This window comes from Telmatherina bonti (assembly GCF_933228915.1).
Source record: "Telmatherina bonti genome assembly, chromosome: 8".
In the NCBI taxonomy this organism is placed as follows: domain Eukaryota; kingdom Metazoa; phylum Chordata; class Actinopteri; order Atheriniformes; family Telmatherinidae; genus Telmatherina; species Telmatherina bonti.
The window spans coordinates 33,672,033-33,743,888 of record NC_136626.1 but is presented as its reverse complement, the minus strand read 5'-3'; the positions used below and the strand labels follow the sequence as shown (position 1 = coordinate 33,743,888).

Genomic DNA, 71,856 nt, shown 5'->3' with positions numbered 1-71,856 from the left:
ATGAATGATGTCGTCTTAACATCAAAAGACAGAAATGGGACAGGTTTAGTGTTGGATTAGCCGTGATTGATGGTTTGTGGTTCACTGGTTGATCTGCTTCTAAGATCTGGAACCAGTTGGAGGGAAAAGCTTTGATTGTGTTTACCGAAAGCGCCCACCTCCAGTCGGTGAAGGGATTCCGTCCCCTGGGAACAAAAACAAAACAATCCAGTGGTGCTCCTCTGAGCTAAAGCAGGTTTTTTTTCATGTTTTTCTTCAGTCTCCAGTCCGCTGCTACCTTGTGTATGATGAATCATATTTATATTTTCTTTCTAAAAGTCTCATAGGATAAAAACAAATCCATTGTGTTATCTAGTAACATTTTTTATCTAACAGGATGTTATTCATGTTTATATTCATATGACAAAATATCCCAGAAAACATGTTTAAATCGTTTTTTTGTGGGTTGATTTTATATATGAAATTTTATAATAAATATTTCTAACTAGTAAAGTACTTAAAAAAAAATTATTTATAAAATAACTTTAAAAAAAAAAGAAATACATAGATAAATAATATTTTTGCAGCCCTTCAACAAGATCCAATCACCTTCAGAAGTCGCCTTAACCCCTTTTTACCTTTGTTTATTTATCATTTTGGTTTTAGTCAAACAGATTTTTAATCTATTTGCTTTTACTTACACTAATTTGTGTAATTATTTTAATATTTTAATTATTTATTTATTCATTCATATAGTTAGTTAGTTAGTTATTCACTACTTTATTTTCCTTTCTTCCATTTTTTTCCTGCATTTACTTTGTTTTTGTATGATTATTCAATTCAATTCAGCTTTATTTGTACAGCACCCCTTCACAACCATGTCATCTCAGGATGCTTTACAGACACATCAGTGTGAGCCAGTTCATATTAAATAGCGTAGTAAGGAAAAATAACAGATTGCATTGAATCTTGACTTTGATCCAATCCCTCATCCTGAGCTCTACGAGACGACTTCATAGTTAAAATTAAAGTAAAAATTAAAACAAGTAAGAACATTCAGAAGATTCAGATTATAATCGTGTTATGTGGTTTATCCATGTAATCACACAATAACACTTAAAGGATTTCCTGAAATAAGAAAAGATATCTTGACTTTTAGACAAATGCAATGTGAAGCATTTTATATTTAAGTCACTTATTAAGTGTAAAAACTCTCCAAACCAGCAAGTCAGTGATTCATTTTAGTTCTGTTTCTTTATCATTTTGGCATTTTGAGTATTTTAGCATTTTTTTAAAAAGAAAGCACTGCTGTGTTTTGACACAAAAATCTACACATTTTTCCTTACTTCAGGAAATTTCTGTGAGTTGGTGTTGGGTTTTACAGTAAAAATCTGTTGTGAGGGATGTAACCCTAATTTCAATGAAGTTGGGAAGTTGTGTAAAATGTAAATAAAATTAGATTCCAATGATTTGCTGTGTCATAGTGCTGTGAAAAAGTATTGGCTCCCTTCCTGATTTATTTCTGTTTTGCTAATTCATCATCCTTAAATGTTGAGATCATCACACAAATTCTAATATTGACATAACCAGAGTAAATACAAAACACAGTTTTTAAACGTTATTTTATTTAATAAGGGAAACAAAAGTTGCCCAATGCCCACATCAGATGTGAAACAGTATTCACCCCCTGAATCTGATGACTGGTTGTTCCACCTGCACCAACTGCAACCAAGCATTTGCAATGCAGGCAATGATCTTTCTCATGGCTGTGGAGGAATCTTGACCCACCAGAATTGTTTTAACTCGGTCTCGTTGGAGGGTTTTCCCAGCATGAACTGGCTGCTTAAGGTCACCACAGCATTTCAGTTGGATTCAAGTCTTTACTTTGACTCGGCCTCCAAAACCTTCATTGTGTTTTTGTGAAGGTGTTCAGAGGTGGACTTCCTGGTGTGTTTTGGTTGGTTGTCTTGTTGCAGAACCCAAATGTGCTCGAGCTTGAGGTACCAAACTGATGGTCCAACATTGTCCTTCAAGACTTTCTGGTAGCCCTGTGATGGACTGGCGAGCCATCCAGGGTGTACCCTGCCTTTCACCCAATCACTGCTGGGATAGGCTCCAGCTTCCCGCGACCCTTCATTGGACTAAGCGGTTAGGATAATGAATGGATTGATGGACTTTCTGGTAGAAAGTGGAGTTCATGGCTCCATCAATCACAGTAAGTCACCCAGGTCCTGAACCAGCAAAGCAGTCCCAGACCATCACACTACCACCACCATGTTTGACTGCCTGTATGATGTTTTTATCAAATGCCGTTTTATTTTTTTTGCTAGATGTTACAGGACACACACCTTCCAAAAAGTTTAACTTTTGTTGATGATGGACTAAAATGTAAAGAAAAAAAATGAGTTTGAACATTAAGGTCTGGATCTACTAAAGGTTTGTGTGTACTAAAACCTGTGAAAAATCACCGCACATGTAAGAAAGAGTACAAAGTGATTTACTAAAAGCACACACTGAGGGTTGCATCTTTTAAAGGGGCAAAATAGCGTGTTTCCATCCATACTGCACAATGAGTATTTAATACGGGACATTTACAAACTGTTCTGCATGTGTTGTGAGGAGAAAATGTAAATATATTCATTTGGCACCCAAAACGTGATCTATCAAACCTGAGATCAATGTTGCTGATAGAAACTGCGTCTATAGTTAACACGTTTCAAAAGGACATGCAGACAGTGTGCGTTACTGTGCACATGGCTGAAGTTATTGTGACAAGAAGGAGATGTTGAAACAAAGCAAGGAAACGCAGAGAACGCGTTTTTCACCCTTGTGTGAATATTTTTGTAATGAACAAGAGAAAATTATCAAAACAAAAGGTTTATCCAGCATGTTGGAGCTGATGGAGGAATTCAGGATGGATTTGGAGAGGAGTCACGCATACCTGCAAATGACATATATGTGTCATTGGATCCCCCAGATGTGCTGTCCATGTCCAAAACGCCGTGTGTCGCCAGGTCAGTATTTAGGTTTCCACTCACTCTGCCGTCACTCACTGAGACCAAACCAGTTGGGTTTTTTCAGTGGCTGCATTTCTTACAGTAACAGGAACAAATGATTGCACTCGTGCAGAATAAATCTCGAGTCACTGCATGATTCATTTATTTTCTAAAGTCTTCTGTTCTTGAAGCTGGCAGGTTTTTAGACAGCTGGTTTGCAGGTGGGTGAGTTTATGAAATCCTTAATAGAATATATGATGAACAAGAGACTGTGTCACATTCATTCATGTTTTTTTTTTAAGGTGACATTACATAACCCCCCCCCATACCTGTTTTATTTGCAGACATTTTATGTAGATTTTTCATTTGTTCACCTTCTAATATCTTCAAATCGTCTTTTTACTTCATCTCCTGTTTGTATAGTTTTACCAACATTATTAACTTTTTCATGAATTTGCTCCCATACAGTGTTTATTTGAGTGTCAGTCAGATTTCTTTGCTGCAGGTCATGTTTTCTCTCCAAACTCGCTGTGCTGCAATCCACATCAAGTGCAAAAAGTATACATGTGACAAATATCAAACTCATGACTCACTTTTATCAAGAGCATCTCAGTAGAATCACCAACGTTACTTTATAAAGACCTTCAGTTTAGTAAAAATATACATGGGTGTTGTACAAGGCATTCTGTGGGAAATTATTTTATATTACCTAAAGCTAAGACTAATGCAATCAGAAAGACAGGTTTTTAGAGAGGAATGTATTAACAGGAATCATTTACCGAATCACATATAAACAGCTATTGGAATTATTAAATTTATAAAAAAAATTAATAATAATATTTAATAATGAGATGTAATTGCTGAATTTATATAGGGGTATATATTTGGATACATGTATGTACAGTCGTCCTCAAATGTATTCATTCCCTCCCATTAAAGAAGGGGAAAAAAAACTAAAACAGCTGCATGTGAAATAAGCTGAAATTGACCAGAGTCATAAATTCTAGTTCAATAGAGATTAAAAAAAAAAAAAAAAGCAGATAAATAAAATAATATATGTTACATCAGTCATTAACAATATTTTGTTAAAAAATCCCCTTATGCTCCCCCTCCAGTCAGGTGTTTTCTGTTCCTCTCAGTCAGACTTCTGCAGCTGTTGACAGGTATTTTGTCCCACTGTTCAACAGAAAAGTCTCTAATTTGTCCAGGACCAATTTGTTTCTTTGTTTTATTTAACACAATTAAATAACAAAACAGTGTTGTATATCACTAAAAATATAATTTAGCAAATTTTTTAGTTATTGTTCCTTTTTTTAGTCTCCAGTTACTTGAGTGTTTTTCAGCCTTTTTTTTTTTTTAATGAAAGGGGAGGAATACATTTGAGGACGACTGTATATGTGTGTACATGTATGTGTGTGTAAATGTGTGTATATGTGTATGTGTGTATTTGTGTACATGTATATTTGTATGTATGGATACACATCTGTATTTATACTGAATATGTATGTGTATATTTGTATGCAAATGTTTATATGTTTGTGAATATGGACATGAATACTTGTAAATCTTAATTGTATTAAAGAAAAAAAATCCTGGGAAGAGGAGCTGCAGCTAGCTGCTACAAGCTAATGGGATTTTTTTGCACCTGCTGCTGATTTACATGATCACGCTTCGTAAATCACACACTCACTTTGGTTCAGTTCCTACACACAAAATTCTAGATTGCACACAAACATTACAACTTGTTAATTGGGATCTGAAACTAAATATTATGTCTTTGTAGCGTATTTAATTGAATACAAGTTAAAAAGGATTTACGAATATTCATGTTTGTTTTTTATTTACATTTTATATCCCAACTTTACTGGAACTGGAGTTGTACACTGATGTCAAACAGTGTCTCAGTGAGACAACTGAACTTAATATGGACGCAAAATAAGTAATTCTGTGTTTCAGTTATTACAAAAGAAGTAAAAGACATACAGTGGGGCTCCAAAGTTTGGGCACCCCTGGTAAAAATTTATTTTAATGTGCCAAAAAGAAGCTATCAAAAGATGAAACTTCTCCAAAAGGCATCAAATTACAGATTAGACATTCTCACAACATGTCAAAAGAAGTTCGATCTTATTTACATCATTTTGACTTTTAAAATAACAGAAAACAAAATATGGCCTCTGCAAAAGTTTGGGCACCCTGCATAGTTAGTACCTTCTATTCCCCCATTTGGCAAGTATGACAGCTTGTAAACACTTTTTATAGCCAGCCAAAAGTCTTTTGAATCTTGTTTGAGGTATCTTCACCCATTCTTCCTTGCAAATGTCTTCCAGATCTTTGAGATTTTGGGCCATCTGTGACGCACTGCTCTTTTAAGGTCTATCCATAGACTTTCAATTATGTTGAGGTCAGGAGATTGTGAAGGCCATGGCAAAACCTTCAGTTCATGCCTCTTGATGTAATCCACCCTGGATTTTGAGGTGTTTTTAGGATCATTATCCATTTGTAGATGCCATCCTCTCTTTAACTGCAGCTTTTTCACAGATGGCATTAGGTTAGCATCCAAAATTTGCTCAAATCCCATTGAATCTATTTTTCCTTCTACTTGTGACATGTTCCCTGTGCCACTGGCTGCAGTACAACCCCAAAGCATGATTGATCCACCCCCATGCTTAACAGTTGGATAGAGGTTCTTTTCATTAAATTTTGTGCCCTTTCTTCTCCAAACGTACCTGTGCTCATTCTGGCCAAAAAGTTCAATTTTAACCTCATCAATCCACAGAACTTGTTTCCAAAAAGCATCAGGCTTGTCTATATGTTCCTTTGCAAACTTCAAATGCAGATTTTTGTGGTAAGGACATAAAAAAGGGTTTCCTTCTGATGACTCTTCCATGAAGGCCATATTTGTACAAGTACCTCTTTATAGTGGAATGGTGCACCATAACTCCAGTATCAGCCAGATCTTCCTGGAGGGATTGTGCAGTCACTCGTGGGTTTTGACTTGCTTTTCTTACAATCTTGCGAGCTGTTCTGTCTGATATTTTTCTTGGTCTTCCAGATTTTGCTTTAACTTCAACTGTTCCCAATGACCGCCATTTCTTGATTACATTCCGAACAGAGGATATTAGCATCTGAAAACACTTTGCTATTGTCTTACACCCTTCTCCTGCTTTGTGAGCATCAACTGTTTTCAGTTTCAGTGTTCTTGACAGCTGCTTAGAGGAACCCATGGTGCCGATTGTTGAGGCAAGGTCAGATGAGTCTGGGCATTTAAAACCTTTGAGATTGACATCACCTGGTCTTTCCAGACACTATCTGTAAACAATCCAGGACACTGTCAGGTCTCTGTTGTCAAATTGGGGACGTACAAGGAACTAACTCTGCAGGGTGCCCAAACTTTTACAGACGCCATATTTTGTTTTCTGTTATTTTGAAGGTTAAAATGATGGGAATAGGATGTAACTTTTTTTGACATGTTATAAGAATGTCTAAACTGTACTCGGATGCCTTTTTGAGATTTTCCATCTTTTTAAAGCTCCTTATTTGCACATTAAAATAAATTTTTACCAGGGGTGCCCAAACTTTGGAGCCCCACTGTAAATTATACCATCAAAACAAGATCCTGAAGACTTTTTAGGTGGATATAAGAACGTAAAACTTGGCAAGACAGTAAAACTGCAATATTTTCCATTCTCTGCTTCTGTTTCTGTTTGTAAAACTGAGGTAAAAGCTGCCTAACAGCTGCTATTCCAGTCAAAGCCGTGTAACATGTTATATTTATGTCCCAGTGTTTGGATGTAAATATTGTAGTCACAGTGACTGATGCAGCAGTGATGTGTTTGACATGAACACATCCGCTGTCTGGATCCTGCTGCTCCTCTCTACAACGCTCACTGTGAAGGTTTCATGGAAGGAAAACAATGCTGACGCTGTATTATCCCCCAAAAAAAAACATGTTTTTAACAAGTTAAATTAACACTGAGCAGCAACAGAAGTAAAACATCACATTTTATTCTCTTCAACGCATGATTTTGATTAATGTTAGCTTTTTTTTTTTAAACACTCCTGAATTTTTTAAGTACTAAAAAGGATTTCAGCATTGTCATAAAAATTTTACCTCCCTAGCCAAGATGACAGCTTGGATGAGAGCGACTGCTATTTTATTAAAACGACCACAATAACACAGACACAAAGGGAAGTTTTCTCAGGTTTGTTGGATGTCTCAACCAAAACATGCAAAACGTGTTGGTGTGGCGCTTCCAGATGAAAAATGGCCTTTTTTTAGTAATAAACAGTGCAATCCTGTAACACAGCCCTACAGTCAAGTCGGATTTACTTCTGTAGCACATTTCACTGTTATGGATGCACAAGTCATCACAGAAACACAAAGTATTACAATCACATCAGAAATGCGTCTTTATCACTGCAAAGAAAATGGATTTAAAGCTGGGGTTGGGAATCTTGCTCATTGCTTGCTTATCTTTTTTACTCTGGGTGAAGTGGTTCCTCGTCCTGATAGTAGTCTTTTCATTCTGTAATCATGAACAATAAAAAATATAGTTAGACCCCTCAGTTTACTGTAAATCTGTAAAAACTCTGAACAATCCAAACGTTCGGACCAAAATGAAGTTGTTTATTTCTTATATATTCGTAGTTTCTTCTCCCGGCTTCTTCTCCCGGCTCTATATATATATATATATATATATATATATATATATATATATATATATATATATATATATATATATATATATATATATATATATATATATATATATATACACCAGGCTGAAATGTAAAGCAGTTTGATTTGTCTTGTACACAAAATGTGCTGTACAACTGAACCTGCCTCGCCTTGCCTGTTGTCACTGCATGCTTAGTTTGGGGCCCTTACGATGTGTTCAGACCAAACGCGTTTTGACCGTCAAGAGCGGCAGGTTTCCATATAAAGTCTATGAGGAGGCGTGGCAAGGGGGCGTTGAGCTTTCTCGCGTCGCGTTTTGAGCGTAGGCGGAACGCGCATCAAAAGCCAGAGATGGGCAAAGCAAAACTTTGGCCGCTTGACGCGGGGCGTCAACCAATCAGAGCGATCAGCTCGCAGCTCCTGGAGGATTCCTGTGGTAAATCCAGACACGGGGCTGAGACGCCGTTACTCTGTGCAATATTTAGGATAACTGTTCCTTGCTAAAAAGCTGAATGTTCCTGATGTGGCAACGTAGCAGGATACGTTGCCTAGCAACGCTTTGTTTCAGGGGGGGCGGCGGCTCTCTGCTGAGTGCGGCTCTTGTTGCATTAACAGTGACTATCACTGCCCTACGACAACGTTCTCTAGCTTTATTTATTAAATAAAACCATGCCATCGCTCTACTGAATCCGCCATTATTCAGACTGACCGGAAGAAAAGCTCCGCCTCCCTCCTCTCTTTTCCGCCGCGTTTGCCGCTCGCTCCAGACAAGCAGCAGGGGCTTTGAGAGCGTTTTGGGCGTCGGACACAAAAGTGGCAGTTTAGAGACCAGCGTCGAGCGTTCAGCTTTTTGAGCGTTTTTGACGCCCAAAACACGCTTGGTCTGAACACACCGTTACTCTTACGTTCCTTCTTTGATGTTTTAATCTCAACATGAACCAGATGCTAACTTATTGGTAGCTCTATTATGTTTGTCACAAAGGAAGGATATTCTTTGACTAAGGCATTTATTTGGTCATTTTTACACTGAAGAGTTTGTAAACTCAGTATGATTGGGACCTTGGATCATTTCGGGTGGAACATTCAGATGCTAAAAGTCTTTTTACATCACATTTAGTTAAAGGGTTTAGTGTCTGACTAACGGATCCCCCTCCTCACTGCATCAATAATCACTGAAGACGAAGGCAAGAAAAACTACAAATACAAAGATTCGCTCATCTATGGGTAATTCAGGCCAACATCCGGTCAGTTGGTTCTGCGTCCATCCAACAGACCAGACTTTCTGAGCAAACAGACTCAGATTCATTGGGGACTGATGCACCTTCAGAGAAACCTGCAGGAACTCTTCAGGCAGTAAAATCCAGTCAAGTAGCTGTTGAAATTTATTTCAGAGGCTAAAATAACACCACGATTTCTGGTTTATTCTGTTGATTGTAACTCTGCTGATTGACGCCGAGCTTCTTCTCACATCGCCGGATTATTGTCTCCAGTCATGCATTTAATCAACAACAGAAGGAGACTGTTTTCAGCGGCTTCTGTTACTCATCAGATTCTTGATCCTAAATCATTATTAGCAAACATCTTACAAAGATAAGGCTCTTTCTGAATAAGTAGCTAAACTGGATTTAACTCTGGCTTATTGTCATTTTGTTGCCGCTGGTAAGATTCCTTTTCCCAGCACAACAACAAGACCTGAGATGTTACAGTCGCTGTGACAAAAGCAGCATGAAAACAAATCTGACCATATCGTGGGAAAGCCATCAATAATTGTCTGGGAGTTTGAATCTTACTTCATAATATGGAACTGAAATGCAGGTTTTACTGGTTGCACGGTGAAGCTTGAGGCGGTTTCTAACTGTTCGTCCTGCTGTGGACGTGCAGGACTGGTTGAGAAATATTTCTCGCTCAAGGAAGTGACTTTGTATTGAAGTTTGAACACTTGTTTTTACCCAGCTCTTGTTTATGTTTGTGAGACAAGGATCAGCGCTCTGCATTCCTCACCTTAACGTTCCCTTCAGCTTCCCCCTAAAACACTGCAGCAGTTAAAAAAAAAAAAAAGAGTTTTTGCTTATGAACAATAAGTTGCCAGGCAGTTTAGTGCGGAGGCTGTAAAATATGGCCCCTCAGACACTTCACCGGACACTGGTAGTTTTGACTCATCTGGATTTCCCCTGCATTAGTCACCAACTGGAATACACACACAAGTATGCCCACATATCCCCCGTTGCAGTGCGAGAGTGATTGGCCACAGTGCGGTGTGTGTGACTGACACTCATAATACGGCTCTTCACAGCGCAGGCGGCCACTTCCTCAGCTGCTCCACCAACTGCTCACTGGCATCCTGCATGAAAAGTCCGCGCATTAATGAGCCGGTGTGAACTGGGCTGCATGATGCTTTGGGGACAATGAACACGGAGCTCCGTGGCGGGCTGGCTGCCATCTATGGTTTTGACTGCAGATGCGATTGCAGATTAAAGCGGACTTAACGCTCTCTAACCAGAGCCTTGTGAGAATAATAACCACATTAGACATATGCGCGCTCCTACTGATGACAGCACCAGAGATGTCGCTGACGTAGCCGCCAACTCATAAACACACACATACATCTCAGATGAAGTAATACGGGTACGGTGACCGCTTCCCAACTCCTGAGCCTGAGAGTAATTAATGATGTAAGGCTCTCAGATGTCATTGTGAATATCAGATTTAATGACATCTTGAGGGTCAGCTTGTCCTTGTTATGTTGAGAGGTGGTCGCTGTTGAAGTGTCAGGTTGTTGGAGGGAATCTGCTGTAAAGATAAGATGAAAATCACTGGGAAATGTTACAAGTAGGTTTAAACGGTGGCCTGTTTGTGTCAGTTGTGATTGATCTTTGTTTTTTAGCGGGAAAACTCAACAAGCTGACAACAATAACTGGTATTTCCAGCTGTGACAATGCAGCTTACTGTAACCTCCAGGAAGTTGTTGTTGTGCTTCAGTGTCATAACAAACAAGAAAATAACGTTCCTGCAACACGGAGAAGAGAAAACACAAACTGCTGTGATCTTCTTTTCTTTCGGTATCACTTTCTTCTTTGTTTTACTTCAAGGAAAACGTTGCACTGCTACGACATCGCGCCGGTATGCGGCTTACACACACACCTGCCAGGTAAAGCTGTGGAGATGTAACAGCGATCGGTACATTGTGAGATGGGTTAAATACAGAGCTGGATTTCCATATCGGTATTAAAAATGTAAAATCTGTTAATAAGTTTGCACTTGTAGGTTCACTGTCCAAAAACATGCATGTTGGATAGATAGCGGTTGGAGTGGTTGTCCCTGGATTGTCCCTGTGACCTGTCCACGGTGTTTCCTACCTCCTGCCTCAAGCAACTGGTTTCCACTTAGACGCTGTCAGAACCAGCAGATTGATGATAATGCTTACATAGAAGTGAACTTTTAATGAGACTTCCCAGACTGAAGCATTGAAGAAGCCTTTATGCAACACACAATATTAGAGACAAGTAGTCCATAATATACACAGACTCAGGTATCTTAAAGTGGTGCTATTCTGGTATTTGGAGTTTTCTGAGCTTTCTACAGTGTTACAGTGTTGAATCCTCATCAGACATGTGAACGGCACCGTTTTTTATCACCTAAACACATGTTTGAGTTTGCGTTGAGTTCCAGCACTCTCTCCGTTCAGTTTCCATGGCGACGAAAAATGTGTCATTTTAGAGAGTTTTTTTCTACTTGGAAATCCTTGTGACGTCCCGGGGGATAAGGTTCGGTGATTGGTTACCTTATACTGGTTAACAAGGGCATGTACAAATACATCAGGCGGGTGGAAAACGTGGGATAAAGTTATTTCCAACGATGGCTGGTGAGTTTACCAAAGAGAGACATCCTGCTGCATTCGTTGCTGTGGGTTGCTGTTTTCCACTTCGTTTTCAGGGTCTGATTCAGGTTCAAACATGTAGGGCTGTATGCTATGTGTTGACATTGTATTTTGTTTTTTTTATTGAGTTCATATGAGCCTAATCCTTCTGTTTATGAGATGTTACAATGACGGTGAAAGCAGGTGCGGTGCGCGCTCCCGATGTAGTGCAGTGGCGGGAGGCGGGGCTTAATGCGGAAGAGTCTCAATCCACCCGTTTTGCCTGCAGGCTGATCTGACAGCCTACGGAGAGGGTCGGTCTGAAGTAAATAAAGCCATTTATGACAATAACTCGATCAATCCCAGCACTTCTGGTCTCAGAAATAAAAATAAATTAGCCTGAAATGCACAGAATATTTCCACTTTAACCGAAAATGACTGAATGAGACTCTTTTCTGCTGGAAAATAATATTTAAGACGGACTTGGTGAAAACCACAAGCAAAAGTTTTTGTTTAAAGGGTCAAACTGTGGAGTGTCCACATGTTTAAATCAACAAGTAAGGAAATGGTTCTGAGAAGGTACAGAAACAACACAAGCTGAAGGATGGCATCTCTAACTGCTGTGGTTTGCAGAGATGTCGACCCAAACGCCGAGAATCATCCTTAATAAACCAGGGAACAACTGGGAAGAACTACAAACAACGAACCAGTAAAAAACCGAAACCAACTAATATAAATACACAGAAAACAACAAGTCACATGATAAGCTAAAAGAACCCAGGTGAACTAACTAACAGGGAAAAAGGCAAACAGGAAAAGCAAAGAAAACTACAAAATAAAACAGGAAACCAGAACAAGGACTGCACAAAAAACACCAAACCGTAACGCTAACAGTAGCAGGTTATTATTACATTTATTTCACATCTATTTTACATCTATTTCCTCACTGCTTAGTCTGATTAAAGCTGGAGTGTATCAGTAATCCGTTTATTACATATATTATGGTTATAATGGAGGGAGGCTCGAACAGTGGCCTTTCTGTGTGGAGACGGCATGTTCTCCCCGTGTATGTGTGGGTTCTGTCCGGGTTCTCCGGCTTCCTCCAACGGTCCAAAGACATGCAACTGGTTACTCTAAATCAGTGTTTCTCAGTTCCGGTCCTCAGGCCCCCCCACTCTGCATGTGTTACAGGCAACCCTACCTTAACACACCAGAATGAAATAAAGGTTCGTCAACAGGCTGCAAAGAACTTGATGAGGAAGTTCAATAATCTGACTCAGGTGCTTTGGAGGACGATCATGTCTAAAACATGCAGGGCGGGGGGGCCAGAGGACCGGAACGGAGAAACACTGATCTAAACTGACCCGAGGAGTGAGTGTGTCTGTGTGTGAGTAGTTGTTTGTCCCTCTATGTTGGTACTTCTTCTTTTTTTCTTCTTCTTCTTCTACTTATTATTAAATATTTTATGGTACAACATGGTATTTATATGACTATAATAATGATATTTGTCATAATTTATGAGGATGGAGAAAGGCAGGAATAAGTTTCTTCCCAAGGTTTATTTATATTAGGTTTATTTTCTCTTTGTTCTCCTTAATGCTAAAATAAACTGTCAAATCATCCATCAGTTGTTCAGTGTCACTGAAACAGCGGGGGCTTACGCAGGTGTAAGGGTTAACCTGATGATGAAATCCACTTGATTTATTGTCTTGATGCTGGTACGAAACGTCGAACATTCATTTAAAACATACATTTGGAGTCTTTCAGCCTCAGTAAGTCGCCGCCAGGTTAACATGAACGTCTGCTGTGTCTGTATGTCTGTCTCAGCTGCACTGCAGCCAGTCAGCAGGGAGAATGAGACTGTACATCTTTATTAAAAGTACAAGAGAGCAGCTTAGAGGTTTGTGTTCCCTGGATACACCACATCTATTTATTATCATTCCCCCAGCATGACCCCAACTTTTTATTTTAGCATGCTGATTCATCTGCTGCTCATCCCTGAAAACCACACAAGACCTCTAGGTTTACATTGCCATACTGCTCGGATGGGAAGGAGCTTCAGCGTGCACGGTCCCTGTGCATGCCAAGATAAGAGTTTATGTCGGCGACTTGTAAAAGAAAAGTATTCCGCTTGTCTGTTTGCGTCTGCTCAGTCTCAACGGGGATTCTCTGGCTGATTTATTTCCTCCATGTCAACCTGCATCTCTACAGATGTCTGAGGTCTGAGCCGAAGAGGAGGTTTCACTTCCTTAAAGCCAAACCTTTAGGTGTTTTCTGATGTCTCTCCCACTCAAATCTTTTAGCTTGATTAGCTCAGAGTTAACAGTTGTGGCTTTGAGGGGGGGGGTTCATGAGAATATTTAGAAAGTTTGAATCCTCATGGGCCTCGCTGAGAAGTGTGACGCAACTGAAGGGTGAAAAAACCGCTCAGGAAAATGGGTGGAAATGTCAGAGCAGGCATGGAGGGCAGGGAAGAAGAAGAGCTCCTCAGGACGGGGGGGGTAGTTTGGCTCTGGGTTGGAGGGGGTGCAGGGGTCAAATGTAGTTGCTCGATATCTATATCCTAGCAACAGAGAGTGAGTGATATCTTACACAACGGGAGCAGGGGATTGGTCAGAGAGCTGAGCCAAGCTCCTCCTATTTGTAGGGCAGCCGAAGAAAAAATACCTAAATTCAAAACATCTCTGAAAGTTTCTCCACTCTGCACTGTACCCTCCAGCACTTTAATCCAGGCTGGTTGATTATTTATTTGAATGTATGTACAGATATTTAGCTTCTTTCCGTTTGTTTTTGTTGTTTTGATGAGTTGCGTTTAGTCTTGTGTAGCTCAGGCAGGTTACTCATACACGCACCTCGGTGACATGCTGGTCAGTCTGAAGTGAAGTTTTGGCATGACAACATGAATTCACCTTACACAGCTGTGCAGTATTACCCAGAGTTTCCCTTTTATCGGTAAGTACTCGCAAACTGTTGGAACTGATGACTTACAGACAAGCATACTGATACTGTGTGGTCAGGAGGATTTCCCACCTGCTTGTTGAAGATGAGTTTGCTAAACAACATGTGCTGCAGGGAGAACTTTATTACCTTTTAGCCTTGTAAATAATATTACAGTTAGAAGCTGAGACTCTTCCTGCTCTGCTAATCCTGCTGGTCTGAAAGGTCCAAAAAGACCCGAGAACAGTTGCATCTGCCTGGATCCTCAGCTGCTGCGCCGTCCGGATATATTTATATGTGGCATACTTACGGCAAGTATGACTGGAGGGTAGTCAGGGCTACTAACAGATTGATTATACAACAACCCAAGTATTGGATTTTATTTGGAATATATGGCCTGATTTCATGCAGAATGTGCTGGATGACTGAATTTAATCTGGTGCATTTCAGTCGGTCACTGCACAGGACAGTAATTTTAGTGTCTGGACTTCAAAGTTCCTTTTATATATCTAGTAAGGCTGTGATGATAATAATTATTATCTTGTAGCTTCTATTTAAAACTGTGAAAACACAAAAATGGAATATAAAACAAAAGAATAAATATTAAAGAAAAATAAATAATAATTAAACTAAATAATAAAATCACACATCTCTCTTTCTATCTATCTATCTATCTATCTATCTATCTATCTATCTATCTATCTATCTATCTATCTATCTATCTATCTATCTATCTATCTATCTATCTATCTATCTATCTATCTATCTATCTTTCTATCTATCTATCAGGGGTGGGAAAATCGAATGTAAAAATTGAAAATCAAGATTTTTTTGCTTCACAATTTCAAAATTGATTTTTTTTTTCAAACAAATAAAAATAATCCATTATAAAATTTTTGTAGTTTTTATTGTTTTTATTGATCTTTTTACTTGTCTTCTGGGGCGTTAAAGCAGCAGAATGATGATCTGGCTACTGGGTTGTTTTTTCCTGTTTTAAATCAAGAAAATTAAGAGCAAAAAAATATTTTATACATTTATTTTGTTTTTAATCTACAAAAATCAGCAATATCAAAGAATTGTGAGAATCCCAATTTAAATCGAAACGGCACCCAAAGAAATCGTAATCGAATCGGGACAACAGCATATCGTCACAGCCCTACTATCTATCTATCTATCTATCTATCTATCTATCTATCTATCTATCTATCTATCTATCTATCTATCTATCTATCTATCTATCTATCTATCTATCTGTCTATCGATCTATCTGTCTATCGATCTATCTATCTATCTATCTATCTATCTATCTATCTATCTATCTATCTATCTATCTATCTATCTGTCTATCGATCTATCTGTCTATCGATCTATCTATCTATCTATCTGTCTATCTATCTATCTATCTATTTATCGATCTATCTATCTATCTGTCTATCTATCTATCTATTTATCGATCTATCTATCTATCTATCTATCTGTCTATCTGTCTATCTATCTGTCTATCTGTCTATCTATCTGTCTATCTATCTGTCTATCTATCTATCTATCTATCTATCTATCTATCTGTCTATCTGTCTATCTATCTGTCTATCTATCTATCTATCTACCTATCTATCTATCTACCTATCTATCTATCTATCTATCTATCTATCTATTTATCGATCTATCTATCTATCTATCTATCTATCTATCTATCTATCTGTCTATCTATCTATCTATCTATCTATTTATCGATCTGTCTATCTATCTATCTATCTGTCTATCTATCTATCTATCTGTCTATCTATCTATCTATCTATCTATCTATCTATCTGTCTATCTGTCTATCTATCTATCTATCTATCTATCTATCTATCTATCTGTCTGTCTGTCTATCTGTCTATCTATCTATCTATCTGTCTGTCTATCTGTCTATCTATCTATCTATTTATCGATCTGTCTATCTATCTATCTATCTGTCTATCTATCTATCTATCTGTCTATCTATCTATCTATCTATCTATCTATCTGTCTGTCTATCTGTCTATCTATCTATCTATCTATCTATCTGTCTATCTGTCTATCTGTCTATCTATCTATCTATTTATCTATCTGTCTATCTGTCTATCTGTCTATCTATCTATCTATTTATCGATCGATCTATCTATCTATCTATTTATCGATCTATCTATCTATCTATCTATCTATCTATCTATCTATCTATCTATCTGTCTATCTGTCTATCTATCTATCTTTGTTATATTTGCTTATTTTTTGAAGAAACAAAAGTTTTATATCACTTATGTGCTTTGACACTCTTCTGACCCACAGATTCTTCGCTCTCATCCTGTTTTTCTTTTTTTTTTTTTTTACAACTGTTGCATTTCTACGAAACTTAAGGGGACAGGAGGAGGAGGAGGAGAAACTTTGGGGCTTTCTGTTGTTTAGCAGTCATGTCCCTCTTCCAGCCGTGGTTGACAGATGAGGGGGAGAGGGTCTTAGGACTTTGAAAAGTGATTAATAATGACACCGGAGAAGGGCCCCGATCGACTGGGCTGTTTGTTTTGATTGCATTTTCATCGGTTGGTGTGCCCAACCTGCCAAGAGACAATGGCCGTCCCTGTTTAGTGCTGACCTCTGTCCCTGTCTCGTCTGCAGGCGCTGCTCTGTGTTTAAGTGGAGGCTGAACAGCCTTTGCCTTGGGCTATCTGAAAAACACTCTGAGTAACCAGACACTGAAAAGCAGACAAATAGCAGCCAGCAAAAGAACAAAATCACCCAGCCAAGTGATGCTGCAGTTAAACCAAACAGTTATGTTAAACAAGCAAGAACTGACTTTTATTTTTTGTAGAATTAGTTTCTAAGTTCGGGTTTAAATGACATAATGCATGTGTGCTGGAGTTAAGTCATGCAGAATCGATCTGTTGCTTCATGTTCGTCATCACCTCCATTAGAATCTCAATCATTTAAACACTCAGAAAGACTGAAAAGCAGATGAAGAGATGAGGCGAAAGTGACAATATTTACCTTACTTTTATTTAAAACACATATAGTCTCAAACCGAATGAAGGCTTGAATGTCAGTAGTTTTACTGTTCACATGTGAAATATATTGTCAGTGTTTTAAAATGTTTGTGCCGTGTGTCTAAACCTCTTTATATACTCTCTAAATCTCTTTATATACGGTCTATGGTCTAAACCTGATGCACAGCACTGCTGATAATATTCTGGTCAATAGACAAATTAAGGTGGTGATTACAGCCGGACAACAGTTTTATCTTACAACCCCAATAGAATAAAAAATAATAAATAAATAAATGAATGAATGGATGAATAAATAAATAATTTTCTCTCACTTCAGATAACTTTGTGACATGATGTGCCTGTCACCTGCTCCTGTTCTTACACAATAGATTAAATGTGTAAATTTAGTTATTTATTTAAACTGCTGAGTAAACTTATTGAAAGGAAACTTATTTCACCATATTGGAAAACAAACTTATAAAATATTATCTTATTAAATAAATAAATAAACGAATAAATAAAACATTTTCTCTGACTGCAGATTACTTAATGACTTTATGTACTTGTCACCTGCACCTGTTCTTATACAGTAAATTAAATGTGTAAATTTATTTATTCATCTGTTTATTTATTTATTTCTATTGCTAAGTAAGCTTATTGAAATGAAACTTATTTCACAATCTGGGAACCCAAACTTACTAAATATTATAATGATATTTATTATAATATTTATTAAATAAATAAATAAATAAGTCAGCCGCCATCTTTGCTTGCCTCGCGCTTCGCTCTGCTTTGACACCATCTAACACCTGTAAGACGTCAGCAGACGCGCAGGACAGACGGCTCTCCTGCCGTGGGATTATTAAAGTTATTAAATTGATCTGTTTATTTAATAGAGATGGTGAATGAGATATAAAAGTTTTATTTGTGTCTTTATGAAGCATAAAGGTGCAAACGGAGGACAGCAGGTGTGTTCATTTGTGCAAAACGACTTTATCTGGCTGATATTTCCAAATAATTTGCTTCATACGTGTTATTAAATCCACCTAAAATACTATAAAATAAAATATATTTAATTGAAGAAATTGTGTCTACTTTTAGCTCGCTACCTTACTGGTTTATGTTCCTTAGTAACTTATAATTAACTGAATTTCTCTGTTTTAATTGACCTAAGTGGTAAAGATGTAGAAGTAAATGTGTATTTCTTACTTCCTCTAAATGTTCAGTGATAATATTTGATCACCAAATACCTTGACATAACTGTAAGATATGTCGGATAAATAGACAGATGCATCTAGTCATTAAGTAAAGGAAAATAAAACTATAACACTGTTGTCATTTCTTTTAAATCGTTATAGCTTTCCAAATCTAATGTTTATTTACTTACCTGGTTATTTCAGCAGGGACATTATACTTTAATAGATAAAGTTAGCCATGGAGTGTGTGTTTTCATCTGCAGTCTCTGGAAAGAATAAAAGAAAGTGAGAAAAACAACAGAAAAATATCAGAAATATAAAACAACAAATAAAAGCATCTACATGTCCTGAGTTTATTGAATACTATATTACATCTATAATATCTTTTTGAGCTTTTACAAACTCAGCTTGTCTCTCTGGCTTCTACAGTGTGGTGTGTGTGTGTGTGTGTGTGTGTGTGTGTGTGTGTGTGTGTGTGTGTGTGTGTGTGTGTGTGTGTGTGTGTGTGTGTGTGTGAGTGTGTGTCTTCAGCATAAGTTGAATTATTTGCTTCATTAGATATGCCTGTGTTTGTAAGTAAGGTATTAATATCATTCATCACACAACGTTGGGGAATTCCAAAACCTAAAATAGTGCCAGCTTCAGATTATGGCCACGGCATCGAGCCACCTCCTCCTGAGCGCGTCCAGCTGTACACATACCAGAAGTATATAGACGGTGGGGGGAATTCCGGCTGTCTCAGCCTGCAGCGTGCGCCGCTTCAGCAGGAACAATGGCAGGCCCAGCTCTGAAGCAGGTGTAAAGTTTCAAGGGAGCAGGTCAAAGTGCCTCTGTCTGAATGGTGCATAATCACCATTATGTGTAGTACAAATATTCAGCATTATGCAGGCTGACTTCTTCACAATAGAAGTGCTCTTCATGAATGGCTGCCAGCAGGACTCCTCCTCCTGTCTTCCCCTGGCTGGGTGGCCTGATCTCAGCCCTGCACTTCAACTTTTATCTTCAATGTTTGCTGACAGCGCAACTTTGAAAACTACCCATTAAAATAGTTCTGCTTTTTTCTTACAATAAAAGTAAGGTTGTTTATTTGGAATAAGTGTCTCATGAAGCGATCACAGCTGATACATGATGTCTGTGCAGACGGAAGGACCCTTCGTCCTGGAGAGACAGCTCTTTCCTCGCCAGTATGAATGAAAATCAGTCCGTCACCGGAACCGACATATTCAGCCAAGATGTATTTAACCAACTGTTTGATATGCTGGACCAGTAAGTAAATAGTATACACAAAATAAGTGTTTACTAATAACATGATTAAAAAAAAAAAAATGTCCATCTTGTTTCAGATCTGCGATTCATTCAGTCCAGCCCATTGAGCTGAACTTCAGGGACAGTCCAGCTGATGGGTCTCCAGGAAACACCATTCAGATCAGCATGGACTGCATAACCATGCACGAACCGGATGAGGTTGTTTCTGTAAGTATGCTGTTTCACCACATCACACTGGTATGCTTTACATGCCTTCCTGCCCAGACACGCGATGACCAAACGTAAAAAAACCCAACAAAAATGACATTAAATCAAATCATTCCACATATATCTTAGAGGAAATGTTCTCTACAACCCATAGTTGTCTTGTTTTGGACAGCAGCATCACTGATGTTTCAGTGCTGAATCAGAAACTGATGTCTAAACCTGCTTTTCATTCAACCAGGAATGTTCAGACAGAACACGAAGCCGTTCAGAGAGTTTTTCAGCTGCTGGAAACTCTGCATCTGAGCATCACTTTCAGTCTGATATGGTGGAACTTGTAAATCTCAGTCTTTAAAACAATCTACTTTCACTTTGAATATTTCTGGTGGCGTTTCCGTGTGGTGCATGGCAGCTCAACCACCAGTGAAGCAGGCTGGTTATCTGCTCTCGTCTGACATGTTGTCTGGGAGGAGCTGCTATCTGATTCAGCCTGAGATTTGCTTGACCCAGGTGCCCCCACTCCCTCCACCCTTCTTTCTCCTGAAAACAGTGTTGATGGTGGCGTGTGTGTTTAGACTGTCACGTGACACTTCCTTGTGGAAAAAAAAAAGAGGACCTGATGGTTTAGATGCATCTAAAACCGCAGAGCATCAGTGGAGGGAAGCATCAGCATCTTTTATGGTATTTAGGTGCTCCTTGCTGCAGCTGGTGGTCTTACACTCTAAATCATTCAAGTTTTTGGTTTTTTTAATTAAATAAATCTGTAAAAATGTGATTGAATGACTTGTAGGAGCTGTATGAGCTTCCTTCTGTTTGCCCCACAGTGAGGACATACTCATGTCAGTTCACTTCAGGGATGATGTGTGTGTGTGTGTGTGTGTGTGTGTGTGTGTGTGTTCCCCTCCCTGTACTGGAATGTCGTTGTCCAGCCAGGGAGAGAAAAAATAGCAAATAAAAATTTGGTTTTAGGAGCTGAGTAATGCTACCCTGTGCATCCCCCAAGGGGGCCTGTGCTCTCTTGAACCAGTGATTAATGGCTCCACCCCCACCACCCACTTTCCTTTGCACCAGCGAGAGGCGCGGCTCGATGATTGGCGTGCCAGCAACTCGTGCATTAAGCGGGAGGGGATAAAGAGCTTGCTGCCATGGCGACTTTAAAGTTGATGATCTCAAATCGAGAGTATGCTTTGATTAGACGCTGTGAGCAACTAACCTCACCTTGTTGAAATTTGTTTTTTGTTTTTCCTGTAGCTGCAGGGCAGCAGTTTAACGCTCCCGCTCCCAGCTCTCATCTATCAGTATGTGTCTTCCTCAGGTAGAGGTGGGGGTTGCAAGAAGAGGGTAGAATAACACCGAGGAATGTAGCAGGAATAGTGGCTGCAGAAACGCTATATCCTACCCCAAACAGCTGATTTTACACCAAGATAAAGCTGTGATCAGCTGAGCGTGGAAGATGTTAAGATGATGGGCTGAGATCATCTTCTCAGGTTAAAGTTGAAACATCTCCACTGTGGAGTAGCTCACTCCACACATGGATCCTCTGAGCTGTAATTACTCGCTTGTGTTGGCTAACATGTGACTTCCCTCTCACTCCGTGTTTGTGCACATGAGTTTTTTTTCTTCACTGTTTGCAAAACCAAGCAAAGCAACATTTAATCTTAAAGACGTCTATGAAAAAGAAACTGATGAATGAATGTGAGGCGGTTACATTTTCACGTCACCATTCCAGATTTATCACCATACGTTGTTTTACCCAAACGCCCATCCCCCACTGCATTTAGCTGCATTTGTAGAAATATAAGGTAGCTTTACTTTCCTGCCTACAGGGGAAGTTTTACTACTAGTTTTCACAGCTAGTTTTGCAGAGGAGCGTAGCATCGAGTCTCATTTACATAATTACATTTTAGAAAAAGTTTTGCTGTATCATACTTTTTACTTTTACTTAAGTAAAATTGTGAAGAAATGCTACTTTTACTCTGCTTCTTCTCATCTCTCCACTCGTGTGAGTGAATTTTTTTCTAACTCGCCCGTTCAAAAGTCATTTAATCTTGAAATTCAGGATATTGAAGGGCGTGTCTTTTGATTGACAGGTACCCAATCTCCCGCTTCAAGGAAGAAGAACGTAGAACAACCGCAGTTTTTAGCCGGTTGACAACGTGACTTAGCTTTAGCCCACTTACCTCCGTTAGCTGGTTAGCTCCTGTTATCTCGGTTAGCTCTTAGCTACAGGCAGCTCGGAGTTCGCTCGATGTCAATCATCCAGCATGACGCTCACAGCCCCCCTCTCAGCTCCACCTCTTTGCCCATATTTGTATTTTTCAGTCACATGACCACACAAAACCATGAAGAAGAAAAGCAAAACGAGAGTCCAACGTATTCTGACCACTGCAGCTTCCCGTCTGCATGACGTCATCTGACCTGACGGGACTCGAGTCTCCTCCAGACCAGGAGAAACACCAGAGTTGTCCGAGAAATGAAGAAATTCTCCTCAAAGTGGCTTCAGAAAAGAACAGCGAAGCTGCGTCTGTTTGCACTGAAGTGTTACAAACGAGGAGAGTTGAAAGAAAACCTGAGCAGCTTCTATCAAACTCGGCCACCCCAAGTGTTTGAGCTGCTGCTGGAGGATGTCCTGAAGATGCCTGGAAAAACATATCAGTCCATGTTGACATCTAGGAGAGACTGCAGCAAATTAAACATAAAAAGACTCATCTTAAAGAGGAAAAAAATGGATGTTTATGGTGCTAAACTGTTTGAAGAGCCGGCAGCTCCTCTGTTCAGCTGCCGCAGGTTCGAATCCCGGCCTGGAGCGCTCTGCTACAGGTCTCTGAGCTACGGGTCTCTGATCCACCACCCTGTTCAGCAACAGGATCAGAGACCTGAGGAGCCAAAAAAATAATGTCTTTCAGAAATATTTACCTTTTAATATGTTGAAATTTCATCCGTCCAACACACGATGAGACGCCTGGAAAACATGCGGCGACTCAGAGTTCATGGGCAAAATGGAAAGAACGGAAATCACTGAACAGTTCATTTCATCGTATGCAGCATCAGCTCATCAGACTACCTCACATTTTTTATCGAGGAACAAATCAGTGATAAATTCAAACAATCATAAATTATAGAAGTTCAAGATGGTTTTGGAAACTTATCTGTTTAAGTTTTCATTTTTTTTTATCATAAATATTTTCATAAAACATAAATCTGACATTATGGACAGTTACTCAGTACATGAAATGACTTTTGTCATTTCATATAATAGTTTTTAGCCATATAGTGACTTTTAGCCTAAATCAGCCTGTACATATATATATACATATATATGTATATATATATATATATATATATATATATATATATATATATACATATATATATATACATATATATATATATATACATATATATATATACATATATATATATATATACATATATATATATATATATACATATATATATATATATACATATTTGTTCCTGATGAGGAATAGTGGAGTTAGCGACTCCCTGGTCGTACATTTATCTGAACATTAGTTCATATCATCCATTAAGCCCAAATCTGTATTTTTAACAGATTTTTTTCTCTGTATTTATTGTTTCTGAACTGTTTTGTGTCTTTTTTCCATCAGTTGCCACATAAAAATCATGCAGATAAAATGGAAACACACTCGGGGAAACTACTGCTTTAATTTCTTGCTTTTTATTTTGCTGTTGCCGAGACAATACACACACACACACACACACACACACATATAGCCCTGATTTCCTCTCATTCTCCTCTGTGTCACTTTAAAATGTGCATGTGTCTCTCTGTTACGGTTAGCAGCTTTGGTCTTGTGCACGTATTTTCTTTCTTTCTGGCGTTTAAAGGATGACAGCCGAGCAGCAGTTGATGAGGAGGATTTTAAGGAATTGCCACCCAAGCGATGCTCTGTGGCGTGTCATTGACTGCCTGCGTCTGTCGGCGTGGATGGCAGCTTAAGTCAGGTGCCTGTGCCTTCCAGTGACTCCCGCTCGACACCTGATACTAAACTAATCTGGCTGACTTTAGGAACAGGCTCTTAAAAAGGAAAAACTTTGGAGAAGTCTCTTTTGTCTGAGCCCCTGGATCTGCAGATCCCCTGCAGATCTTCAGTTTCATGTTGTGTTTAAGCTGATGTAGTTAGATGTGACCGTACTCAGTCTGTACACAATTCAGGTTAAGTTGATTATCACAAGAGCCTTAGGCTAACACACCTGTCAGAGATCAATTTTATCTCAGTCTTAGATAAAACAGCTTTGTTGGATATCTTAGTGGGAATAAATGACCAGAGTCCCGTTCCTCTAGAATAATGTTGTTCTGTATTTACTACAGCAGAACCCTGAGACTGAGGACTCTAACTTCCTCTTAAACAGTGTTGTTTTAACATAATTAGAAGTTTGTTTAGATAAACTAATTAGCACTCTGACAAGGTTTGGCCTGGCTCTCGGTGCGGCCCTGGTCCCCGGGAGCCCTGTGGGTTGAGCTCTTTCTAGTGTTGATTTGCCTTTTGTGGCAGGTTGACCTGCAGGCCCGTAGCCCCCAGTCCTGAACAGGGTGTGTCTGGTGATTGGAGACGCTGAATTCACATCATAGCTTGAGTTTTTTTAGGGGCCCTCAAATCATTCTGACCACAGGGCAACATTTAGCCTTCCAGCTGCGGCCCAGCTCCCTCTCATTCACTCATGCTTCTGTCCACACAGTTACTGTACACCATGGTTACTTTTTATTTCACTTCATTTCATTTTATTTTATTTTATTTTATTTTATTTTATTTTCACTCATTATCCTATCTACTTAGTCTGGTAATGGGTCGCAGGGAAGCTGGATCCTATCCCTGAAGTCTGTCGGCAAAAGGCAGGGTACACCCTGGACAGCTCGCCAGTCCATTTTATTTTCTTTTATTTTATTTTATTTTATTTATTTTATTTGTTTATTTATTTATTATTTATTTATTAATCTATTTATTTTATTTTATTTGTTTATTTATTATTATTTATTTATTAATCTATTTATTTTATTTTATTTTATTTATTTTATTTTATATATTTATTAAAAACAGTAAAGTGATTTCCATAGCACTTAAAGAGTTTTTAAAAATCTTTAATTTGGAGGATAAAAACCAACAACAACAGTTAATAAGTGATAGACTGTAAACATCTTAATTTCCTGGTGACTCTAAAGTCCAGGTCAAAGCGCTCCTGCTACAGGCCGAATGGTTTCTGTTAGCCATCTCTCAGGCTGGACGCAGGAGGCAGGATGCAGGATGCAGGATGCAGGAGGCAGGACGCAGGAGGCAGGAGGCAGGACGCAGGACGCAGGAGGCAGGATGCAGGATGCAGGACGAAGGACGCAGGAGGCAGGATGCAGGAGGCAGGAGGCAGGATGCAGGACGCAGGAGGCAGGAGGCAGGAGGCAGGATGCAGGACGAAGGACGCAGGAGGCAGGATGCAGGAGGCAGGAGGCAGGATGCAGGACGCAGGAGGCAGGACGAAGGACGCAGGAGGCAGGAGGCAGGATGCAGGACGAAGGACGCAGGAGGCAGGATGCAGGACGAAGGACGCAGGAGGCAGGACGAAGGACGCAGGAGGCAGGAGGCAGGACGCAGGAGGCAGGACGAAGGACGCAGGAGGCAGGAGGCAGGATGCAGGATGCAGGATGCAGGAGGCAGGACGCAGGAGGCAGGAGGCAGGACGCAGGACGCAGGAGGCAGGATGCAGGATGCAGGACGAAGGACGCAGGAGGCAGGATGCAGGATGCAGGAGGCAGGAGGCAGGAGGCAGGATGCAGGACGAAGGACGCAGGAGGCAGGATGCAGGAGGCAGGAGGCAGGATGCAGGACGCAGGAGGCAGGACGAAGGACGCAGGAGGCAGGAGGCAGGATGCAGGACGAAGGACGCAGGAGGCAGGATGCAGGACGAAGGACGCAGGAGGCAGGACGAAGGACGCAGGAGGCAGGAGGCAGGACGCAGGAGGCAGGACGAAGGACGCAGGAGGCAGGAGGCAGGATGCAGGATGCAGGATGCAGGAGGCAGGACGCAGGAGGCAGGAGGCAGGACGCAGGACGCAGGAGGCAGGATGCAGGATGCAGGACGAAGGACGCAGGAGGCAGGATGCAGGATGCAGGAGGCAGGAGGCAGGAGGCAGGATGCAGGACGAAGGACGCAGGAGGCAGGATGCAGGAGGCAGGAGGCAGGATGCAGGACGCAGGAGGCAGGACGAAGGACGCAGGAGGCAGGAGGCAGGATGCAGGACGAAGGACGCAGGAGGCAGGATGCAGGACGAAGGACGCAGGAGGCAGGACGAAGGACGCAGGAGGCAGGAGGCAGGACGCAGGAGGCAGGACGAAGGACGCAGGAGGCAGGAGGCAGGATGCAGGATGCAGGATGCAGGACGCAGGAGGAAGGATGCAGGAGGCAGGAGGCAGGAGGCAGGAGGCAGGAGGCAGGATGCAGGATGCAGGATGCAGGAGGCAGGAGGCAGGACGCAGGACGCAGGACGCAGGACGCAGGATGCAGGACGCAGGAGGCAGGATGCAGGAGGCAGGACGAAGGACGCAGGAGGCAGGAGGCAGGAGGCAGGAGGCAGGAGGCAGGAGGCAGGAGGCAGGAGGCAGGAGGCAGGACGCAGGACGCAGGACGCAGGAGGCAGGAGGCAGGAGGCAGGACGCAGGACGCAGGACGCAGGACGCAGGAGGCAGGAGGCAGGACGCAGGAGGCAGGAGGCAGGAGGCAGGACGCAGGACGCAGGAGGCAGGAGGCAGGACGCAGGACGCAGGAGGCAGGAGGCAGGACGCAGGAGGCAGGAGGCAGGACGCAGGAGGCAGGAGGCAGGACGCAGGAGGCAGGAGGCAGGACGCAGGAGGCAGGAGGCAGGACGCAGGAGGCAGGATGCAGGAGGCAGGACGCAGGAGGCAGGACGCAGGAGGCAGGACGCAGGAGGCAGGAGGCAGGATGCAGGATGCAGGAGGCAGGAGGCAGGACGCAGGAGGCAGGAGGCACACGAGTCTTCTTCATGTGGTCAGTTGTAACGAAGCTTTCCCAGGTACAACAGAACTAGTCGCTCAGCTCCGCCACCATCACAGCATCTGAAAGACAATGCCTGTTTGCAAACAGATCTACAGCAGTTATCTCTGTAGATACAAGCAGTCTACAGGAGTCACATTGTTTTCCTGGGGCCTCCCCGTTCCCTCTGATTATGGGCTGCCATGGGGAGCGATTCTTATGCAAACTAGAACCGTTCTCCCAGCCTCAGACTGCAGCTCTGCAGCCGGGAGCCAGACGACGGCTCTAAACTTCTTCCTCCTGTTTCTGCATCTCCCATCAAATGCTTTTTTATCATATATAAAAAAATATTTCTTATTATATTCTGCAGCAATTTATTGCAAGATAATTTTCGGACATGTTACAGTTCATGTCTTTGTCTGTATTTTATCCGACAGCCGCACCTTTAACATTAAATAAAATCCTAAATGAAGTTTAATGGCTGGACATGAACATAGAAAGCAAATATCCAGAGTCGTTTGTCTTCCAGCTCTTATACCCGAGATGTTTAAAGGCAGCCTAAGGAGCGGGTGCTTTTCCTGGGGAAGGGTGTGGACTCGTATTGGACAGGTAGCTCCTTAGACCCTCCCCTTTCTTCCAGGTATATATGAAGTTCCCATAGATACCTATAGAGGCTTCTGCTTGTCCACTTTGCATCTGTAGTCCTCATCACTCCTCTTAGAGTGAAGGAAAGAGATTTGTGGAATCCTGGAGCCAGTGGAGCAAACAGCAGCAGCTCTGCTCAATCTCAGCGCCAACATGTTGTACCTGGAGACGGGGTCCACCACATCTTACGAGGTAAGATCACCAGAGAAGCTGCGCCGAGGCCTCAGACGTCGGCCCTTTGCTTTCGCTCATTCCCCATCCTCCATGAAATGAAAGACGTTACACCTACTTTTTATTGTCTTATTTCTCTGTAGCATTATCATGGTTTATGTTTCTGGAGCTTTAACCAAAATATTTATTGTTTATTAAGCAGGCAGCATTAAATACCCAACAAATACACGTTATTAGCAGAAAATAATCCAAAAGAAGAATTATTACTTTGTTTTCACGTCTTTACTGAGGTGGTTAGTGTGTGTGTCTTTGTGCACATCTGATTGTGTGTGTGTGTGTGTGTGTGTGTGTGAGTGTGTGTGTGGCTGTTCACAGAGCAGGGGAATGTAAACACCTGGAAATCTGAATATTTGCATCTTGTGAAATGGCTGCTGTCTGGTCATGGATTTAGTCTGATGATGTTATCTACCTGGCTGTTGTTCAGTTGCTCTAAAATCTGCCTTTATGGGGATTTAGAGGCTTTTTTTGAGTTTCTCTGCAGGGTCTATCATAGAAACCATCAGTAAACAATGCCGCACATTTCAGACAGAAGCTGCATCATGAACGCTGTTTTCATCTGCTACACAAAACGTCAAACTAGTTTAATCTTTTGTTAGAAACAAAATAAAGCAAATAGTGTTTGTTGGATCCAACAAAAAGCAGTCATTTCTGTTATTTTATTTATCTCAGGAGTTGTTTTTTATTGTCTTTTATTAGAGAAGGCCCCAAACAGCCTTCTCTAAATAATTAAAAAAAAAAAAAACGGCTAAAAATATGGTTTCTTTTTTTTTTACCCTCAACTTGTCAAAACAACCAGAAAACTTTTTTTTTTTTTTTTTTAAAGTTTAATTTGTGCTTTCAGTTTGAGTCATTATTCACATTGATCTAATGAGTGTGTAATGCTCATGTACTGCCTTGTCGCTGAAATCTTTGGCTGGTCGTCCAGATTTCTATCTTTCATCAGTCTAACTCTCCATCCGAACGGGGGAGCAGTGATAGATGCTCAGATTGCAGGTTGCAGATAGCAGGTGTGTCAGGTCCCTGTCTTTTAAGTTGTTGAGCAGGGGGTCTTTAAGTGGTGTCCGGCTCAGTACCTCCAGTGTGTGAGGTATCGGGTTCCTCCACCCCCAGTCTCCAGGGAGCCGCTGCAGCCATTAGAATGGGGCTGGCCAGGCGCTGCTGTTTAGTTCAGAGTCGTAATTGCTTTAATGGTATGTTGATGTAGATACAATCACCTGCTCTGCCCACCCCAGCAGGTATGGCTGCAGATAGACCCCCGCCCAGACCCTTGTTGAGCTTTTAATGCCTCCCTACCCTGTGGTCACTCGTCACAGTCCTGTAGATGCTCTTATACGCTGTCCCAGAGAATGTAGAGCAGGTCTCTATAGAGGCTGGAATGGGAGCATTTCCCCCTCAGGCCAGGTCTGCTTGTTGTCTCTTCAGAGTTTTATCACTCTGCTCTAAAACAGCAGCAACAAGAAATGTGCAGAAATGATGGACTTTAATCTGTTTTTTTGTTGGTTTTAAACACATGTTCTGTGAATAGTCTGTTGTTTTATCTGGAGTTTCTGCCTGAAAACTGCTCATAAAATAACAAAATCTCTGCTAAAGACAGTCAGAAGTTTGTCTTCAGCCAAAGTAAAGTTGATGCATTCTTTTGCTCATGAGACCATCAGTAAATACGACACAAGGAATGGAGTAATTTAATGTGTTAGTGTGTCATTCCAGAGAGCAACGTGATGGCCCGAGCAGTGACTTCTAAATCAGTGCTGCCGTGTGTATTTTAGATATCTCTGATATGTGTTGTGGATAACTCAGATTCTTACATTGCAGCGAACATTCAATCACTGTAAAGGTCAGCCGTGTCCTTTTCCTTCTGGGCTGAAACGGTTGGCTCAGCATTCATCACGGACGGAGAAACGAGCTTACGAGCCTCAAACAGACAGCGCAGCCTTTCACAAACTTTATTAAAGGCTTTTGAGGATGTCAAGGTTGCTGATTTACTGCGCTTCTACTTAGCAGCGCAACATCCCAAAGGCCCGAACACAGCGCCAGCTATAAACAGGAGGAATTTTTAAGAGCTGTTAAAGCGGTCATTAAATAGTTACTGTATTATGGTGGAATAAGAGCTGATTAGAAGGACGAAAGAAAAACGAAGAAACTCTCTGAAAAAAAGAAATAAATGTCCTGCTTCCAGACAATTAAACATTAAAACGAGGAGTTTGAGGGAGACTTTACTAACTGGTCAATTATGGTTTTATCCTCATCTTTGATCCTGATTTTCATGTGGACCACGTTGCTTTTATCTGTGTTTGGTCTCCAGCCAGCGTCAACCTTTTCTTTAGAATAATAATTTGGCATTGATAATTGGTGCCTGTCACATCCACCGTAGCAGCGCCTGCATCAGAAACTGGGGGGGCGGAGGGGGGGGGGGGGTTGGCTGTGTCATCCCACTACCTGAAAGCTTCAGTGGAATTACGCCACAGTTCAAAAGAATCGCTCTGATATCTCATCAGGATCTCAGATACAGGAAAAAGCTCCAAACAGGAAATGAGAGTGATCCTGGGAATTCTTTAAAATATTATTTTCCTCTTGCAGACTGAAGGAAGTTGTTCGCTTTCCTTATTTTTTTTAGCACTTTTTCTTCTCTAAACCTTTTGACCCAAAACCTTTTCAATGCATTTGTGTGATCAGCTCTTTGTGGAAGTTTCCCCCTGCTAAAGGCTGGAGGGTCTCCAACAGAAAAGAGCTTTTTTCTCTCTTTAGTGTGTGTGTGTGTGTGTGTGTGTGTGTGTGTGTGTGTGTGTGTGTGTGTGTGTGTGCTTCCCATTCACAAAACACTTGTCTTCTAACACCTGCATGCCCTGCATAATTGTTCTCCAGACAAGCTCCTATAAGCTCTGGTGTCATTGTTTCCGGCTCCACACACACACAGTGAGTGTGTGTGTGGAGCCATCTACACAGTCACCTCGCCTGCAGAGCTGTTGCACAAATGTTAAGGTTGACTCAGATGACCTCCCTCAGATGTGTGTGTCTCATCCAACTGACTGACTGCTTCCTCCTGTGTGGATCTGTGAGCAATAAGAACACTGCTGACTCTTAAGTCTCTACTTCAGTATAAAAAATGATGTTTTGTTGGTCATCTGGTGCAACGCTAACACCTGGCAGCACGGTGGGTGTGAGTCGGACAGCTGTGGCGAGCCGTGCTTGAAATAAACAAGAGGCCCTGGAGAGATTAATGGCCGTCTAAAGAGCGAGAGACATGGCACCTCGTCCAGGAATGTGCCGTTTATAAATGGAAAGGAATGGGGTGAATGGCGGAGCAGAGCGAGCAGGAAGGGGCCTGGCGCTGACCCAGGCGTGTTCGCCATCCTCTTTAATTCCATTCCTCCAGTCTGAAGAGTTCTGGTGATGGAGCAGGACGTGTTTGTTGTATCTGTCTCCTCAGTTTTACCGTAGTATCTTACAGATGTTTCCTCCCAAAATCTTCAGCAAGATTTTAAGATTTAAACAAACAAAGGCGAAATAATGATCATTGTAGATAATTCCTTGTGTGTCAAACATGACATGTCATCGCTGAACATGTTCCTTCTCTCTGTTCTGTCTTCAGTCACAGTACACAAACCTGGGGCTCATCAACACAATGGATGGGAACATTCAGAACAGCGGTTCCACCTCCACCAGCCCCTACAACAACGACCACGCGCAGAACAGTGTGACGGCACCATCGCCCTACGCCCAGCCCAGCTCCACCTTCGATGCCCTTTCTCCCTCCCCGGCCATCCCGTCCAACACAGACTACGCCGGCCCCCACACCTTCGATGTGTCCTTCCAGCAGTCCAGCACAGCGAAGTCTGCCACCTGGACGGTAAGACCCCTCCCCAGTTCACGCTGCCAGGCTGGCTTCATATGTTTAGAGTTTGTCTAAATTATGCAAATAGATAAAATGAAATTAGAGTTTTTAAACTAAGAAAACGTTCTGAACTTAAAACATTAACGGAAAAGCAAACATTTACTTTTGGTAAACATTAGGGTAGACGGTTATGTAATGGTAGAAAAATCGCTTATTTCCACCAATTTTTCATAAAATATTCAGTCACTGAAAAATCTTCAGTTAAAGCGTTAAAGCTGATTATTAGGGGCGGGAAAATCAATCGCAAAATCGAATATCGGGATTTTTTAGCTTCACAATTTTAAAAATCGATTTTTTTTTTCTTAAAAAAAATAGATTTTTTTTTTAAATAAATAAAAATCAGTTATAAAGTTTTAGTCATTTTTGTTGTTTTTATTGATCTTTTTGCTTGTCTTCTTGGGCCTTACAGCAGCAGAATGATGGTCTGGCTACTGGGCTGTGTTTTCTAATTTAAATCACGAAAAATGACATTTTTTCCACGTATTTTTTTCTGGTTTTAGTCTACAAAATTCAGCAATATTAAAAAAAAAAAAAATCAGAATCAAATCAAATCAGGACAAAATCATATCATTACAGCCTTACTGATGATGTCCAAGGAGAGCTGATCCACATTCCCAGCCAGATGGAAGAATCTGGAATTAGTTTGCAGCCAGTAAATGTTCAGTTTTCCTGAAGGAAAAATGGGATCTGGGAAACACTGGCAGGCTTCTGATTTATTGAACTGATTAATCTAGCATATGATGATTCAGTCATCAATCTGCCACCTGTCATCACAAGAGGCAGTTGATTGTTAGGTTAGAGGCTAGAGTGACTCTTACCTTTGAACTCCTTATCTCGCTGTCGATGCTTTAGGCAGATTCAGGTGTACGTTGAAGTCCTGCGTTGCACAATTACATCTGGCAAGGAGGAATGTCACTCAAGATGTATGGCTTCAAATCATCACTAAACCTCAGGCATTTTTAGTTAACTTGCTGAAAGAAGCAGCAGGTTGGGTGGTTGGGAGGGGGGGGGGGGGGGGGTCACACACTAAATACACCACAACAGGAGACATTTACTTCCCTGCCCCTAGAAGTTCTCCCACAGCTCTGCTTTAACTGTTTTTTCTGTTTATTCATCACATCAAAATGCATGTTTTCAATCTGTTTTCACACAACTCTGCTAAAGCTCACTGGTGCTTTGTCTATCAGAGGTAAACAAGCTGCTCCAGGCGAGGAGATGCCCTACGCAGCTAGATGTCACCATGTGATGCTCAGTAAACCTACACAACCAGCTCCTCCTGCTCTCTCATTATGCCTGACAGACAGCTGTTGCATCCACCTGCTTTCTTGTTTATGTGTGTAATCTGCACAGCTCCGTGCACGCACGTTCAGCGTGTCAATGCACTCTAGTGGACGACATCCAGCAGGCGACGGGGCTGTAAGATCCCTGCTTCACACGGCATTAAAGATGGAGAGCGGGGCGGTTGAAGCTTCCTCTCATAATTTACTTCCTGCTCACAAATGTCAGCATGAATGAGACGCGTCAAATCATCACGGAGTCCCTCCCTTTGCAAGACATAATGCGCTGAATTAAATACGCCGAGCCTTTCATATAAACTCAGGGAGTGCTCACCTTTTTTCACGTCGGCGCGCCAAGTGTGGGATTGTGACATTTACCCAATTCCCACACCGCCTCACTCATCCCTCTCATTTTCACAGTCCAAAAACAAAAGTGTTTGTCTGATGTGCAACTGTGAGGTGGCTGAGTGGTTTATGCGAGGCACGCCCCAGAACCCGCTTTGGTACACATCCCGTCATAGACGCATGCAGTCTCACACACACACACACACACACACAGAGTCAGTCATAACACATGATGTAAGACTGGTTGGATTGGTTCGACTTAACGTGGAAAACTAGTGGATTTATATTTAACGTCTTCATACAAGATGAAGTGAATCAGCCACCGTCTGTTAACCTTTTACAGTAATAATTAACTTTTCTCCCTTTTTTCTTTGGACATCAAGAAGAATCAATGTTCTTTAACAGATAATGGTTAATTTTATAGTGAAAAGGTCCAAACTTGGAGCTGTAATCAGATGTTAAAGACTTACTGATGGCATTACATTCCCAAACCAATGTTTATTTCCACACATTGTAATAAAATCCAGTATATTTACTGAAACATTTGTTCAACAAACCAACAGAGATTTATGTTGAAAGGGTTATAATAAACAAAAAACAGTGAATAAAATGATAAAAACCGAGCTGTTGTTGCTGATTAAGCAATTTGAAGTCAGTAGAAGAGAGAATATTTATGGCATTACATTCCCAAACCAATGAGTAGAGGTTTATTTCTATACATTGTAATGAAATCCAATATATTTACTGAAAATTTTGTTTGACAAACCAACAGAAATCTACCTTAAAAGGGTTAAAATAAACAAAAAAAACTGAATAAAATGATAAAAACCGAGCTGTTATTGCTGATTAAGCAGTTTGATGTCAGTAAAATATAGTAGAATAGTAGAATAGAATAGAGCTGCAGAGTTTATAAAAAAAAATGCTCAGATTATTTGTTTGCTTGTTTTTACGTAACAAACCCATCACCGCTGCCTCCCGACTTTCCCTCGCTCGTGCTTTTTCCCACTAAGAATTTTCCATGTTGGATTATTCTGGTTGGTCTGCAGCAGCAGTCAGAGTAGTGATTAAAGTGTTGGTTCTCATCTCAAAGGAGGCTCCCCCACCTGATCCCAGGAGATCTTTCCTTAAGCTCCCGTAATCTCAACCCAATAGCCCGACTGCTGGACTGATGGACTGATGGCAGCGAGCCACTGAAGATGTCACCAGCTCGGCTTTGCTCTGCACATAGATGTGCTAATGCGCCCTTTTGAAGGCCTGTGGGATCTTCCACGAGACTTAGTGGACTGTGTACTGTACTTTTTGATGACTGTTCTTACAGAGACACACCTAATCCCTAACCCACACCTTAACCTCTTCCTGTCTAGGATGACTGTGACACACACAGATGCACAGAAAGGTGCAACACGTCAACATTTCCCAGAATATCTCCCTCACGGTTTCTCAGTGGCTCCTCCTGCCGTTGCCATGGTTTTCCCACTTTCACCATTAGACCAAAGAGAAACAGCCGGGTCATCCGGCGAAAGATGTTTTATCTTCTTTGCTTAACTAAATTAATGGATTGTTGCGAATGAGGCGGCATTGTTGGCTTCTGATGGAGCTATTGTGCGGCCAAAGATTGGTTGTGTTTGCCGTGTGTATTAGCTGCCACCACACATAGTCAAAGGAGAAGAATGTCATGGTTTGGGCTATCACTGGGACGCAGTAGAGCTCAGGGGGATTACAGTAATGGATTGAGGGCCTGAAGATAATACTTGTGTAAATACTGTTTGCCTCTTTTCTGAACCCTGTGCTCCTGGAGTAGGCTCCGTCTTTTTGAGAGCTAAGCTTGATGGCTGCATCTCACGTTGCGGAGGAGGAGGAGGAGGAGGAGGAGGAGGAGAGGCTGTGAATGCTCAAAGAGAAGAGTGTTCAAGCGAAAGGCAGCAAGACACGGCTTGTCCCTGGAACATCTGCGGGCCCGTCCCACGCCTCACGAGATGGGGCTGAGACTTGTTTGTGTCAAGAAGCGTGTCCCGACTCGCCCGTTGCGGAGACGAACCTTTAGAGCTGCAGATGGGAAAAAGGTGGAGGGGAAATTTTTAAAGGCAGAGTTGGGAAGGTTTTTATGATGGCTTTGGATATCTCCATTATCGTCATGGAAAAGTACATTCCCTCACAGTTTAGATTTGCCTTTTTGGTTATTTATTCAGGTTTTTTTCTTATGAGATGAGTTGATTAAAGCATTGTACGTTTAGAAAAAAAAATGGTGGGAAGAATATTAAAGAAAATCTGAATTCATGTTTAACACTCCAGAGAGCTCCGGTTTATCTGGCCAACAACCTCCCAGGAACGGCAGTGTGTAACTCTATGGGGTAAACTGGGATGGATACCTGACCCTTTAGGTGATCTATGGATGTTTTCCAGCTTTTCTATCCATCCAGAAGGTTCACAGTCCAGACACATCATGTAGTGTTTATTCAGAGGCTCTTTAAGCATATATAAAACCATTTTTTATCGCATCTTTATCATAAAACAAGGAGGCTTTCATTATCTCACTGTGTTGCTAAGAAACCTCTGTTTTAACCTGGAAATTATGATGAAGCCACTTCCTGTCAGACTTTGCACCAATCAGAGAGCTTAAACTGACGGTAACGTCCAATCAGGAGCAGCCAAAGATCAACAAGCGATGAGAAAAGCAGAAAAATAATGATCCTCTATGGCTGGAATAAAGCCAAGAAGACGTTTGGGAGGCGTGGTGGCGCCAAAAAGCAGCTGAGTTGGACTTGGTTTTGTACAAATATAAGAAGATAAACAGTAGCATAAATAAGGTGTAAATATGTAAGTAGTGTATGTTGTGTGTTTCAGACGAGAGAGAAGGATGTGAAGATGAGAAAAGGCTTGGTCGCTGCTCATCTGTGGTTTATTTCTACAAACTTCTGTTAATAAACTCTGCTTAGTTGTTTCTGGTTGAGCTTTCATTCATTTCATGACTTTAGCCTGAAAATCAGACAACTAAGGAAAAATAATCCTGTCTGGATGTTGACTGGGATTAAACAGGACAATAAATAAAGAAAGAAATAAAAGGGTTTTAAGTTTGAAGGGATCAATAGTAAAACAATAAGCGAATAGTTAAAGGTTCTCTCTGGAGTTGTCTCTTAAAAATCTTGTTTATGTCATTTATTCTTCACTTGAAAACATTTATTGACTTATTTTTGGTGTTTAATTTATTCATTCATTACTGAATAAAAAAGTTCTCCCAGGAACATTTGATTTAACTTCTTCTCATCCGTTTTAGTTTTGGTTTCAAATGTCTGGAGTTGTGGTGAAACAGTTTGTATTGGAGAGACGGTGCATCTGGAGTCCTGTGTGTGTGCAGGTGAGCCTCAGGACTGGTGTCATCACTAAGATCGGGTGGTTGAGATAAGAGCGGACCACGGATACCGGGCATTTTCTAGACTGATGGATAGGAAGAGTTTCCTCTAAAACATAAATCTTGGACAACTGTGATTTTGCTGTAAGAAACAGGTGCTTTGCTTCAGTTTCAGAGAAAAGAAGAGAGAGAAAGGGGGACAGTGGGTGGGGGGGGGGGGGGGGGGGGGGGGGGATTATAGTTGAATTAAACAGACTTGAGAGAAGCTGCAGGCATGACATGACATGTCAGGTATGAAGAAGACAAGACCAGAGGCGCCAAACAGTGCTTGTTTAAGGCCTGATGTTTGTCAGAACTTGACTGGTGCATGCGCCCGCAGCGCCTGTCAGGGAGAAAAGAACGCTACAGCTGTGGGCCTGCCTCAACCTGCAGCAAACAGGAAGCCTGTTTGTGTTCAAGTGCTGCAGGAGTTAGAAAGTAATCGCACACATGCTCCACGGTGCAAGCATCAGGGCAAATCGCACCTAGTCTGGACCCAGATTACTCTACTCTCTCCATGGTTCCAGCTTATGAATTGGTATTATTGGTCCCATTTTTGCATCCAGGTGAGTTGGTATGTAAACACATCCACTTTGGGCAGGGCCGGGTTAAAAGTGCACAGGCCCCTGGGCCCAGAGCGTTCCAGGGCCCCCCCCCTTCCCCACGCCAACATTGTGAAAATTGTGACTGATACACTGAAACGACATTTCTAACATCTCTCAGCCAGTGGTACCAGTAGCAACACACTGGACACTGTGGTGGAACTCTCTGGCTTTTATGTACATTTTGTTTCATGTCTAAACTGCTGGTGTTTGCCTCATGTGGGCCCCACATGGGCCCCAAGTGGGCCTCTGGGCTTGTGCCCATTGGATACTCCGGCCTTGACTTTGGGTCATTGGTTATGTTTTTGTGGCGCGCTGCCACGCGCACCCGTTGAACAGTCCGTCACGTGTGCTTCGCAAACATCATTTTCATTTGGATGATTGTGATTAAGTAGCTCTGCATTGTGCGCTGTGTATTTCTCTGCTGTGTGTTCACATTGTGACCAATGAAAGGCTCATAATTACATGTTAACACCTGAGCACCGCACCCAGTGTGATCCACTGAATCCCATCAGTCAACCAGTCGTCCTCCACCCTTAAACTGCATGCAGCTTTCAGCAGCAGCTCCTGCTCTCACTGCTCTGCAAACACAGCAGCACATAGTTGTGTCCTCAAAGCTTGTAACTGGAGGGCTGGGAGGGTCCGCTGGTGTGTGTGAGTGTGTGTGTGTGTGTGTGTGTGCGTGTGCAGGATACCATCTAAACAAACTTTGGTTTTCTACCTCCAAAACATCTCTGATTAGATCTTTGTGCGTGGAGTTGTGCTGTTTTCGCCTTCAGCTATGCAAAACGAGCTGTAGTTATTCAGAACGGCACACTGACCCTTCACGCCGCGCTCCTCAATCCTCTGCTTTCTTTCCTCGTTGGCTCTCTCTCCCGGCTTTGCTTGGCTTCTCCACCTCATTTAGCAGATTGACAGAGGCGTACGGGGAGTATCAGGTTAGAGGCGAGGGGACAAGCACCACCATTTATCTTAGTTTTTTTTTCTCTTCAGCGTCTTTCTTTGATTTTTTTAAGGAAGAATCTGTGTGACAACGCCTGAACTGTGCTCATCAGGTTAACAGGGTGAATTCATGCCTTTTTTTTTTTTTTTTTTAACAACCTTTCATTTGAGCCAGACTCTGGAGAGAAGCTGCTGTTATGGGTTTGTCTTGATTAAAGCAGAGGTTGTGCCTGAGGAGCAGAGTAGAAAATGTCCGTGCCAAGCTTGTGTAACGTTCCGAGTCAGCCCAGGCAGGTACTGGGATGAGCTCCTTTTTATTGGAACCACACTTAACAGAGGTGGAATTTAATGTTGCATTATTGTCAAACACAGCCCCGAGCGCTTTTCACAATGTTCACCTTTCTCAGAAATGAACCTGACAGGGAAATATTCCCCTCCACCCCCACCCTGTGTCTTCTGCACACAGAGGATTTAAAGCTCTGCTTGCACAGCTCTGATTTGAATGGTTTGTTTACACAGTTGGGTTGTGCCTATTAGTAACAATTCAGCCTTTCTGATGGCTTACTGCTTATCAATTCTAACAGTGCCAGGGATCAAGGCACATCCATTATTTATGACTCCTGGCGCGCAAACTTGAATGCGAGCCAGTTTGTGTGAGCAAGCATCAGGTTTTGGCTCCAGTCATGGACGGCTTCAGACCCACATTTTCATCTGACTGCAGCAGGAATTGTGCAGCCGGCCGACTGCAGCAGCAGCTCTGCTCTGTGTGACGCTTCAGGAGATGACCCCCCCCCCCATCCCTTGAAGATGAAAGCCAAGGATGCTTTAATTGCTCCTGGAGGGGTCCATATTTACGGTGTTCCTCGGAAGTCCCAGAGGCTTTCAGTGAAACATCTTACACACACTTGTAGCACCAAAACCTGTGTGTGTTTATTCTAGCAGGTCCTGATTGCATTTAAGCCATTTTAGCTTCAGGGAAGCCAAAGTGTGTCGTCTAGGCAACAGGTGTTACCTAGACCGGCCATGTTTACGTCCAAACCTCCTTTCCTCAATCAGTCAATGAAAACTTTATTTGTAGAGCATTTTCACATACCTGAAAGTAACCAAAGTGCTGTACAGGTAAAATGAAATAAATCAACATTAAAAGCACTAAAATAAAGACAAGAAAATAGTTAAAAAGCTAAACTAAGACAGAAAAGACCAACATAAAAAGATGAGTTTTCAAAAGAGATTTAAAACCACTGAAAGTCCCAGCAGACCTCACCGACAGAGGGAGACGGTTCCAGAGTTTGGGGGCTGCTGCAGAAAAATGAATCACTTTGTTTCATTTCTGTCGTTTTTTTTCCCACTTTGCAGTACTCCACAGAGCTGAAGAAGCTGTACTGCCAGATTGCGAAGACATGTCCCATCCAGATCAAGGTGCTGACCACGCCGCCGCAGGGGGCCGTTATACGGGCCATGCCTGTGTACAAAAAGGCTGAGCATGTGACTGAAGTGGTGAAACGCTGCCCGAATCACGAGCTCAGCCGCGAGTTCAATGATGGTGAGTTTTGTTTTTTTGTTTTTTTTTAATAAAAAAGCTCACATCCCTCTTCGGGTTGACGTTTACTGACACAAGCTGCGCTGCTTCCAGGTCAGATAGCTCCTCCGAGCCACCTGATCCGCGTGGAGGGAAACAGCCACGCCCAGTATGTGGAGGACTCCATCACTGGAAGACAGAGCGTACTAGTTCCATATGAGCCTCCCCAGGTGAGCAAGGCAGCTGACACACAGCTCCTCCTCCTCCTCCAGAGGAAGGTAGTCATGTTCATAAAAGCATAAAACAGGGGTGTCACACTCATTTATCTAAGGGGCCACATGGGGGATATTTTCACCTCAAGTGTTAAAAGGGTTTAGTGAGTTTTTTCCTTCCCACTGTCGCAGTGTGCTTGCTCAGGATGGGAGATTGAGATTGGCTTTCATTATGTTCTTTATTTTCTGTCTGTAAAGCGTCTTGAGATGGCATTGCCATGATTTGACGCTATATAAATAAAGTTTAATTGAATTGGAGTGATGGGAAAATAAAGGAAGATGATCACAATGTTTAGAAACATGAATAAAATGACATTTCTAGAGGAAAAAAAGTGAAGTTTTAACAATACCAGCTCATATATTGTTTCATTTTCTTTTTTCAGATATAAAAACTGCTTAATTTTACAGTTTTTATATATATATATATATATATATATATATATATATATATATATATATATATATATATATATATATATATATATATATATACATAGTTATATATATATACATAGTTGTTAAGTATTTATGCTTTATAAATAAATGACACATTGCATTTATTGTATTTATTTTGTCACCAAACATCACATCCCATGTTTGGAACAGAAAAATCCAGGTTTCACATTGTGATCAGAGGAACTACTTAAGCTCTGAAAGTTACTTTAGGTGTGTATACATGTACATTTCCAGGTGTGTGTCGTTATTCAGACCACCTGAACTGAAGTCTGATCGAATTGACAAGTTATTCTCCTGACTTGGAAAACTTTTTGATTTGAACATGAAGAATTCAGCTTCACAAGGACACATTAATAGTTACTTTTAACATCACCAGACTGGACCCTCTGGCTGGCCAGTTTGGCTCTGGTTTTATGTTTCATACCTCTGCATTAAATGTTGGCAGTAACAGCTGAGTCCTTGTATCCATAGTAACTAAATCAGAGTGAAATGAGGCCAAAGATGAGCTGAAATAAGAAGGAAGCAGTTTTTTCTGTCTGGTCACCTTCCTCCTCCTCCTCCTCTTCCTCAGGTGGGAACAGAGTTTACCACCATCCTCTACAACTTCATGTGCAACTCCAGCTGTGTGGGCGGAATGAACAGACGCCCGATTCTCATCATCGTCACTCTGGAAACCAGAGAGTAAGAGACACCATCATCCTCTTCGTCACCCTCTTCAGCCGCCCGCATGCCTCCAGCTTGTTTCTGACCGAGGCTCTGTGTCCCCCTCTCCTCCCTCAGCGGACAAGTATTAGGCCGCCGCTGCTTCGAGGCCAGGATCTGCGCCTGCCCAGGCCGAGACCGCAAGGCAGACGAAGATAGCATCCGCAAGCAGCACGTAACGGACGCCACAAAGAGCAATGAGGGTACGAAACGCCGTAAGTAGCGCTGGGTTGGTGACGGGCTGACAAGCTTTGGTCGTAACAGCATCAACCTGCTGCGCTCACTAACACTCAGCGCTCGCCATCGCTGCTGCCGCTTCCCTCCCTCGTCCTGCTCATTCACTCGTTTTTCTTCTTTTCCAGCCTTCCGCCAAGTTTCCCACGGCATCCAGCTGTCCACCATCAAGAAGAGGAGGTCTACAGACGAGGAGGTTTTTTGTTTGCCTGTAAGAGCTGCTTCACTCTTTCTCTGTTTTCATGGTTTAAAAGAAAACGCTCTGAGTTGTGGCCTTCTTTTCTCTTGTCCCTCTTTAGATTAAAGGCCGTGAAATTTACGAGATTTTGGTAAAAATCAAAGAGTCTCTGGAGCTCATGCAGTTTCTGCCGCAGCACACAATAGAGTCGTACAGACAGCAGCAGCAAAGTCTACTTCAGAAACAGTGAGTACCAGTTCAGATTGTAATGACACGGCGTTCAGACGCTGCTCTTCCCTCACACCCCGCCGTAGTCAGCTGTGTTTTTATGTTTTGACCAGAGAGCAGTGATGACTAACTGACTTCACATGACTGGTTGTTACTGGAAAAGTGGATTGCAGTGATAAAACCGTGACATTTTCCTTGATTGTATTTAATACTCCCAGTGAGGCATTGCAGACATCTAGAGAAGCTGACAATAAAGGTTCTACATCTGCTGTAATTCAGCTTCACAGGGTTGGAGCTGGGTTTTTTTTTTTTCCCCCTTTTCTCTCATGGGATGAGAGCCAAAGCTGATGAATCGTGACAAATGTACCTGGCTATGCTTTGTTAAGGAGAGCCTTCCAGAGGTTCACGCCTTTGGGTGCTTTGCCAGGTTTTGCACAACAGCACCAAAAGAAAATCTGCACCTCAGCTCCGTCTATAGGTGTCAACGTGATTAAAAGTGTCTGAGATGCACGTATTCTTCAACACGCCCGTTTTTCTGAAAGCTATAAAAACCTGGAAACAGCTCTGCGATGATAATTACTGCTTTTGTTCCCTTTGGGAGACTGGCAGCCTCACTGTGAGGTCATGCTTGCATCGGCACAGCTTAACGTTCAATAAACACACAAGTTATTACCTTTTTCCTGAGATTTTACACTGAATTCATCACATGCAGGAACCATTTCTGCTTTTATTTAGTTTAGGTTTCATCCTATAAGGATATTGCTCGCTGGTTCATCCCTCAGGCATGTGCAGCACTGAAAGGTTTTGTCCTCGCCACCTACTGGGTGGGCCGCACCTCAGCCATCAAGAGTAAACCGGACTAAGACTGGACAACCGGCTGCCATTATTTCTTAAGCCTGCAGAGCACTTAGAAGACTAGATAGCTACACCCAGTAAGAATGACAAAGATCTCTGGCGAGTGTTCAATCTGCCAGACCAGCTTCTTAGATCTCACCTGATCTGAGGATGCAACCAGAGCCGGACTACATGCCGGGCGAACACGAACAATATCCACTTTTCCAGCCCTGCACCTCTCCCATCTCTTCCACTGTTAAGGGCTTTGTCCTGACGAAGACCGAAACAACACGTGGACGTCTGTTTTCAGATGAAGCAGCAGCACGTATGTTTCCTGGACAGACAGATGGACAGACTGATCAGCAGGGTCATGTTGATCTCCTGCCGTTCAGCAGGAAACTTTGCTGTCATGCTGTGATGTTTGTCTGAACTCTCCAGTTAGAGCTGCAGGAACTTCTGGTGAAGATTTTCATCTCCAGAGTTCCTTAAGGAAAGGAAAATCTGGGCTTTTACTTCCATAACTTCCTGGTTCAGAAGAAAACGGGCGGGATGAGACCCATCCTATATCTGTCTCTGTTTAACAAACCGATCAAAACGATGTGGTTCGTCATGCTGACGATCAGACAGGTGTTGGAATCCAACTGGTTCTCCTCCAGCAGCCTAAGACACACATATTTACCTTTTCCAATCATCCACTCTACGTCTCTCAGCGATGTTATCTCCATCTGGATGACTTCTACGATCCAGCGATAAAAACACGGAAGAAGCTCATCTCCCAGCAGATTAGAGCATTGATTCTGTGTCAGAAGAGACACGTGATCATGGTTCTTCTCACTGTAGAAGGTGGTCCAGCATTTTCGCCACTACTGCAGGATCAGCAGGTTCTGATCCAAACTGACAACAGGATGATTTCACAAGTCCAGAGCAAACTATGGTTCCTGTTGAAACGCCAAAACGTGCCTTAAGTAGGGGTGGACACTGATCTTTCCACTCCTGGATTGGATCCTCCAGAAGGTCTCTGTGCTCATTCTACCAGAGAGATTTCCTCGTCCACAGCTTTGCATGGAGGGAGGACAGTGGAGGACATCTGGACTCCAGCTTCATGGGCCTCTCTTATGTTCTTTTATCTGGTTTTATCTGCAAGATGTCTCCAGTTTCACTATGAACCAATCTGCTGAGTGTTTGCCAGTGATGGATATGCTTTCTTTTTTCTGCCTGTTGGCATTTGGAGGGATTCTCTTCCTCCTACTCTGCTCAGGTTTAGACTGTTACACTGCGTAACCAGCTGGATCTGATGCAGAGTTGCACAGCCCTTCCAGTTGTGGGCCTCACTAGCTCCTAAAAGAAGAAACAGCTGTTTTTTGGAGACGATTGTCTGATCCCAGTCCAACGCATGTTTGTAGCCGAGGTAGGGCCCACCTGATAGGTGCACATGGATTTAAGTTGTTAGTGCTGCACGTGCACGGGAGGGATGAACACACTCGCAACAACTTCTAGAGTGGAGGCTTTACTCTGACGTTAATCTTTGTAACCAGGGTTGTGTTGCACGTTTGCTACTTCTTGTCTGCATCTAAAATAAACTCTTCAGTTTACAGCAAATGTTTCCGAGCTTTCTTTCTCTTCATTCATGCTGTGATCTGTGTGTGCACAGCGCCATCTTCTGGCCAGCGGTGCTATCACACCACGTCCTGTCAGCTCATCCTTCACTCACAAAAAGTTAGATATTCAGGTTTTTATGAAAACTGGAGACTAAACCTCTGAATACTCATGTACAGCTTATTGTAGTCATGTACGTATTGCAGAACATGCTGCACAATGACAAGATGATTAACCATTTAAACTCCAGTATGTCTCTGGTGCCTCTAATGTCAACAGTCTGTTTAATTCTGACAGGTAAAAATCAGTATAGGTAATCTAGGTTTTCCAGGCATTAATATAATTGTAAATAGTACAAATCAGCGGGAGCAAGAAAAAGTGTAAACATGTAAACAGTGTGTGTTGTGTGTTAGTTTCCAGATGTGAGAGAATAATCTGCAGATGAGTGCAGGCTTGGTCACAGCTGATCTGCATGTTATTTCTACACAGTTCTGTTAGCAATCTATTCTGTTTGGTCGTTTTTCATTATATAAATGACATTTAACCACATTTTAGTCCCATAATCGGACGGCTGGGAATGTCAGCTGATTCGGTTTTACATTTAAAAAAGAACAAAACCCAGGTGGGCCCACAAACAGTGAAACGGCCTGGAGTTTTAGGGTTAAACACCAACAAAATGTTCTGGCTTGTTATCATTCTACTGCACACAACTTATTGTGGTGATATACAGCTGACACGGTTTGGCACAGGGAAATGAAGGAAATACAGCTCCACTAGTCTACATAAATATCCATTAAGCATCAACTTTTCGGCATTTTCTGTAAATTCCAGCCAGACGTTGCATTTCGCTGAGTTTTCGCTGAGTGTAGGTTGAGCAGTTTTCTGAAGTTCTGGTCCTCTCCAGGATGTCTAACTCCTCTCCTCCACCTGTGAGCCCTTATTTCTGCTTTCTCTCTTCTCTCTGGTTCCTCCCTGCAGCCTGATTAAAACCCGTCTGGGTCGCCAGCTCCTGGAGCCTGCAGGAGAGCAGAGGTGGCGCTGCAGTTCCTCCTGAAACTCTGCTCCACATTCCTCCTCGGATCTCCTCTCTGTCTCCTTTTCATCAGCTTTGGTTTTTCTCTTCCGCCTCCCTCTGGCTGCTCTGGGATTCTGCTCTGGGGATGTTTGTTTCTTCCACCTGCTCTCCTGCAACACATCCTCCTGGATGTTGGACAGAACAACTTGCATGCTTTGTTTTTGTCCTTCCAAACTTTATTTTTTTGGGTTAATTTTGCCCCTCGGACTGCTTCATCTTCAGTATTGAAGTTTTATTTTGAATTTTATTATCTTTTTTCTAGTTCACTTGACTTACAGAGATGAGTTGAGTGGATATCGTGCCTTTGCTTTGTCACGAGAGCTGGACTCGAATGTTGGTGGGTTTTTTGGGGCGGGGGGGACGTTGTCATTGGGAGAAGTTTTTGTCAGTGCTGGTCATGTTTTCTAAAGTCACTGCAGGACAGTTTGTGTGTTTTTCTTGAATAAAATGTCTTTTAACAGAGAAGTTGAGCTTTGTGACGTACTCTGTGTCAGAATCCAATAAAAGAGCTTTTTGTTGCTTGAATCTTCTCTTTGTTTTCCTACAAATGAGGTCGGATTGTTTAAGTTTATTTATGTTGTGCAGAAAACTTATTTCCAGGCCTCCTCTCTCCCGCCCCAGATCCCCCATGCCGTCTCAGCCCTCCTTCGGCTCCAGCTCCCCGACTCACGGAAAAGTCAACAAGCTGCCGTCTGTCAGCCAGCTCATCAACCCCCAGCAGCGCAACACGCTCACCCCATCCAGCATGTCCGGAGGCCTCACTGACAGTAAGTGTCTCCCGTTGTTACCCCTCCTGCCTGTCTCAGGACATTTAACCCCCCCGCCTAAACTCCCACCACCAAACCCCAGTCTTCCCGTCCCTTCTGGGCTCGTTCTGTTGGACGGCTTGTCCAGGCTTACGCCCCGCCCGCCTCGCTAATAACAAAAAGCTTCATCCTAGAAGAGAATGTGATCCTGCAGGAGCAAGGCTGGATTATCCTATGGGCATTATGGGCACAGGCCCAGGGGCCCACACCCTCTTGGGGCCCATGTAGGGTATAACCCAGCAGTTCGGACATGAAACAAAGTGTACATGAAAGTCAGACAGTTACATCACAGTGTCTAGTGTTGAGAAATGTTAGAAATGTTGTTTCATAGTGTATCATTCACAATTTTGCAGTGGTGAAGGGGGCCCCTGGGACACTCTGTTACCAGAGGCCTCTGCACTTTTAATCCGGCCCTGCGCAGGAGCTGTTGTGATGCATCGTGTGTCATGTTGAAAGTAACCTCTGCCAGTCCCCTCCCACGTTTCAGCCGGTGTTTCAGCCGCTTGAGCCCGGAGCAGAGGGAGAAAAAGGCTCACAGTAGCTCCTTTTGTCTCTGCAGTGACTCACATGATGGGCACTCACATCCCCATGAACGCTGACATGAGTTCACTGAGCCCCACACACGCACTGGAGCCACAGCTACCCCTGGTGCCCTCCTCCCACTGTACCCCCCCTCCTCCATACCCCATGGACAGCAGCATCTCCAGGTACCTCAGCACAGCTTAGCGCCTCACATCCACCCCACTTCTCTGCTTTTGGTTTTTAGTGTGCGGCTCAATGTGTCAGACCAAAAATATACTTGCTTTTAATTAAATGTGTTTATCATGGCCGCCGCCTCTTCGCTGCGCTTGTCTGAAGCGTTGTTTGTACGCTTCCTCAGACGTATGAGAGTGACCAATGAGGGGCGGTGTACTGCCCAGAAGCAGGGGCGCCACCAGGAATTCTGGGCCCTATAAAAGACAATGGCATAGACCCCACCACTTGATCGCAAATTTTAGATTTTTGTTTTTTCACTTCAAGCTGATAAAAAATAGCTTTTTATGGGAATAATAAAGATATAGGGCTGTTTAAACCTTTATGGGGCAAGTGACTATTTTTGATCACTTTGTTTCTTCTCATATTCAGCATGCAACTATTTTTTGTTAATGTAACAGAATGGAGGTCTTGGTTCATACCGGAAGGACAATTTTAGGTTAAAATTCCGAGTGCCCTATAAAGGGTTAAATCACGGTGCATACATCTAACTAGGTTATTTTAATATTCATGGTTTATCAGTTTATATTACTGCTATATTTTATTACAACCTTTGAAAAAAGTATTTATTATTTTTAATGAAGGTTTGATGATTTTCTTATATAGTTTGTACATCTTTTTGGGCCCCTATCAAGTCATGGGGCCCTTTGAATCTTCCTAACTCCCCCCCACCCCCATATGGTGCCTCTGCCCAGAAGGCCAAAGGTTTGACAGCGGTCTGATCCTGATCTGTTATCTTTACAACGTTTAACGCCAGACAGACAGCTGGACATCCGTTCTGTTTTACCAGTCACCATGGAAACATGCTGAAATAACCAGAAACATGCCTATTGTTACTAGTGTTAGTATATGTGTGAAGTGTAAACATCACTGCAGGTCAGATGTGTGTTTATCACTTATTTACACCCTACAAATTCATCAAAGTGCTCTGGTCCGAGTGCTCTCCTCCGCCCCCTAGTGGACCGGTCCGGTATCAAACCATAGGAAATATTTAAAAGCAAGTATATTCCCAGCTTTCCATGCATGAACAGGGTGCGGATTATCCTTCACTGCATCACACTTGAAATATTTATTCCCCTCATCAACTCTTATGTTTGTTTGTTTTGTCGGGTTGTGAATGTGGCATGTTTGTAGTTTCAGTACAAGATCTTTCAAACCGACTGAGCACACAGTAAACACAGTACACGCTGTGTGAGAGACAGACACAGGAGCCGTGACTGAAAACACACATCATGAGGAGGCGTTTCTACTCTGCAAGTGGACAAAACTGTACTGAAGAGCAGACAAACCAGTTTTATATTATTTTCTGTATTGATTCTAGTTGGGAAACAGTTTCTATTCTACAGTCATTTAGCAGACACTTTTATCCAAAGCGACGTACATATGAGTGAGAACAACACAAGCACAAAATCAAACAGTAGAGGACATCGTAGGAAGGTGCTGGTGGACTGTCCAGTTGGACGCAGGTCTTTCCATGAAGCGCTACAGGTTCATTCGTGGTTCCAGTCTGTGCAGTGGGCTGTCATGTCAGATGAGGGTTCAGGTCCTCGTGCGCTGTGTTCATAAACCTGACTGCATAGCGGTGACAAACACGCGCTTAAAGACAAGATATCAGGCTCCACCTCCAGATTGTCAAGGCTTCAGCAGAGGTGATCAGCCGTTTGCCACCATGGACCACATCAGTTCAGACCACAGGTGTCAAGCTCCAGTCCTGGAGAGCCGCTATCCTGCAGGTTTTTGTTGTCTCCATGCTCCGACCCACCTCACTGAAACTCAAAAATTGTTTGACAAGAAGCTGCTGGATCTATTTGATCTGAATCAGCTGTGTTGGTAGAGGGAAACAACAAAAACCTGCCAGATACTGGCCCTCCAGGACTGGAGTCTGACACCCCTGGCATAGATGGTGGACGGTTAGGGTCTCTGCAGTGCAGAAATTCCTCCTCGTGACGTGTTGCAACTGGTTCACTCACGTTTCCATTTTCATGTGTTGCTTCTGGTTGTGAGCTTGTACATGAAGCTCCCAGAAGGCGAGCTGTGATGTCACTTTATTCACCTCATTTCACTACATCAAGTCAATTAAATGATGAAACCAGTTTGAACTGGATCAGCTAAAAACACAGTAAGCAAATGGATCAGTTCAGACAAAAGTCCCACCGTGAGCTCACAGCTTTCTTTAAACACATTTAAAGTCCGGACGATTGTGTCTGTGTCTTCAGAGTGTGATGAAGAGTTTGCTAATCAGTTTCCTCCTCCTCCTCCTCCTCCTCCTCCTGCAGCTTCCTCATACGGCTGGGCTGCGCAGGCTGCCTGGATTACTTCACAGCACAGGGTCTAACCAACATCTACCAGATTGAGAACTATAACTTGGAGGTGAGCCCTTCCCTATCCAACACCAGTCATATGATGGGTTAGAGAGAAGAAAGGGCCCAGCCGCCTCGCTGCGAATACTAACGCTCCCCTGTGTAATGACCATTAGGACCTGTCCAGGCTGAAGATCCCTGCTGAGTTCCAGCACCTCATCTGGAAGGGCATCATGGAGCACCGACAGGCCATGGATTTTTCCACCCCTCCGCACATAGTGCGCACCGCCAGCGGAGCCTCCACCGTCAGCGTGGGCTCCTCCGAGGCCCGAAGCGAGCGCGTCATCGACGCCGTGCGCTTCACTCTCCGTCAGACCATCTCCTTCCCGCCTCGCGACGAGTGGTCCGACTTCTCCTTCGACCTGGATTCCCGCCGTAACAAACAGCAGCGCATTAAAGAGGAGGGAGAGTAAGAGCAGCTCGGCCTCCTCCCCGCTCCTCTTCCCACGCCATCTTTGGAACATTTCATCTAACGCCGCTGAGAACAAAACCCATCACCGAAATGCACTTATCTTCCAGATTTTTCCTGCAGAGGAGAACCGTCTTCTTGAGGAGAGGTGCTTTTTGTATTTTGCTTTTTTTTTATTTTTTATTTCTTGAGAGCACTTAAGAAATGGAGTTTTTCGGTGTTGCTTGGAGATCGTGTTGCTGATTCATTCCCAAGCGTGACTGGACACAAGCATCACAGGGACTGGCTCGTTCTGCCGCGGACCACTGCAAGCCTGCTTTAGCTTCTATTGCTTTTGACTTTTCACCCTTATGTTAGTCGACTACACTGGTTTCCATTGGAGCTGGTGTCAGTATTGATTTATAAACATTTCATTTATTTGTAAGAAGTATTAAGTCACTGGACCTGCAACTGGTTTCCTGCCGTCGCTTCTCATCTTTAATGTTTTGGATTGTGTGATGAGGCATCACTTTATTGATCAGATATGTGTACGACCTTTTCCAGGCCTGATGCTCTTGACCCAGTGTTTTATATGACTGATGGTGCTTTTTTTTTTTTTTTTTTTTTTTTTTTTTTTTTTTAACTGTTATAGAAACTTTTTTTTTTCTTTTATTGTGGCAGAGTTGTTTGGTGTCAGCTGAGCATGTTTTTTTTTATTTTTATTTTTTATTTTTTATTAAGTAATGAACCACATTTCTAAAACTGGCCCCAGTTCTTAAACACTGACAGAAATGTATATACATTTGTATAGTCTCCCTGCAGAAAACATCTTCATTCACAGCAGTAACCACAACAAACAGCTGAGCATTGTTAGCGCAGGTAAACTCTGCAGTTTCATATTTTTGTACAATGTATTTGTAAATATTTTCCAATGTATTTGATATAAATTTGAAATAAATATCCAAACTTGCTGTATTGCATGTCAAAACCTCTCCGTGTCGATTCATTTCCTTTTGAAGAAGACTGTATCCATGATTTTAATGCTACAACTTTATCTGAAGTTAAAGTCTCGGAAACATGAGCAGAAGATGCAGGAAAGTTTTATTTTCTTGATCTTCATGAATCATCTGGCTTTTAGTTTTTCTGTGTTCGATGCATCTTGTGTTGTTTCTAACAACCTCAGACAGGTTTGATCTTTAGTTTCCAGCTGAGCTTCATTAAAGGGAAACGACTGAAGGAGCTTGTTCCACATTATGAAGAATGCAGTCTGGGGGAAAAGAAGCATCTTTCTGCAAACCTTTCAGGGAAACTTCAGCGAGATCATGGTGCTGTTAAAGATGAGTGTGTGATTCAGAGCAAACGTGTGTGTTCAGATAAAGTCAGAAGAAGGAACGTCTCCATCAGGAAAACGCATCATGTTCAGAGATCAGCTGTTAAAAAGCAGGAGCAGGTACACGTGGACACAACTGTTGGTTCCCTTCGGTCAATGAAAGAAAAACACAGCAATAACTTGAATCTGACAAAAGGAATAATAATAAAAATTCTATCAAATTAAACAGAAGAAAGTCAGACATTGCTTTTCAACTGTGTTTCAACAGAATTATATAAAAAATGATGAAACAGGCCTGGACAAAAATAACGGTACACCTAGAAAAGAGAATAATGCTACCAAAGGGAAATGTTAATCCAAGATGTGTCCACTAGTCAGCATCACAGGTGTCTACAGTCCTGTAATCAGTCAGTGGGCCTACATACAGGACTGCAGGGAGTCACTGTGCTGTTTGGTGTCATGGTGTGTACCACACTCAGCATGGACCAGAGGAAGCAAAGGAAAGAGTTGTCTCAGGAGATCAGAAGAAACATTGTAGACCAGCAAATTAAAGGTAAAGGCTATAAGAGCATCTCTAAGCAGCTTGATGTTCCTGTGACTACAGCTGCACATATTGTTTAGAAATCTAAGATCCATAGGACTGTAGCTGACCTCCCTGGACGTGGCCGCAGGAGGAAAACTGATGATGAATCAAAGAGACAGATCATACGAATGGTAACAAAAGAGCCCAGAAAGACTTCTAATGAGATTAAATATGAACATCAGTGTCAGATCACACCATCTATTGTTGTTTGAGCCAAAGTGGACTTAATGAGAGACGACCAAGGAGGACACCATTGTTGAAAACAAACCATAATAAAAAACAATTTTCCAAACTACATGTTGACAAGCCGCAAAGCTTCTGAGAGGACGTCCTACGGACAGATGAGACAGAAATGTAACTTTTTGCCACATCAGCTCTATGTTCAGATAGAAAAATGAAGCCGCCCCTGCTGTGAAATATGGAGGATCCGTTATGTTCTGTTATGCTGCATCCACACAGGGTGTCTTGAATCTCTGCAGGTACAATGAAATCTCAAGACTATCAAGAGATTCTAGGGAGAAATGTGCTGCCAGTGTCAGAAAGCTTGGTCTTAGTCGCAGGTCATGGGTCCTGCAACAGGACAATGAACCAAAACATGCAGCTAAAAACAGTCAAGAATGGCTGAGAGGAAAACACTGGACTATTCTAGAGTGGCCTCTATGAGCCCTGACGTAAATCCTACAGAGCGTCTTTGGAAGGAGCTGAAACATGGTGTCTGGAAATCTTCAAACCTGAGACAACTGGAGCAGTTTGCTCATGAGGAGCCAGAATACCTCATGAGAGCTGCAGGAGTCTCACTGATAGTTACAGGAAACGCAAACGACCTCCTGACAGCAACTTTGAATAAAAACCAGAATTTCTTCTCAATTTTTAGAAAAAAGAAAGATGATACCCCCTCCCTGAGCCGCCACCTTATCATGGTGGAGGGGTTTGTGTGTCCTGAAGTTCCAAGCAGCTATGTTATCGGGGGCTTTATGCTCTTGGTAGTGTGGCAAGAGCCAAGAGAGGACTTCAAACTGTCCGACAACACCAAACTGGGGGGTGGGACTCTCACCCCAGTCACCATAAATGAGAAGACCGGTCCAATTAAATGCACCATCGTAGACGGATTCAATCCAAGAGAACACAGTTTTATTTAACAATTCCTTAAAACCAAGTATTAATTAACACAGCCTGGTTACTGCCCTGAAAACAGAAAAAGAACATGCAAAGGAAAATAAACCACTTCACACACACAAGTATGGTTTAAAGATGCAGGCAAAAAAATAAAACACAAATCTTCTGTTAAAACCTTTGCTGTAGTCACAGTAAGTGCTGGATTACCTGTTGCACTGATGGGGGTACACAATTATTCAGGGCCTGGTCATTGGGCCGCCCGCAGTCTGGACAAATGGCCAGGGTTCACAGTGGAGACAAAACAGCAGCTCTTTTCTCAGGCCCGACGTTCCCTGTCCCACAAGGAGGAGAAGGGAAGAGCCAGGAGTACTGCTATCCCATACTGTACTGCTACTCTAGCTCAGCCGATCCATACACCTCAAAAAGGTGAAGCTGCCCAACTCTGCTGATGCTGAGTAGAATGGCAAACTGTAGAAAGTAGCTGGTATGACACCCTGAAACCATCAAAATGCCAGTTGCCAAGAAAAGGATGTCGGTACCTACATGCAGAGCAGTGGGGTTGAAGTTCAGGCTACACTAGCCACACCAATCAGACCGCATCAGACCAGGCAAGGGAGACGCACCGAAGGAGAAAACACCTGCCTGGATATAAAGGCACCCAGCTCCTTGCAATAATTGGTGATGTGCTGCAGCTTGGAGGTGCAATGTGGGGGGAGGAATCCCACTCCACCACAGTAAGGTCACCCATGGCAAACAGGTGTCCAGGGGAGGGACCAGACTAAGTGCAGCCCAGCGACCCCCATCATGACGACCACTGGCAGAAATGCTCCCTTGCCCGGACGCAGGTCACCGGGGCCCGCCTCTGGAGCCAGGCCTGGGGGTTGGGGCATGAGAGCGAGCGACTGGTGGCCAGGCCTTCGCCCTTTGGACCCGGTTGGGTTTAGCCTGAAAGGGTTACATGGGCCCCACCTCCCGTGGGCTCACCATCTGCAGGAGGTTGGGTGCAATGTGAGCTGGGCGGCAGCAAGAGGAGGAGACCATGGATGTCCGATCCTCAGCTACAGAAACTGGCTCTACAGACGTGGAACATCACCTCGCTGGTGAGGAAGGAACCTGAGCGTGTGTGCAAGGTTTAGCGGTTCTAGCTAGATATAGTTGGACTCACCTCAACACATGGCTTGGACTCTGGAACCAGTTCCCTCTAGAGGGGCTGGACCTTTTTACACTGTGGAGTTGCTCATGGTGAGAGGTACCAAGCAGGTGTGGGCATTCTCATTAGCCCCCGGCTTGGTGCTTGTACATTGGGGTTTACCCCGGTGGACGAGAGGGCAGCTTCCCTCCGCCTTCGGGTAGGGGGATGGGTTCTGACTGTTGTCTGTGCTTATGCACTGAACAGCAGTTCAGAGTACCCACCCTTTCTGGAGTCTTTGGAAGGAGTGTTCTTTGGAAGGAGTGTCCCCTCCTTCTGGGGACTCCCTTGTTCTGCTGGGGAACTTCAATGCGCACGTGGGCAATGACAGTAAGACCTGGAAGGGAGTGATTGGTATGCATGTCAAACCCCTCACCCCCCCTGAACCCAAATGCTGTTTTATTGTTTTGTTAACTTGTGCTCATCATGGATTGTCCGTAACGAACACCATGTGGACATAAAAGTGTCCATATGTACACCTGGCATCAGGACTCTCTGGGCCGCAGTTCGATGATCCACTTTGTAGTCATATCATCGGACCTGCGGTCACATGCCTTGGACACTCATTTGAAGGGGGGGGGGGGGGCGAGATGTCAACTGATCACCACCTGGTGGTGAGTTGGCTCAGGTGGTGGGGGAGGAGGCCGGTCAGATCTGGCAGTTGTTGTGAGGGTCTGCTGGGAACGCCTGGCTGAGTCCCCCGTCAGAGCGAGCTTCAACTCCCACCTTCAGCAGAGCTTCAACCATGTCCCGAGTGAGGCGGGGGACATTGAGTCCGAATGGGCTGTGTTCCGTGCCTCTATTGCTGAGGCGGCCGGCCGGAGCTGTGGCTGTAAGGTTGTTGGTGCCTGTCGTGGTGGTAATCCCAGGACTCGTTGGTGGACACCAACAGTGAGGGATGCTGTCAAGCTGAAGAAGGAGTCCTATCGGGCCTTCTTGGCCTGTGGGACTCTGGAGGCAGCTGATGGGTACTGGCGGGCTAAGCGGCATGCGGCTTTGGCTGTTGCCGAGGCAAAAACTCGGGCGTGGGAGGAGTTCGGCGAGGCCATGGAGAAAGACTTCCGGATGGCTTTGAGGAGATTCTGGTCCACCATCCGGCGGCTCAGGAGGGGGAATCAGTGCTCCATCAATACTGTGTACAGTGGAGATGGGGAGCTGCTGACCTCAACTCGGGACGTAGTGGGTCGGTGGAAGGAATACTTCGAAGACCTCCTCAATCCTACCAACACGTCTTCCGATGAGGAAGCAGAGCTGGCGGACTCAGGGGTGGACTCTCCTATCTCTGGGGCTGAAGTCGCTGAGGTGGTCAAAAAGCTCCTTGGCGGCAAGGCCCCGGGGGTGGATGAGATCCGCCCGGAGTTCCTTAAGGCTCTGGATGCTGTGGGGCTGTCCTGGCTGACACGCCTCTGCAGCATTGCGTGGACATCAGGGGCAGTACCGCTGGATTGGCAGACTGGGGTGGTGGTCCCCCATTTTAAGAAGGGGGACCACACCCCAGTGTTCCAATTACAGGGGAATCACACTCCTCAGCCTCCCTGGTAAGGTCTATTCAGGGGTCCTGGAGAGGAGGGTCCGCCGGATAGTTGAATCCCGGATTGAGGAGCAGTGTGGTTTTCGTCCTGGTCGCGGAACAGTGGACCAGCTCTATACCCTCTTTGGGGTCCTGGAGGGGGCATGGGAGTTTGCCCAACCAGTCTACATGTGTTTTGTGGACCTGGAGAAGGCATTCGACCGTGTCCCCCGGGGGCTCCTGTGGGGGGTACTCCGGGAGTATGGGGTACCGGACCCCCTTGTAAGGGCTGTCCGGTCCCTGTACGACAGGTGTGAGAGCTTGGTCCGCATTGCCGGTAGTAAGTCGGATTCGTTTCCGGTGAGGGTTGGACTCCGCCAAGGCTGCCCTTTATCACCGATTCTGTTCATAACTTATATGGACAGAATTTCTAGGCGCAGCCGAGGTGTTGAGGGGATCCGACTTGGTGGCCTCAGGATTGGGTCCCTGCTTTTTGCGGATGACGTGGTCCTGTTGGCTTCATCTGGTCGTGATGTCCAGCTCTCGCTTGAGCGATTCGCGGCCGAGTGTGAAGCGGCTGGGATGAGAATCAGCACCTCCAAATCTGAGACCATGGTCCTAAGCCGGAATAGGGTGGATTGCCCTCTCCGGGTCGGGAGTGAGGTCCTGCCTCAAGTGGAGGAGTTTAAATATCTCGGGGTCTTGTTCACGAGTGAGGGAAGGATGGAGCGCGAGATCGACAGACAGATCGGTGCGGCGTCTGCAGTAATGCGGGCTCTGCGCCGGTCTGTCGTGGTGAAGAAGGAGCTGAGCCAGAAGGCGAAGCTCTCGATTTACCAGTCGATCTACGTTCCTACCGTCACCTATGGTCATGAGCTGTGGGTCGTGACCAAAAGAACGAGATGTCGTATACAGGCGGCTGAAATGGGTTTCCTCTGCAGGGTGGCCGGGCTCACCCTTAGAGATAGGGTGAGGAGCTCGGTCATCCGGGAGGGGCTCAGAGTAGAGCCACTGCTCCTCCGCATCGAGAGGAACCAGTTGAGGTGGCTCGGGCATCTGGTCAGGATGCCTCCTGGACGCCTCCCTGGTGAGGTGTTCCAGGCACGTCCCTCTGGGAGGAGACCCCGGGGAAGACCCAGGACACGCTGGAGGGATTATATCTCTCGGCTGGCCTGGGAACGCCTCGGGATCCCCCCCGCAGAGTTGGCAAATGTGGCTGGGGAGAGGGAAGTCTGGGCTTCCCTGCTTAGGCTGCTGCCCCCGCGACCCGACTCCGGATAAGCGGCAGAAGATGGATGGATGGATGGATGGATGTACGCAAAGCAGCACTGACAGATCGTGTGTTGTGAACGAGAGCATAAATTAAACAGCAGAGGCCTGCTGCAAATAGAACCGATTAATCTCATCCCAGCCCTAACAGTCGTATACTAGCATAAGAGTTTAGCTACTCACTTGCTCAGCCTAATCTCCAGCTCAAACGGAGCTCAGGACACCACCACCGACCTTCATCTTTTCCAACACCTCGTTCATCCCAGTAGCCAGAAAACCCCGCCATCTTTGCACCTTTAACCAATCACGGGAGGTCGGAAGTACCGGGGAAGGTGCATCGCTGAAGATGCGTTCACGTGCGTCACCACAGTGGGAAACCCGACCACCAACCCCAGCTAAAGTCCATAGCCCAGTTAGTATTAGAATTTGAGGTTATGTGACTACATGATTATGTTCCATCAAAAACGGAAATATAAGAATGGCCGCTTGTTGTTGAATGGACGGTTAAATAAAGCAGATAAAAGATCATGCTTCATGTCCTGATTTAATTCAGAGTGATCCACCTAATTAAGTATAAGGTTGGCACACAACAATGGCGACGAGGAAGACAAAGACGACAGGGAAGATGGCAGCCATGATCTGTAAAGTGGAGGGAATCTCCGGCGCTTAGTTAGTTAGCAAAAGTTTGAGCTAGCATGGAAAAGCAAGGCATAAAACAGTTAGCTTGCTACACGGATCCGGCTCCACTCGGACCAACATGGACAGATGGTTAACATCTTTCGAGTTGTACGACTGATTTTGACCGAAGATGAGACTGAAACAGTCAAGCAACGACGTGCCTTTCTATTGCATTTAGCCGGGAAAATCGAATATCGGGATTTTTTGCTTCACAATTTAATTTTTTTTTTTTTTTTTTTTAAATATTTTTTCAAATAAATAAAAATAATTCAAAATAATTCTTTTGGTCATTTTTATTGTTTTTGTTAATCTTTCTACTTGTCTTCTTCTGCACAATGATGGTCTGGCTAGTGTGTTGTTTTTTTTCTTCATAAATCAAGAAAAATGACGAGAAAAAAAGTTTTGTACATTTGTTTGTTTTTAGTCTACAAAAATCAGCAGTATCAGTAAATCATGAAAATCGCAATTTAAATTGAATCGAATCGGGATGAAAACCTATCGTCACAGTACTACGGGAGAGGCGAGAGACTACACAGCGGCGGTGACGGCACTCAAGACATATTTTGTTCCCCAGGCAAGTCCAACGTATGCACGCCAAGTTTTCCACTAGGTGTCTCAAACGGAAGGCGAGACGGTGCAACAGTTCTGCACACTTTTGAGACAACCAGATAAGAGACGCTATCCTGAGTAAATGCATCTGAGTTTACGTAACTATCTGATGATGTAGGAACAGAAACAGAAATGTAAGAACAGCAGCGTGTTCTTGATTGATGGTTAAATAAAGCAGATAAAAGATCCCGCTCCACGTCCTGATTTAATTCAGTGATCAACCTAAGTAATAAGGTTAGCGTACAACAAATTTCACTAGTTAACATCTAATGTACATTAGCATTTTGTTAACTATGCTTACTAGTTTTATAGGTAAATGTATAAAGTAACGTGCATTCTGAAAGTTTAATAAAATCTGTAAAAAAAAAAAAGCGTATTTATCTGATGTACATTCTGACTTACACATTGTATTGTTTCTTCTGTCAGGGAGTGGGTGTTCGCCCATGTTGGGACAATATTGGGCGTAAATGACAGATAATTACCAGGTTTTACAAATTTCCCTCTATCCAGCAAATAAAACTGATGTAACATTGTTTAATTTATTTTTTATAACGTTTACAGCAACTCAACGTCTCTGCGGCATCGCATCGATCGGTATGATCGATCTAACCACAGATGGATCTCACAACTATCCAGGGTCCTGCTCAGCTGTTGATTGGTTATTAACCCTTTCATGCATGAATAAAAAAAAAAAACAATGCAACATTTTTGTAAATACAGTATTTTACCTCGACAGACATATGAAATGATACATTTTTGTTTATTCGTGATATTTAGAATTTATCATGATTTATGTATATATTATGTAAATCTTGTATAAAATATAGCTATCATTTTTTCCTATTTATCACAAAGGCAAACTTGCATAATTATATTATGTTCAACTATATCATATATTCATTTATTTTCTAGTGAGTTGAAACGTATTGAATGACTCACCAACATCCACTGAAGTGGTTATTTACAACAATATCATGAATATGCAAGAAAAAAGCTTGTAAATAGGTGTCCACTGTATGCCACCATGCATGAAAGAGTTCATGTGATTATCTGTAGCTTTTTGCTCAATCAAAGTTGACGTAATAGTTGCTCACATTACTGCATTTATTTTTTATCCACGGAGTAAGAACTCCAGTAATCCGGCACGGTGCCGGGATACTATAACCCCCGTTTATATAAAAATTAAAAAAAAGATTAATTTATGTAATGTTTAAAAACTAATGCAGAATAATCTGAAATTCTGGATTCTAAAAGATAATTGGTAGTTTTGGTCCATTAAATTCATTATATAACCTAATATTCAGTTTTTTTGCTCTAATAAATCATATTTAATCATTTGCATTGATTATTTGAGTTTGAATGAACAGAAACAACATGATGCAGGATAATCAGGAACTGTTTGGTTTCAAAGCTTTTCTGTCCAAAGCAAAACTTTTTATTCTACTTTTCTTTCTCCAGAGCATCAAACTGAACACAGACGGCTGGAATTCATCGGCCTGCAGCAGCTGATATATTTACACGGAACACAAACACACAGTTCAGGCTGAAAGTTCGCTCCGAGTCCGAACTGTTCCAGAAAAATAGGCATCTTTTACATTCGGCTGTACAAGGTTTATACATTTATATTATTTTACACAGCGGGAAAGATGAAGGTTGGTTCGAGCTCCACATCACTCCACCTCGGCCACGTGAGCCACCTCCACCTCCATGGTCTGAATCACCTCGGCGGCCTCCTCCCCCTTGGGCCCTGTGAGGGTCTGCTGGGCCAGAACGTAGTTCACAACCTGCATGATCCCCTGATCCGACAGCGTGGACACAGACCCGTCGCCGCCGGCCTGGACGGCCTGAACAGCCTCCACGGCCTCCACCGTCTCCTCGGTGATCAGCACCGTCTCTATGTCCTCCGACGGCGGCTGCTGGGGCGGCCGCAGCTCCGGCGGCAGGTCGGACGCCAGGATCCTGACGGCGTGCTCCACCTGGGTGCCCTGGTTGTGGAACTGGAGCGTGTCCTTCTCCAGCATGATCTTCCCGGGCAGGCTGTCCACGTGGTACTTGGCCATGTGCTTGCGCAGCGTGCGCGCGTCGATGTGGGCTTCCTGGCACATGGGGCACACGTACGGCCGCTCTCCCGTGTGAGTGCGCACGTGGCGCTTTAGAGAGCGGGCGTCGGCCCAGGCAACGCCGCATGTCAGACATTCAAACGGCTTCACCCCTAAAGACAAAGAGACGAATGAAACGTTCAGCTCAGTCAGAAATGTTCCGGTGAAGCTGCAGGAAAACATGGAGAACGTTTCTTTAAGCGAAGGTCCAGAACGACATGATGTAGGTGCGGTAATCGATACCTGGCTGTCGGCATAGTTACGCTTTCGTTACAAGTCTCAGAGGAAACAGATGGAGAGGCTACAGGACCTCCACCTGGCTTCTTTCTGGAAACTACATCAGAAAAATACATTTCAACCTAAACAGAGGATTTCTGAACATCTGTCTCGCTTTGGCTTCCAGCAGAACATCTGCTGTTCGCCACGTAAATAAAACTGCGACAGTGAAGAAACACAACCACATTTCTGGAATTAAATCTGTTTTTTTCTACACATTAAACACTGACGACTAAAAGGCTTCGACCTCACAGCACGGCGCTTATGTTAGAACGGAGAAACTACAGTTGAAATCAACATATTTAGGTTTTTCTCCTCTCAGTGATGCTGCTGAACTCATGTGTCTGTAAACCCAACCAGTCGTACGTGATTAAAAACACGGTTTTTATGTTTGGTTTCACATTTGAATAATTTTAATAAGAGTGAGTTTCTGCAGAGCTTGCAGGAGGAGATAGGAACAGACACGAGTTCGTTCTGGATTAAATGATCCGTTTCCACCGTTTGTTCCTGATTTCTCCCTCTGTCTCCATCCCTTTACCAGTTTCTCTACTTTCTCCAGCGTGCCTGGCTGCTTCTCTTCCTTAGCTTTTCTGCACATGAATCTTTCTACTGTCTTTTAATGCACTTCTTGCCTCCTTTCTGCACAGAAGAGTCACAACGTTCTCTGGCTGGAATACACACATTTGATTGGCTGAGAGGCGTCACATGGGTGCTTTAACTCGCACACAACTGATCTAAATGGAAAAAAGTTGCAACTGTTAAAACATGAACACTAAGCCAGGATGTAAATCTGAACTTTCTGTTCTGGATGCAGGTCTGGGTCTGGAATGGACAACGTCGGACCTGGACGGCGGCCTTTCGCGTCATGACCTCTGGTCTGATGCCAAACCCGACGCTGAACTCACCCTGGTGGTTGTTGACGTGACGTCGGTACTCTCGGAGCTGCGTGAACTTCCTGCCGCACTGCTCACACTCTCTCTCCAGGTTCTGCTTCACTCGGCCCTTCTTGCCGTGCGTGGCTTTTTTCACGTGCCTCCTGAACAGAGCCTTCTCAAAGAACTCTTTTCCACACACATTACACCTGAAGAAGGCAGCAAACACACGACACGTCCGAGGTGATTCGTTGTCAGCGTCTCTGTTCTCATTAAACGGTCGGACACGTTTTCTGTAGACTTACTTGAAGGGCTCGGCCACACTGTGGGACTTGACGTGGGAATACCAGTCCTTCTTCCAGCTGTAGCACTTCCCACACACCTGGCACTGGAAAGGCTTCAGGCCCATGTGCTTGTTCATGTGCTGCTGGAGGTCCTTCGCTTCGTAAAAACTCTTATCGCAGCTGAAAGAAGACGAGTGAGGAGTCAAGCCTCTTCCTCCCCAGCTGGAAGATGTGAAGAAGAGGAGTTACTCACTGTGAGCAGGCGAATGGACGGACTTCGGGTCTGGGCAGGTGCTTCTTTAGGTGTTTGCTCAGAGCAGAAGCTCGGTGGAAGGTGGCGCCACATGTGTTGCAGAGGTACTTTGATTCACCTGTGTGTGAATGGAGACATGAATAACATGATGCTTCTCCGACAGCACTAAGGTTACTGGAATCAACACCGGTTTGATTAATACTTATCAATCCAGCCTCAACCCAGTCACAAACCGTTCAGCTGTCGCTATGACGATCTCTGTGTTTAACAGATTTTCTTCAGAAACACAAAATAAAATCTAACAAGAGCTTTGTTTTTGAAGGACACGGTGGAGGGAGTATGTCTCTTGGCTGGACTGGGAACGCCTTCTGATCTGGCAAGACAAACTGGAAAAAGTGGCCAGAGAGAAGTCTGGGCTTCTCTGCCCGCGTTGTCGTGACCTGATCTCAGATAAGCGGCAAAAAACGGACGATTTAAGTGACTTCAAATGCAGCATGGTTGTTTGTCTGATTATTTACTTGGATTTGTACACACAACCATCTCTAATATTTACAGAGAAGGTCTGAATGTCAACGCTTCAGGCTGCTGCTGGTGGAATTGGGGGTGGGGGGGTGGGGGGTGGCGTCACCCATAGGTTTCTGAAGAGCTGAATTGAAGCTTGGTGGGCGGTTCCTACCATCACCATCTTGGCAGGGACATGCGTGTCGTCTTGCCCGGAAAACACAAATATTGACAAAGAGGTGGAGCTGAGAGGGGGCTGTGAGCGTCAAGGTGGATGATTGACATCGAGTGAACTCCGACCTTTCTGTAGCTAAAAGCTAACCGAGCTAACCCAGAGATAACAGGAGCTAGCAAGCTAACAGGTAAGCGGGCTAAAGCTAAGTCACATTGTTAACCGGCTAAAAACCACAGTTGTTCTACGTTCTTCTTACTTGAAGCAGGAGATCGGGTACTTGTCAATCAAAAGGACACGCCCCTAAATATGCCGAATTTACAGATTAAATTACTTTTAAACGAGTTAGAAAAAAATTCACTCCCCCACAGTTGTCTTGAAGGTAAACCTGACCTATTAAACCTAAAATGGATTTTTGTACCAGGCTGTAAACATGTTTATTTCTGCTGTAAACATGTTTATTTCTGCTGTGAAGTTGGTCTTTTTAACATGGGAGTCTATGGGGATTTGCTCTGTTTTGGAGCCCCTAGTGGATGAAGGGGGAACTGAAGTTTTATGCACTTCCACATAGGCTTCACTTTTAACCACCGGAGGCTGCAGCTTGGATCCATCACACCAAGAATTAAAGCAGTTCTGGAGGAAAAATGGGTCCAACCCGGTGGAGCAGATGAAGTGACTGATGTGTGTGTTTTCATTTTGCATTAGAGCTTCAAGCTGCAACATCTCAGACTCCACAAGACAACAGAACAACCAAAACATGGAGCTAATTTTTTGTTTTTTTTTAAATAGTTTTGTATCCAAATCAAATAAGAAATCATTTTAGTTCTGTGTTTTTCATTAAAGTTTGACAGAAGTACTATATTTGTAAACGATGTTATATTATAAATCAAAGGCTATGAAGATGCCATGTGGTCCTTATCAGAACGTCCTACAAGTCAGAGGTCATGATTTACGCTTACTCATCAACATGCTGCATATTATGAGTGGTTATTGTCGCTGATTGAAAACCGATTTAATAACCAGCCAATCAGAAACAAGAACATTGTATTGTCTAAATCCTGTGATCACAATCAGCTTGGTGCTGATGCATGGCCGACCTGTGTGGAGGCTCGTGTGCTCCTCCATGCTCCTCTTGCTCACAAAGGACTTCTTGCAGAACGCACACTGGAACTGCTTGGTGACGTCGTGCAGCGCTCGGTGCATCTTCAGGCTGTGTTTGTGGGCGAACGTCTTGCCGCACACCTTGCAGGAGTGAGGCCGCACCCCGGTGTGATTCAGCATGTGGATCCTCAGGGAGTACAGCTTCGGTAACGTCTTCCCGCAGATGTCACAAACAAATTCTCTGATGGTGTGCGATATCAACGACTTCTCGTCCGGGTCGCTTCCTGCTCTGCCATCTGAACTGTATTCTGATGTGATTTTGGTGGCGGGTGCTCGTTGGCTGCTCTGCTGCTTGTGTCGGGCCAGGTGGGCCTGGAGGGAGGCGGCGTACTGGAACTCCTTACTGCAGAGCTGCAAGCACACATAAATACAAAGGTGAGAGGATGCAGACTCAGAATAATGAATAACCCCAGGCTGACACTCACACTGCACTTGTATCCACGAGCTTTCTCGTGCTTTAACGTGTGCATGATGAGAGAGTAGCGTCTTTGGAAGGACATGCCGCACTCTGAACATGTGTGTTCTCCTTCTGCAGCACTCTGCGATGGCGCCTGATGAGGCTCGGCTCCAGTCTCTGGTTCCGGCTCTTTTGTTTCAGCCTCCTCGGTGCCGACCTCTGCAGTTACGGTGCTCTCCACAGCACTGGTTTCTGCTGGAGGTTCACACTCGGACTGCTCCTCCATCGGAGTCTCTAGTGGCTGCTTGGGTGGTCTTCCCCTCTTCCCGTGCCGTGGACCCACCTAAAATACCATTTTGCAAAAAATTAATTTAAATTATGAATTCATGTTTTATATTAAAAAAATACTGTTCCTCAGACAGTGTTTATTTTGGGGGAAAATAAAATAAAATTTCATTTAACTTAAAAATGACATTAAAAAATAAAAATAATAAAAGAAAAATTAAATAAAAAACTAAAATAATAAAATAAAAAAACCAAAAAAATTAAATTAAAAAAAAACTAAAATTATAAAATAAAATAGGTTAGTAAAATGAATTAAATGTAAAAAAAATAAGAAAAATAAAATAAATTAAAAATTAAATAAAAAACTAAATAAATTAATAAATGAGTAAATAAAAATTAATTAAAAAGAAAATTAAAAAAGGAAATAAAAAAATAAAATAATATAAAATAAGAATGCATAAAAAAGTAAAATAACAAAATAAAATAAATTAAAAATAAATAAAAAAAATATTAGTAAAATAAAATAGTTTAAAAATTAAAATAACTTAAATATAAAATTAAAATTATTTATAAAATAAATTAAAAATCAATTAAAAAAATAAAATATATTAAAAACGAAATAAAATTTAAAAAATGAAATAAATAAATGAAATAAATAAAAATGAAAAATGAAATAAAAAATAAAATTATAAAATAAATTAAAAATGAAATTAAAAAAACAATAAACTAAAAAATCCTCTAACCCCTGTGAACTCCTCAAAGTTGATACCTTCTGATGACCTTCGTAACTTAAGTGTCCACACACACACACACACACACACACACACACACACACACACACACACACACACACACACACACACACACACACACATCATTTCCCAGTGAAAGTGTTCCTGGTAGAAATTCTGACTAAATAAACCTGCAGAACATCAGCTGAATAAAAAAGAGGAACCTGTACCTTAGGAGTGGCAGCTCGTGGTGGAGGGGAACTTTTCTTCCCTTCCTCTTCATCCTCCAGCCCCATATGCAGGCGAGCGTAGCCGCCCTCAGCCATGGAACGCTGCCGGAGGCGCCTTCTGCTCTGGTCATCTGACGCCAGCTCCTGCTTGTCGGCGTGGGCTTCGTCAGCACAGGGGTCCTCCTCCAGCGGGATGAACTCCTCCACCTCCTTCTTCACCTTGGCGGGGCGGCCTCGTTTGCGTTTGGGGGGTGCCGGTGGCGCTTCTTCCTTCTGAACCTCCATGATTTCCTCCTGCGGCGGTGGCAATGGCGGCGGCGGCGCTGCGGCAGATTCCTCGGCGACCTCCTCGGAGGTCACTCTGTCCGGGTCCATGTTTATCACGAAGGCCTCTGCTTCGGCGACCTGCGGCTGCTCCATAGCCAAGCAGGCCGACACCACGGCGAGAGACTCGCTGGCTCCCGCCTGACCGCTGTGGGTGACCACGGTCATGGTCTCGCTCTCCATGCCCTCGGCGCCGCCAGCGATAACGGTGACGGTCTCTCCCGGCTGCATCTGTCCGCTGTGAGCGATCAAGGCCAAGGTCTCGCTGTGCTCAGGCTCGCCAGCGTCCACTTCTTCTCCCTCTACCGTCTGGGCGACCACGGTCACCGGCTGCTGGACAAAGGCGTCTTTGGAAGCTTCAACGAAGGCCAAAGCCTCGCCAGACACGGCGACGGCGCCGTGCGACACCACCGTGCTGCCGTCACCCTGTATGGTCACCATGTAGGTCTCAGCCTCGTCCTTGGAGGCCTCCTGAAGAGGCACCTCGCTGGACATCACCGTGTGCACGTCTCCTCTCTGGTACACCGTCAGCTTCTGCTCCTCCACCTGCTTGTGCACAGACTCGCAGATCTGCAGCACTTCCGTCATCAGCAGGTGTCTGGCGAGGTTGGCGATGTCGGCCATGATGCAGAAGTTAAACGTCAATGTGGAAGTGTACGCAAAGTCCAGCAGCGGGAGGAAGCTGGCTTTAGCAAAACCTGCAGAGGGAAGGGCAAAGATTTAAGATGAGCGGCGGCGGAAGACACTCATCAGCAGGGGTGTCGCCATGACGTTATTTTACAATCAGTCACCGAATTAAGCATCACGATTAATACAGTTTAAAGATCTGTCCATATGGTCACATGTTTGGGAAGAGGTCCTAACATGCAGAGAAACAAGGTTCTACAACAAGCTGCCGCCTGCTTTGCTCTGTCGTTGCTCTGTGAGAGTTGCAGTGGAGGCGTGTTAACACCACAGAAGAAGAGTTGTTCCTTTTAAACAGACAGATTATGTCATCCGTACGACACTTCTTTGGTTGTGGAACAAGGTGTTGTTATGGAGGACGGCGTGAACTCGATAGACTCGGCGTGAGGTTGTACAAGACACCATGTTTAATTCCAGATATGTGGCTTTGTGTCTTTATTCCCAGTATTATCTATGTGTCAAACAGCAGATATTCTGCAGCAGGAAAGCTGGAAGTTAAAGCTAAATAGATGTTTTTCCAGAGTTTCTAACTTCTTTACTTCCTAACAGGTTTTCCACCAACATTTTATTACCCAGAGTTTATTTATCAAGGTAAAAGAACCGATGCTAATTGGGGTTCTGGAAAACTTCCTGGTCCGTCGGTCAGACCCGTTTCAGCTGTTGGACTCGTTGGTTTCTGTAAAGGGGAAACTGAATGTACTTTATATCCAATCTGAAACAGTTTGGAGCCCTGCTTTGGTAAACGTGGTCCATAGTCTGAGTGCAGCTGCTTCTCTCTAAACCCCCCTGACAGCACTGCTGAGGCCACGCTTCGTTCCAAGCAGCTCCTGTTTCCTCTCATTCTAGGAGTTTATGTAGAGACGCCTCTTCATCCAGCTGGCCGCAGATACTACTGCTTCCTGACGGGTTGGAAACGGGCTGAAGTCGAGCAAACCCCACACAGACATGGGCGATGTTGAAGACCAGCAGAGGGAGGAGCTTAATACTTTGTGACGTCATAAAAATGGAGATTTTAAAACGAGTTGTTTAGACGCTAAATTTCAAAGTCTGCTAAAAACTAATAAATCCTGGGGTTGATATTTATAGGAGCTTTTTGTCTCTCTGTGACTTAGAACCCCACAAGACGAATCTAAGCCCTCAGAAAAGTGATTTTTGCATTAAATATCTTCTTTAATCTCATGGGTTTTGTTTAATTTTCCTGAATGCGTTTCAGTGTGAGCTCTTCCAGCTTGTCGGCTTTTCCTGCAGACACTCCCGTTGTTCCAAGCTGCCGACTGGATGTCCTGAACAGATACGCTCCCCGACCTCGTCATTCATCGTCTTCTCATAGCTCCATTTTTTTTTTTCAAACAATTAAAAACGCAGCAGTAATCTGTAGAAGTAAAGCGGACATGTTTGCACACACACCACCTCGTACACGGAGGTGCAAATGTTCCACCAATCAGAGCTCTTCACCATCAACAAGGCCATAAAAAGTCCCGGCCCTCAACTGGAAGCTTTTAGGTTGGAAAAACTAAATTTCAGTGGAAAGTTTTTTTGTTTTTTTTAAATCCCAGACAAATTAGAAAAGTTCCAGCGGTGGAAAAAGGGAGCGTTCACGTTTTTAAATATTCATAATGTTGTGAAATTAACATCCAATAATGATGATAATATCTCGGAAAGACAGTCTAAGATGGTGACATCCTTATGAAGCAAGACGCTCACCGGAGAGGTCGACCACGGCTTCGTGTGTCGTCGCAGCTCCTTTCTCGAAGAAAAGCTCGTTGAAGTATTCGCTGCACGCGGCCAGAACGGCTTTGTGCGCGCGGTGCTCCTCGCCTTCGATCAGCAGCGTGATGTCACAGAACTGATTGCTGAGACGCTGCTTGTTGAGTTTGTCCAACATGGTCTGGCTGTGTTTGGGTAAGAACTGATGCACCTCCCCCTTGCTGTCAACCTGGAAGGAATGCAGAAGAAATGTCAGCTTGGCGTCCGCCGTCTTCACCCAGAGAGGCAATTCAATCATTTTCTAAACTCTTCGGTCACATCAGAGGTTTGACACTTACAAAGACCACCTCGTGTTTGGCAGTCGACTTGGTCCCCTTTGGTTTCTGCTGGAAGGACAAATCTGTGACGAACAAACTGTCCTCTCCTTCGTCCTCCTCTTCTTCCTCCTCTTCCTCTTCATCATTCATGGCGGCAGCCTGGCGTCTTCCTGGGCGGGAGAACGGCCGAGGACCGGAGCCGTCGTCAGCACTGCGTCTGCTCTGACAGTGAGCACACTCTCTGATGTGGTCCTTCACGTTCTTCAAGATACCTGGAGGTGTCGATGAAGGAGAACGCAGCGGTTAGTGGTCGCAGACAGCTGGACTGTACTTTATCCACCAATAAGGACACATTAAGTGTTTGCAGATGTTTTCCTGTGGAAGTATTTATTAGCGGTGGAAAATCAAATCGAAAAATCAAAAATCGGGATTTTTTGCCTCACAATTAAAAAATTTTTTTTAACCAAATAAAAATTTATTTTAAAGTTGTGAAGCAAAATTTTTGAAGCACATATGTGAAGCAGTTTTTTAAATTTAATAAAAATAATCCAGTATAAAATTTTTGTTATTTTTATTGTTTTTACGTGTCATCTTGGCATCTTAGCAGCAGAATGATGGTCTGGCTACTGTGTTGTGTTTTCCTCATTGAAATCAAGAAAAATGACGAGAAAAAAAAAATGTTTTAGACATTTTTTTTGTTTTTAATCTACAAAAATCAGCAATATTGAAGAATTGTGAGAATCGCAATTTTAAATCGAATCGGCACCCAAAAAATCAGAATTGATTCAGGACAAAAGCATATTGTCACAGACCTACTATTTATGGTATCGTGCAAAAAAGGTCTGATCTACTTCAGCTGGAAACCAGAAAGAGGTGCAGTGATTTCCTAAAACGAGCAGAAATATCTTTAAGCAAAAGCAGCATTTCTACAAATATAACTGAGAAGAACTGCATTCTTTAAAACACTCTTAAACCTCTAAGACAAAGGGTGTCAAACATATAGTCTAGGGACCAAAAACGGCCCATCACAGTGTCCAAACAGGATACATCGGGTAAATTTGGAAAAGACACAGAAGATATTACCTGCAATCTTTAAATAATTGATATTCCTAATTTGTCCACATCAGTTTGTATTGTTACATTTAAATCTTGAACATTTGCCAGTCAGAAGGAAAAAGAGCTGATCTTTTTATATTTCTCACTTAATAAACCTGATTTCAGTTTGTATTACCAGTTGTGTCTGTTCAGGTGGTTGGGTTCACCACACACACGGAAATGTACGTGCATATATATTTAAATAACTTAGAGATGTTGAAGAGATCTTCTGTATCAAAGATCTCATAGTTCTCTATATTCCAAACAGGCTGCAGGATTACATGTGCTTCCCAGAGTCTCTAAATACCAAATGGACAGTCCTTATATAGCGCTCTTCTAGTCAGCTTGACCAAAGTATATTGGTCAAAATGACTAATATACATACACTTATATATATACACACACACACACACATTATACATACATATATACATATATATATATATATATATATATATATATATATATATATATATATATATAACTAATAATTGGTTGTATAATGAAGATTAATAATTAACATTTGTAAACATTGTAAATCAAAATAATTTATAATTTACCACCAGTGTTCTTACAAACCTGCAATTAATTTTATAACTGCAGGGATAAAGACCCACAAACCCCCAAAATCCCACAGAGGCAGCACCTGAACTCACCACTAGATGGCGACAGGGCGCCTTTGTGCAGATGGGGGCGACACACCAGTGTTATGTAGTTTATTAGATATTTACACCAACCCCACAGTAACTACATGTAATTTATCAGTGTTTCTGTTCCCAGTGTCTCACCTCTCCACCAGTACTTGTGAGAGATGAGTTCCCAGGTGAGTTGCTGGTTGAGGTGCTCCCCTCCCAGCATGACGTGCGCCTCGGTGATCAGCTCCTTTCTCCGGCTGTCCTGCAGCACCACCTCCAGCTCCGTGAAGTCATTCTGCCCCTTCAGGCGGCGCTGGTAAAACAAGGTTCCGTTGCGAACAACGTAGCAAGCAGCCGCTTTGCGGATCTTTCTCTTCGTATTCCCGGGCGTCCCCGGCGCGTACGGCTCCCGTTCATCCGTTAGATACCGGATGATCGCCAAGTAGCTTTCTTCACACGACATGTCTGGGCTGCTCACGCGCCTTTCTCGCGCTTAAATGTGGGTCTGTCTCGAAGAGGGAAACCCCCCTCGGCTTCTAAAAGATGGATATAAATTTTATATGGCGATTAAACCGCGGTTGGTGTGGAAAAAAAGCGTCAAAACAACATTTTAAATTGTTTGCTAAGGTGGAACTGCAGTTTGGAGCCGACAAGGTAGACTTGAGACAAAATGGCTGCTGCACAACCGGATATTACGTAGGAAGGACGGATGTTTGTAGTAACACGTATCCACCACAAGAGGGCAGCATTAGAGCATAAATAGACATTAAAGTCTATTTAAATTAATAATGTAACAATATAATAATAAGAATAATTATTATTATTAATTTATTAAGTAATACATTTTTTGTTTAAAAACGATAAAAACGCATACACCACAAGAGGGCAACATTAGAGCATAAATGGACATTAAAGTCTTTTTAAATTAAATGTAACAACATACAGTTGTGCTCATACTTATTCATACCCTTTCATTAAAGAAGGAAAAAAAAAACAAAACAGCTGCCTGTAAAATGAGCTGAAATTGACTAAAGTTATAATAAATAAAAATCTTATGAAAATCATTACATTATTTTCCAGTTCTGGTTCAATATTTAAAAAAGAAAAAAAAAAACAAATAAGATAATTTATGACATATTACATCACTCATAAAGTAATATTTAGTTGAACAATCCTTTCATGTTTCCGCTACAGTCAGGTGTTTTCTGTTCCTCTCAGTCAGACTTCTGCACCTGTTGACAGGTATTTTATCCCACTGTTCAACAGAAAAGTCTCTAATTTTTCCAGGACCAATTTGTTTGGGTTTTTTTTTATTTCTTCAACTCAATTAAAAGAAAAAACAGTGTCTTATATTACTAAATTATATTTTTGCAAATTTTTAGTTATTGTTCCTTTTTTAAGTCACCAGTTATTTGAGTGACTGTTGTAAATTCAGCCTTTTCTTTAATGAAAGGGGATGAATACATATGAGCACAACTGTAATAATAATAATTATAATAATTATAAGAAATACATTTCTTTTTTGTTTAAAAACGATTAGCATAGATTTTCACAAAATACATTACCTTTAGGGCTGCACAGTGGCATGGTGGTTAGCACTGTGGCCTCATAGCAAGACAGTTGCTGGTTCAATCCTTGGCTGGGGTGAGGTTTGGACAGTGGCCTTTTTGTGTGAAGTTTGCATGTTCT

General features: G+C 43.1%; 2 protein-coding genes across 3 annotated transcripts; one reads left to right on the top strand and one right to left on the bottom strand.

Moving 5' to 3' along the window:
• Positions 1-14,221: 14,221 nt before the first annotated feature.
• Positions 14,222-50,574, top strand: tp63 (tumor protein p63). Of its 2 annotated transcripts, none has more exons than XM_079245110.1 (14): positions 14,222-14,461; positions 19,785-19,910; positions 19,988-20,117; positions 31,603-31,860; positions 39,816-40,002; positions 40,093-40,208; positions 41,278-41,387; positions 41,487-41,623; positions 41,771-41,853; positions 41,942-42,066; positions 46,175-46,320; positions 46,919-47,066; positions 49,389-49,482; positions 49,589-50,574. In XM_079245110.1, the coding sequence occupies exons 1-14, from the start codon at positions 14,409-14,411 to the stop codon at positions 49,883-49,885; spliced, it is 2,010 nt and encodes a 669-aa protein (XP_079101236.1). In that variant the 5' UTR covers positions 14,222-14,408; the 3' UTR covers positions 49,886-50,574. The 2 variants fall into 2 exon arrangements, with proteins under 2 accessions (XP_079101236.1, XP_079101237.1); XM_079245111.1 differs by having other exon boundaries at positions 41,487-41,611; positions 49,589-50,573.
• Positions 50,575-59,494: 8,920 nt separating this feature from the next.
• zbtb11 (zinc finger and BTB domain containing 11) lies at positions 59,495-70,775 on the bottom strand. Its single transcript, XM_079245109.1, has 10 exons — positions 70,321-70,775; positions 68,459-68,709; positions 68,118-68,349; positions 65,406-66,427; positions 64,188-64,502; positions 63,699-64,113; positions 61,929-62,046; positions 61,697-61,855; positions 61,425-61,600; positions 59,495-60,356 (listed from the first exon to the last, which is right to left on the bottom strand). Exons 1-10 carry the CDS (start codon positions 70,628-70,630, stop codon positions 59,815-59,817), a joined length of 3,540 nt encoding a protein of 1,179 aa, XP_079101235.1. The 5' UTR covers positions 70,631-70,775; the 3' UTR covers positions 59,495-59,814.
• Between the last annotated feature and the right edge of the window lie 1,081 nt (positions 70,776-71,856).

Excerpts from the sequence above, each read along its gene's own strand:
- tp63 (XM_079245110.1), top strand. The coding sequence starts at position 14,409 with ATGAATTCACCTTACACAGCTGTGCAGTATTACCCAGAGTTTCCCTTT. Across the intron at positions 46,321-46,918 it reads GTCCGGAGGCCTCACTGACA|TGACTCACATGATGGGCACT; the intron begins GTAAGTGTCTCC and ends TTGTCTCTGCAG. Across the intron at positions 49,483-49,588 it reads TTGAGAACTATAACTTGGAG|GACCTGTCCAGGCTGAAGAT; the intron begins GTGAGCCCTTCC and ends AATGACCATTAG.
- zbtb11 (XM_079245109.1), bottom strand. The coding sequence starts at position 70,630 with ATGTCGTGTGAAGAAAGCTACTTGGCGATCATCCGGTATCTAACGGAT. Across the intron at positions 68,350-68,458 it reads CCAAACACGAGGTGGTCTTT|GTTGACAGCAAGGGGGAGGT; the intron begins GTAAGTGTCAAA and ends CATTCCTTCCAG. Across the intron at positions 61,601-61,696 it reads AGTGTGGCCGAGCCCTTCAA|GTGTAATGTGTGTGGAAAAG; the intron begins GTAAGTCTACAG and ends TGCCTTCTTCAG.